The following is a 68,218-nucleotide window of genomic DNA, read 5'->3' as shown; positions in this document are numbered from 1 at the left end:
GCATTATTTCAGCCTCAAATCAGCATGCTACTTAGCAGAAAAAACATTGAAAGTATCATCACTTTTGTTATCACAATTAATTGTACTATCATTGGCATTAGTCAAAAGAGAAGAGGATGTTGGTGGTGACAATAAAATCTGTAGAGTTAGGGAGATGGTGGGTAAAGGGATTAGCTGCTAGGCCTGACAACCTGAGTTTTATCCCTTGGACCTACATGGTAGGGGGAGAGAACTGACTCCCACAAGTTGTCCTCTGGCCTCTACATATTTGCCATGATGCTTCTGCACACACATGCACATGCATGCATACAAGCAGACAGACACAGTAAGTAAACATAGAAAAAAAAGTTAGAATATAAAATAAAGATTATCCTTAGATAATATGACTGTATATCTGGAAAACAATATCAACTAGAAATAACAGATAAGAATTCAGAATTGTAGCAAATGCAAAATTTATATAGAATAATTATGGCCTTTGTGTATATCTCAGTTACTTTTCAATTGCTGTGAAGAGATAACCTGACCAAGACAACTTATAGAGTTTATTGAGGCTTACAGTTTCAGAGGGTTAGTCTATGACCATCATGGTGGGGAGCATGTCAGCAGGCAGGCAGGCATGGTGCTAGAGCAGTAGCTGAGAGCTTACATTGATCTATAAGCAGGAGGGAGACAGAGAATTTATTGGGAATGTCATGGGCTTTTGAAACCTCAAAGCCTACCCCCAATGACAAAAACCACACCTCCTAATCCTTCCCAAACATTTCCACCAACTGGGGACCAAGCATTCTAAGGGCTGTTCTCATTCAAACCGTCACACTGTATATTGTGAAATGAAAGACTTTAGGGGCTGAGGGTAGAGGTCACTGGTAGAGCACTTGCCCAACATGAGTGCTCCCCTGGGTTCTAATGCCAGCACTGGAGAAAGCACTCACAAAAGGGCTTCCACAAGCTCCACCCAACAACTCGAGCAGTCAGCTTGCATAGGCAGAACACAGAGCAGTCAAGAAGGCTTTGACTGGCCTCAGCCAAGCTCATCTTATTTGAGCATGATGCTGCACAAGTGTTTATTTGGAAAAGATCCTATAGGAAGCCTATGATTGACTGAAGCTTAGCTGTTTGGGATTGGCCAAATTTTGGCTTGTCACAAAAACATAAATTGTTCCTTCATTAATAGTCTAAGTTTATTTATTTAACATCACAGTTAGCGAAGAACTCAGAGCACAAAGGGTGGGAGCAAATCGTCTCTTGGTGGTTTGGGAATAGATGACGTATGGAAGGGAGGGTTTCATTGACACACAGAAGCTTTACAAGGGTAATGACTGAAATACGCCTGTCCCAAAGTTGGCATTTCATCAGCTGTGAGAAAAACATCGAGAAGCACCCATTTCCTAAGAAGCTGGCTTGCTGGGATTGGCCAGGATATTAACAAATGAGTTTACCCACTCCTATTCAATTTCAATGATTTTTATTTATTTTTGCCTTAATTTCTCTTTACTTCTAACTTCTAGTACTATAGTGAATCCAAACTTACCTTGATCCCGGTTTTAAGAAAAATCTATCTTTCACCATTTTTGTGATTTTTTTTTAATTGAAAAAAAATTAGACTTATTTTTTATGTGTGTGAGTGATTTGCTTGTGTGTGTGTGTGTGTGTGTGTGTGTGTGTGTGTGTGTGTGTGTGTGCACCATATGTGTGCCTGGTGCCCACAGAAGTCAGAAAAGGGCATTGGATTCCCTGGGCCTGTAGTTACAGGTAGTTGTGAACTATCATGTGGGTTCTGGTAACTGAACCCAGGTCCTCTGGAACCACTGAACCGTCTTTCCAGCCCCAATTTCTCATAAATGACCCTTTACCATATATGTTTTTTTTTACCATTTCATTTTTTATTGATAAAGTTCTTGGCTCTGTGTGGCTCTCAGCCTTATAATCTACAACACTCAGATGTAGGGGGGTTGACAGCTCAGGGCCAGCCTGAGCTACATAGCTAAACCCTGTCTCAAAATCCCAAACCCAAACCCAAAGTAAAATAAAACAAATAAACCATAAAATAGACTGTACTATCCATCGCAAGTGCAAACTTCAGTGGCTCTTGGGACATTCCCGACAAGTTGCTACCCTCTCCCACTATCATCTAACGCCTAACTTTTCATTACCCAGAGTACAACTCTGAACACATTAAAGACCTCATCCTGCAGGTGTCCCCAGCCACTGGGGACCACTTCTACCTTCTGTCTCTGTATCATCATATAAGTGGAAAGATGTTGTGGGGATCCCTGAACCTAAGTCCCTGTTCAGGGTACCATGTGTGAGAGGCCAGCTCCCACCTTTTAAAAGAGTTCCTATGAGGAAGAGAGAGGGATAAGAAGCTTTTAGATAGAAAGACAGCGGAGAAGAGACAGACAGAAACACAGGACAGCTTTGGGAGGACCTGGATCAAAATCCACTGACCCCTTCTGGCTCTTCTAAAGGACTTTTTATAACAATGCCAAGGGTGGGGCAAAAGACTTGCCCCTTGCTAGATGAAAGCACACTGCACATCCAAGTGCAGACCCTTCCAAACACCTGGTAACCACACCCGTGATCTAATCATCCCCTTATGCATCCTGCTGGTAAAGCAAGCTCAGATCTCATTAGAAAACCTCTGTGGTCTCTACATGATATGACACTTACATGGTTTTGGTCTTCAGCTATTTTGTTAAATATCCTCTTTTCTCGCCTCTTGCTTACTTTATCTCCCTGACTTTATCTCTTAAGCCATCATTCCCCACTTCTTCCCCTGTTTTTAAGCCTCTGTCCGTTCCTTGTTGTCTTATCTATTCTTCAATCTTATCATCTTCCTTTGGGGGTTCCTTGTTTTCAAAAATTATGTTTCACTCTCTAGAGATTGCAAGAATTATGCCATCTGCCCTCTGAATGATTTTTTTTTTGGTAGAAGGCTTTATATCTTTTCTTTCTTTACCCAAGTGTGCTATTTTCTGACTATTATTGGTATGTGGACACAAAAAGCTATACCAAAGCTAATATTTGCTAAAGAATATGACGAGGTCTAGGAGAGGCATCTAAGGTGTCTAAGACTCCAATTCCAATCTGACATCTTCAACACCACTCATAAAATCCATTGGGTTTTTTGTTTGTTTGTATGGTTTTTGTTTTGTTTTTTTTTTTTTTTTGTTTTTTTTTTTTTGAGACAGGGTTTCTCTGTGTAGCCTGGATGTCCTGGAACTTTCTTTGTAGTCTAGGCAAACTCACAGATCTGTCTGCCTCTGCCACCCAGCTATAAAATTTGTTCTTGACAGCCATAGAAATACCTGCAAATTGAAAAGGCAATCTCTTTATTCCTTAGCGTAGGGCAAGTTGAAAGTCACAGTGAGGTATCACTGTCACCAACTGGATGGTAATTTAAAGACACTGACATGACCGAATGCTGAAGAGGCTGCGGTAAGTGACTGATGGGGACGATAAATTGTATAAACATATTGAAAATTTATTTGGCTACAAAAGTTAAACATGTATTTGTTATCACCTGGGAATTCTGCAGGAACAACTGAGTAGAGGAATAAAGGTAGATATATCTGTAGTTTAACTTTGTAAAAATTTGTATATATTTAATAACTAATAAAATGCAATCTTTATTGCAAAAAAACTATACTTTCATTTCCTCAGTTTCTGGCACAGAAAAATTTCAAGGGCAGGGAAATAGAGCTGAATTGTCTTAACCTTTGAGGGCTGAGTGTGTGTCTGTGTGCTCAGGGCTGTCTTCCTCCTTTGTGCCTCTGCCTCCATGTCCTAGGAAGTTGGGTGTGATTTGCTCAGAACCCATCTCTCTGTAGGAATACATCTGCTGCTTAGAAACTGTCAGCAAATTTCAATTGTTAAACTGTCTAATTTCTATCACATAGGGAGAGAATATCACATCAACTTTTACGATGTTTGAATTCTTTCTACCCTATGGTGGTGTTAATCCGAGGACCTGAAATTTGGGGTTCTCCCTATAACATTGAGTTTATTTTTGTAACAAGTGACAATTTAAACTTTGGGTCCCTACGATTTGGAAATTTATCAGCCCATGAAACTATGAGAGCCGAAAAATGTACTTTAATCTTCAAGCTTGTTGTTCAGAACATCTTAAGACACTGTCTCCGAGCTCTGCTTTCTTCGGTACCAACTTTATTCTCAGGGACTCACTCCTTTGGTTGTCAAGAAACTGGCCAAAGTGTGCTCTAGGACCCAATGAGCTGCACTTCATGCCTCATTCATGAGAATCCTAACAAAAGTTCAAGGGAGAGCTTCTGGGTCAGGTTTGGACCACCAGCACATGGCTGACATAATCTATGTGCTGAGGATGGATTTCTGTCCTGAAGAGGCTCTGAGATGATGGTGGTAGCGGGGAGGTCAGGGAATGGATCACCCTCAAGAAAGAAAGTATGTTTTAGTAGAAAAAGGAGGACTTTCTTAAATTACCAGTTTGCTGTCTTTGCTGAAAGGAGTTTGTGGGGAGCTACCCCATACCCCTAATCTTGAAGTAAGAATTTTATTGGTCCTTAGTCACTTAAGTCAATGAATATTACATATTGAAGAAGGGAAAATATTTCAGTTGGGAATACATATAATTGTAGTTCTTTATTTGGTTCCATAACAATATCGTTTGTTGGAGCATTTGGATGTGTTTTTTTAAATCTACTCAACAAAATGCTCTCAATTGCTGCGCTGGCTATCTTATGTCAACTTGACACCAATCAGAGTCATTTGGGAAGAATGAACTTCAATTGAGAAAATGTCTCCACCAGGTTAGCCTGTGGGCAAGCCTATGGTTCATTTTCTTGACTAATGATTGATGTTGGGGACCCAGCTCGCTGTGGGAGGTGCCACCCCTCCTGGGAGCTATAAAAGGTAGGCTGTGCAAGCCTTGAGGAATGAGCCAGTAAGCAGCACTCCTCCATGGCCTCTGCCACCAGTTTCTGCCTCCAGGTCCTGCCTTGTTTTTTGTTCCCGCCCTGACTTTCCTCAGTGATGAGCTGTGATGTGGGACTGTAAGTGGAAATAAACCCTTTCCTCCCCAAGTTGCTTTTGGTCATGCTGTTTTATCACAGCAATAGAAACCCTGAGACAATTGGTTTCTCTAATATAAAAAAATTTAGAGACCACGAAGAGTCAAACTTTCAGTGATTGTGCACAACAGAATCATGAAATATTCTGTTTTCTGAGACAAGGTCTAACTACATAACCTTGGGCTGCCATGGAACTCTCTATGTAGACCCAGGCTGGCCTTGAACTTGTAGAGACCTACCTGCCTCCCGTATGCTGGGATTAAAGGCGTGTGTAAATACACCAGTATATTCCTAAGAAACCCTCACATCTCATTCTCAGAACGAAAAGCAGCTTGTTGCCACTCTGGTCAACTTGCTTTTATGACATGGATTCCTGGATTCCTGTCCTAGTTTACACTAAGTAGAATTCTATCACATATTTCTTAGCTCACCGCACAATCTGTAACTCAATTTATCTTATATAATTCATGCTCACATAATGCTTATTAACTCAAGAGTTTAAAATTGGTCACTCTCTGATCAGATAAGAAAAAAAGATAGCTAAGCATCCTCCTGTGGTGAACTTCGAGCTAATTTCAACATTGCAACACAGTGCTAGATACTGACCTTTGGCCGATGGCTTGCCATGCACAGGTGATTCTGGGCTGTGTGTGGGGAAGCTACTGATTTGTTTTGTAACATTCGAAGCCTGCTCCTCTTGCTCTTTCTCAGCCGCAGTCCACCAGTTTCAACCATGAAACCTCCAAACAGAATGTGTTGCTGTTTGTTTTGACTTGCTTTAGCAGGTGAGGGCGAAGCAGAGGTTTGAAGGGTGGGGTGGCCTTGTCTTGCTTCACCAAGAAGCTCCTCAGATAAGCAAGCCTCAAGGCACAGGCTATTGTGAAAGCTACAAAATTGAGAAAGTTAGCTGGGCACTCCAGACAAAGGGCACAGAGTGCCAAAAAAGAGCTCTGGGATGGGAATGTGCTCAGGTGTTCAGTGAACAGCAAGGAAGCCACTCTGGCTAAAACTCACTAAGTGGGTGAATCCTACAAGCAGAGGCACATCCAGAGGGCAGGACACACAGGGCTTACAAAGGATGGTGTGGGCTTTGAATTTTATTCTCAGTGTGACAGGAACCTGCTGAAGAGTTTTGAGCATGGGACTAGTAAAGGCCAGCATATGTTCTGAAAAAAAAAAACTGTGACAGCTAGGTGAAGAACAGGAAATAGCAGAACTTTGCAGTCAGGAGAGAGAAACCAACCCAGTTATTTCATGCAGGAGGGGTTTCGGGAGTAAACGCCATCAGAAGGAAAAATGGGTGGTATCAAAGATCAGAAACTGCCCAAAAGGTTCTCAGTGGGAGCTCATCATTCCTGTGCCTTTTAGAGATGCTGTGACTGTCGTCCTCGGTCACAGATCCAGAGAGCCACCTTGTCCAAGGAATTCCTAGAGGCAGGAATAAACTTATCTCCCCTTCCCCCCATGTGCATGTGCCACACTACTGAATACATGGGGAAACAGAAATTTGATTTTCCTGGTAGTCCTTCCTTCTGGCAGAACTTCCTCAGAGGCCGAGGAGGAAGGAGGACCTCTCATGGCACCCTGAAGTACAGAGTATAAAATGACAAGGGTAGGATTAAGAAGTAATAGATTTATAATCTCCAAGCAATCAAGCAGGGAGCCTATTAGGATGCTATTGCTATATACAGTAGATATATTTTATGGTTCGAACCATTAATTATTGGATTCAACATATATTCTGAAGTTAAGGTCAAAGAGATAGGGAACACTGAAGGAAGTATGTTTGGTGGAGAATAAATCAAAAGTTCTAATGAACTTAACGGTAGGGCGCCCATTATAAGTCTAAATAGAGAACGACATTTAGTCATTCCAGAAGATGGGAAGGACAACCCTGAATGACCACCATTGCTGAACAGCACCAGACGGGTCCGGATGCCCACCATGACTAATTAGTCTGGAGAGGAAATCTGGGGAAACCTGGGTGATGCAGGTTCCCTCTCTGAAGCAGTAATGTCAGACAAGGAAACAGAAAAACTGGAGGATTAAACACCAGGATGGGCGATGACAATGCTGGCGTGTGTACGCTGAAATCCACCTCCGTCGTGGGCGTCACCCGCCTTGCCCCACCCCTGCACCCGGCCTGCAACTTTGCCTCTGAGTCTGAGGCGCCAGGGGCAAGGGGAGGCCGCTTCCGGCTTGGCGAGCACCTCCCGGGCCTCAGTTCCTCCTCTAAGAGGACGCTCGGCCCTTTTCCAAAGCCAGAGCAATCATTCCGCTCCTCCGCAGACCACTAGACACACCTCTTCTCCAGCCGCCCGCTGTCAAGGGTCCAGTGGCTCTGACCGTGGTCGGGGGCGGGGCCTCGCAGTCACGTGCAGCAGCCCGACCAATGGGCGCGCCTCGCGTCATTAGCTGCGGAGACGGCGGGTTTGGCTTACGTGGAGGTCCGGTCTGGGCCGGTAGGCGAGTGGGCGGGTGAGCCGAAGGTGGCACTCAGCGGCGGCGTCTGTCGGAGCAGCGCGTCGCCGGGACTGTGCGGCCACACCTGCCTCACTCCGCGTTCTCCTCAGGCCCGGCCATGGAGCATCAGGTCCAGCGGCTTCGACAGGCGTTCCGGTCCGGCCGATCGCGGCCGCTCCGCTTCCGACTCCAGCAGCTCGAGGCCCTGCGGAGGATGGTGCAGGAGCGCGAGAAGGACATCTTGGCGGCCATCGCGGCGGACCTGAGCAAGGTGAGCGTGGGAGGTGGGAGGGAGGGACCCGGCGCGTCCCCTTTTTCCTGCGCTGTAGCAGGTTGTTTATCCCGTAGTAAAGAGGAAGTGGTGTTACTCCGGACTCCAGCCCTGCTTAGGAGCCCAGACGGTTTTATTTGCACTTACGGGTACTCGCAGCTTCTCTCCCGCGAATGCTGTTTATAGGACATTTCTACTGCATTTGTAGTCTCTTTTCTTACAATGTGCCCCCAACTCTCTGGATATTCTGGGTGTCAGTGGTTTGTCCGCTTGGTAGATTTCAGATATTTCACTCCCTGTCTTATTTCTTAACTTTTAAAAAGTGGGTTCTAAACGTAGACAGTGTTGTTATTTTTTCTAAGTAATCTTCAGCACTCATATTTTCCTTCATGACGTTGTGTATTATTCATATGTGTTGCTTAAACTCTAGTACACTGATAATCACTCTGGGGACCTGTTAAAATAAAAATCTTAAGTCCATCTGAGACAGTGTCTGAGATTTCTAATGATGTCCCAGGTGGTATCATATGACCTCTTCAGAAGCAAGCTTTGAATACCAAGGTTTTGAGTAGTGTTTGAGATAGAACTATATTCTCCTGTACTCTCTAGTAATATTGTTTTTTCTTTTTACTTTCTAGCTGTATTCCAGGCATAGTAAGACCTTTATTTTCAGATTTGCAATCCTTCCTTCCCCAATCAAAGACTATTTCAAAATGTGGTAACAGTGGTTTTAGTTGTAATGATAGTAGTAGCTACAAACCTTCCTTCAGGGTGCTTTTGGTGAAGATGGGCTGTGATAGTAAACAAAGATAGGATAATGACTGTTAAAACCCTATCATTCTGCTAGCATCAGATACTTTGTGTATGTTTGTACATACATAGGGTTACTGAAGAAATACAGTAAGTTCAGAATTTTAAGCCAGGCTGTAAAATAGAACATATATAGATAAAATGTGACTGTGGTTATAAACCAGTGTCCTAAAGATACAGCTCAAAAGCAAAATTGCCACGGTATCTAAACTGTGACCGACTGAGGCAGGCTGTTATCAAGCAGGGAACTGTTGGTGAAAATGTGTAACCCTAATTTTAAAAGACTTGGATCAGTAGAGAAGAATTCAGACACATTGACTATCTTAGAGAGGAAGAGCCAGCAAGAGTATCCAGGGTGTGTCTTATTGAGAATTTGGAGGTTAAAAAAATCTGATAGCAAACTGTGGGGAGGGCTGTCTAATAACACCATTTGTCACTGCAAATATACTTGAACCTTGTGACATCCTAAGCCAGTGGTTCTCAACCTTCCTAATGCTTCTACCTTGTGTTGTGGTGACCCCAACCATAAAATGGTTTCATTGCTACTTTGCAACAGTAATTTTGCTACTGTTATGAATCATAAATGTAAATACCTGATACGCCGGTTATCTGATATATGACACCTGTGGGGTCGTGGCCCACAGGTTGAGAACCATTTTCCTAAGCCCAGTAGACGGTCAGATGAATTGATTTTCTTTTCCAGAGTGAACTCAACGCATACAGTCATGAAGTCATTACCATCCTTGGGGAGATTGATTTTATGCTGGCAAATCTTTCTGAATTGGCTTCTGCTAAGCCAGCTAAGAAGAACCTGCTTACCATGCTGGATGAGGCCTATGTTCAGCCAGAGCCTCTGGGGGTCGTACTGATTATCGGAGCATGGAACTACCCTTTCGTCCTTATCATGCAGCCCCTGGTGGGGGCCATCGCTGCAGGTGTGTGCCAGCTGATGTCTTTGTTCCTGTGTAGAGGGTCGAACTGTGTCATGTCAGTTGGTAGTTAAGTGTCTAGTTAAATACATGTCAGTTTATTGAGAATTCACATGTGTACTTGTGTTTATGAATGCTGAAGTACCTAGGAGATGAATCTGTGAGAGTGAGAGGCATCTGAATCAGCAGTCCCAAGATCTTAGAGTCAGGCATCCATAGTCTTTTTTTTTTTTAAATCATTTATTTAAATTTATTTTATGTGCATTGGTATGAAGGTGTCAGATCCCCTGAAACTGGAGTTATAGACAGTTGTAAGCTGCCATGTGGGTCTGGGAATTGAACCTGGGTCCCCTGGAAAAGCAGCTAGTGCTCTTAACTGCTGAGCCATCTCTCCAGCCCAGGCATCCATATTCTAATGTAATTTTAGTTGCTGGCTCTGCCTTTAGAAAACAAACCACTTAATTTCATTTGACCAGTTTCTTTATTCAAATAAAGGTATTATGTGTAATGCTAGCTTGAATGTACAGCAAATCTCAACAGACTGATTTCTTACAATGTCAACAGCTTATGTTGACAGAGCCTGTTTGCTCAGTGATTCTAGGGCAGAGAGAGAAAACCGTGGTAGAACTATAAAGGAAGAGATAGAAATCTGAGGAGTGGGAGAAGCTGGGAGAGCCTGTTGTTAGTGACCTGGAGATACCGAGAGCTAACGGGCTAGCACTTGGGAAGGAAAACATGAAAGGAAAGAGGACATGTGATAATGAGGTAGGACAGACTTAAGAGCTGCAGGAATAAGTGAAACTTAGCCTGTACAATACATGAGTGTCATTTTGGTAGCTATTGAAGTTACTCAAATATTGACTGATGTTGTTCTGCTCTTTGCTTTATTTAGGAAATGCTGTGATTGTGAAGCCTTCGGAACTAAGTGAAAACACAGCCAAGATCTTGGCTACACTCCTCCCTCAATATTTAGACCAGGTAAGGATATTTCAGTCCATCTTCAGTGCAACACAGATTTGACTCTTCTGCTTGCTAGTGATGTCTTTGCTGGCTGCAGATGGGTGTGGTTTCCTTAAGTCTTCAACAGTTGGTTTAATAAAGGAAGCAAGGTTCCAAAATTCACTGTGGAATGACCCACCAACTCTGCTTGCACAGTGTGTTTAGGCCTGTAGCTTTATACATGTCTCTTATCTTTTTCTATCATTCGGCACTGCCGAGGATACAATTTCAGACATCATCCATTTAGTGAACTAGTTATGAGAGGCTAGCATGTTTTTGTCACTGTCTTTTGTTCCTAACAGATCATCATGTGTGTTATTACATGAGTACTCTGCGTTTCAAGGGCATGTCTGTGGCCTGGAAGAAAGGCCTTCCTGAGCTAGCACTCTGAGTTAGCATGTAGTCATGGAGAGCATCGAAGGCTGAGGGAGAGAGATACCCCAGCTTTTGGGTAGGGGATCAGATTCAGAAGTTCTCGTGACCTCTAGAGAGGAAGTTGATGACTTTGTGACTGCTGACTTCCATGTGCAGTCATGGGAGATTATCTATTTAGCTTTCATCAAAAGCAACTTTAAAACACCCAAGCTGTATTGTGTTTATGAATTTGAATTTAGAATTTAGAAACCAATTCTAGCTCTTAGAATAACTTTGTTCTCTTTATTGTCTTATCCTTGTCGTCATAGCTCACAGAGCAATTTGGTTCTAATAGCTTGGTTGTCCAGTCTAGCAGGACTAAATGGAAGATGGCAAGGTAGCATGGATTGAGTAGGACTTGGAACCAGAAGATAGAGAATTAAGGTCTCGATTTGCCCTCACCCAGATGTAAATTCTTTAATAGTTGACTATCCAAATGGAGAGGATAATAATATACCTGCTTCAATTAGCTGGTGGGTTAATTTACCTGTGAATTAAAGCACAGAAAAATTTAAAGTATATTAGGCAGTTGAACTATAAAGTGAATAAGAACTAGTTAGCCTTCTAATTAGTTGTGGTCAGCAGCAGATCCTTTGTCCTCCGTCTGTCTTGGTCACCTCCCTGATCTGTCCTTGAGGGAGATGATCCTGATCTTTTGCTTTTACTGATTTATGTTGAAGAATTTCTGATGTGAGGCAATAAGATTAATTTGACAATGGAAGATTCTGCTTCTCTTTCTTCGAGGACCTGTATGCGGTAGTTAATGGCGGCGTTGCTGAGACCACAGAGCTCCTGAAGCAGCGCTTTGATCACATTCTCTACACAGGAAACACTGCGGTTGGAAAAATTGTCATGGAAGCTGCTGCTAAACACCTGACCCCTGTGACCCTGGAACTCGGGGGGAAGAGCCCGTGTTACATTGACCGAGACTGTGACCTGGACATCGCTTGCCGGTGAGGCTGGCTTTGTTTCCTAAGGTTTTTCCCAGCAGGTGAAAGTTTTTGCTAATGGCTCATTTTTCCTTTACACTTGAACCTCATGACTTATGGCTTCAAGGTTCATCAGACTTTAGTGGTTGATGTGCCCAAGAGGACCTGGAGCCTCTCAAACTGTCTTCTGATGCCACTGCTGGAAGAGGGAGCCACACGATAGGTCCTGCTAGCATGGAGTTTTCCTTAGTTTGGAAATATTCTTATGGATAAACCCGGCAAGAAATTTTGCCCATGGTTGATTCCCCCCCCCCCCCCAGTGTTAGGATCAAATTATGGTAAGCCTGTGCTCCACATTAAGCTATTCCCTGAGCCCGTAGCAAGAAATTCTAATGTCCTGCTGATTGATGAAATAGATAATCCAAAGGCTTGTGTATATTAATAAAAATTCTCAGTTGAAAGGGTATTGTGTTCACTTCTTAGCTGAGATCTTTTGTTGACAAAACAGTATGACAGATATTTTTAATAGCATTTAGCAGCTGAGAACCAGAAAAGAAGAGTTCAGCGTCTCTTTACTAAGTTAGTCTGACTACTAGGGAGTGAATGCCTCTGTCTCTGGGTGCCGTGGTTTTTCTCTCCCCTTCAGAGCTGTGGTGCTGAGGAGGTGGGGAGCTGGGTCAGGGTTGCTGCTTGGCCTCTTTAGATAGAGCATAATTTCCAGAAAAAAACAGACCAGCAAGGAATGTTGAGGTTGTGGGCATTGTCTGTACATAGGAAGGGGAAGGGTCCACATGGAGGAGCATGGTAGAGGACACTGGCTCTGCCCTCCCTGTCCCCACACAACACAGCCTGTCAGCAGTACTACAGCCTGGAGAGCCGGAGTCTGAGCCGTGTGCTCGTCATCCAGAATGACCTTTGGCTGGGTCAGAAAGGAAGGAGTGTTGGGAGGCTGTTCCCTTTCTCTGCACACTGTCTTCATGGCTTGTTAGGTACTGTTTGCCAGGCTGACTCTGAGAATTTTCTTGCTATGTAGAATATTTTACCTCAATTGAAAATGCGTTCTAAAGGCTGGTGGGATGGTTCAGTGGTAAAAGTACTTGATGTACAAACCTGACAATCTGAGTTTGATACCAGGGACCCATGTTTTAAAATAGTCAGATTCTAGCTGGGAGGTTGTGGTGCATGCCTTTGATCCCAGTACTCGGGAAGCAGAGGCAGGTGGTTCTCTGTGAGTTTGAGGTCTTACTCTGTGAGAGTGAGTTCCAGGACAGCCAAGGTTACACAGTGAAGTCCTGTCTCCAAAAACCAAAAGCCAGATTCTGGGTAAATGGGAGGCCTCGAGTATACAGCCAGCACACAGCAGAAGCAAAAGAGAGACCCCATCTCAGCAAGGTAGAAGGAGATAACTCCTAAAATGTCTTCTTTTGGCCTCCACACACACACACACACACACACACACAGTGGCATGCATGCTCATATGTGCACACACACACCCCAAATCAAAAAGAAATCTGAAAATGCATTCTAAGTTGTAACAAGATGATCTACAGCTTAGAGGTTTTTTTTTTTTTTTTTAAACAATTACTAACTAAATATACAAGGCCACATCTGTTGGCATGACGATTACTCTTGGTTGTCAACTTGATGGCATTTAGACTCACCATGAAAACAAATCTCTAGACATGTCCAGGAGGGACTGTCTAGATTAGGTTAAGTGAAGTGGGAAGACCCGCCCTAACCCTGGAGTTCTGGGTGAAAAAAAAGAGTCACACTGAGCCTAAGTGTTGGTGCTCTCTGTCTCTGGCTGGGGGTGCCATGTGACCAGCTGTGTCAAGTCCCGGCTCCCATGACTTCCCCGCCTGATGCCGTCCCTTCAGCTGTGAGCCAGAGTCCCCTCTTCCTTAGTTGCTGTTGATAGAATCCTTGTCACAGCGGTTTGTAAAGTGCCTGAGACATTGGCAAACCAACAAGATAACCACAGAAAGGTGACAGAATTATAAAGGTATTCTGTTCCTGGTTTTGTTTTTTTTTTCTCCCCAGACGCATAACCTGGGGAAAGTACATGAATTGTGGTCAGACCTGTATTGCTCCAGACTACATCCTCTGCGAAGCCTCCCTCCAGGATCGGATAGTGCAGAAGGTTAAGGAAACGGTGAAGGTCTGTATTCCGCAATTCTGATCCCACTGATGAAAGTCTAATAAAGTACTTTCAAACAATATCTCTGTTTACTTTTACCCCCAACCCAGACAATTCCAGAACATATGTGACTGAATTAACTTATTGGCTAATTAAAACACTGTGCATCTGTGGGAACAAGGCAGGTCCACTTAAATTATATAGTTGATTTGTCGAGGCATATACTTAAAAGTCAAAAATGTTTTCTGTGGTTTTGAGAGAGTGCTTCCAAATCACTTGAAGAGAGCCCTTGGCATATTGGTTCTTGCTGAAGAAGGTTATCAGTTGTCATGTATGTAGAGGGCTAGATGGCCAGGAGTGTGAAGGAGTGAAGTAAAGACCTCCTTACAGTGCACCCTGTGGAGCAGTGGTTCTCAACCTTCCTAATGCTGTGACCCTTTAGTACGGTTCCTTGTGTTGTGGTGACGCCCAACCAAAAAATTATTTTCATGCTACTTCATAATTGATTTTGCTACTGCTGTGAATTGTAATGTAAATCTCTGATATGCACACTATCTGATTTACCCTTGTGAAGGGGTTGTGACCCACAGGGTGAGAACTACTCCTGGAGAAGGTTATCCATCTTTTAGGGTATATAAAGGAACTAATCAGGACTGTGTCTGGTAATAAGCTAAGGCTTAATGGAGATGTGGGATTTTCATTGTTAGTGAGTGTTTGACCAGGGGTACTGAGTTCAGTGGTATGAAGACTAGTAAGCCGCCTTTCTGAGATAACTTTTTGTTAATTGAGCACCAGAAAGGATGGAGAATACCGAATAGTAATTTATGAAGAGAGAACGAAAACTGTATACCAGGAAGTGGAGAGAGAGGGAGAGGGTGAATGAGAGTGAATTAGTGATGAAGACTGAGGAGTCAGGAAAGGAGACATGGAAGTTGTCTAGATCCAGGAAATGTGAGTGGAAGAGAGGGTCAAGGTCGCTGTGAGACTGAACTAGTTGGGAATAGAGCTGTGCTTTATTGAATATGATGATAAAATCCAGAGGATCAATGGCCCCTCTTCCTACCTTTAAGGAGTTTGTGCTATGATGTGCGAGTTCTCAGTCAAATAACATGCTGGAATAATTAGGGAGCCATTTAAAAGTAAGTCTAGGCCTTATCTTCAAAGATTGTGATTGATATGGTGTGGTCCCCACCCCCAGCTTGTTATTCTGTGATTCAGTTGGCCAGAAAACCTGGCTGTGTTTGGTGGACTTGGACTTGGACAGAACATTCATTTTAACAGGCTGCCTGGGTGATTTCTGCTGCCCAGACCTCTGAGTTCATCTTGGTAGGTTAGTGGGTAAGACCTTTTGTGATTCAACATTAGTTCTCACAGGACTGTCAAGCTTCCCAGCAAGTACATGTTATGTGCTCATTTACATGATAAATATTGGTTATCCTTTTTGAGGTTGTTTTCCTTTGGAAAGTTAACAAGGCCATATCTTTATACATAGAGTAGCTTTACTGTAATCAGTGCTGGTAAAAATACCAGTCCATAGGAGACAAAACCAACAAAATAGAGTGAAGGCTAGCACACCTCTTTGGTAAAGGCTAGATGAGAGTAAAAAGGTAGGATTCAAAGACCAAAGAGTTTCTGCAGCAACTGCCCAACTTCCTTCTGGGAGAGGCCAGCTGACATTTGAACTAATGACCTCTTCCCTGACATCTTTCAGAAAGGGCTATGAGGAGACTGTGAGATCTGTAGACACACCTGAAGAAAAGTATAGGCAGAAGGTGTGAGTGTGTGAGTGTGAGAGAGGGTATGTGTGTGTCTACCTTATTTGTTAATTCTTGACTTGTCTAAGAACTCAAAGTTATTATTAGTACTGTAGTATTACTAAGTTATTTGAAGAGTGGGTGTTGGAGTCTGTGACGTCGTAAACCAGGTCAACTTTTATACACCAGCAGATTTTGAACTTATTAAAGAAATTGAAGTATGGATTTTGTGGCAATTAAATAACTCCTGTTGTTTTTAATAGGACTTTTATGGGGAAAATATAAAAGAGTCTCCTGATTATGAAAGGATCATCAATCTTCGTCACTTTAAGAGGTTACAAAGTTTGCTTGAAGGACAGAAAATAGCTTTTGGCGGGGAGACTGATGAGGCCACACGCTACATAGGTAAATTCTATTCTTAAAATTCTATTTTGTGTGTGTGTGTGTGTATGTACATATGCATACAGGTACCATAGTATCCTAATTTTCTGTGGCTGTGATAAAACACCATGACTAAAAGCCATTCGAGAAGGAAAGAGTTTATTTCATCTTACAACTCTCAGCTCATACTCCATCACTGAGGGAAGTCAGAGCAGGAACTCAAGGCAGGAACTGATGCAGAGGCCATGGATGGGTGCTGCTTACTGACTTGTTCCCCATGGCTTGCTCAGCCTCCTTTCTTACACAACTCAGGACTATCTGCCTGGTCTGAGCCCTCCTAACACCAATCATTAATCAAGAAAATGCTCCACAGACTTGCCTGAGGGTCAGTGTGGTAGGGGCATTTTCTCAGTTGGCAGTTCCCTTTTCCCAAATGACTCTAGCTTATGTTAAGTGACATAAGACTAACTAACAGTGTTGACCACTTGTTAGTTTGATGCACACACACACACACACACACACACACACACACACACACACACACAATTTATTAAGCCATAATATTTCCCCCTGGTTCATTTCCAAGATCTCATATTAATATCAAAGTCCATGGTCTTTAAAAATTCAAACACATTAAGTTCAGTCTCATTAGATATCCAGAGTTTCTTTAAAATTCAAGTCTTTCTAAAATGGCAAAGTTTCTCCAACAATTCAAGGTCTCTTAGCTGTGGGTTTCTGTAAAATCAAAATAAATCGCATAATTCTACTCCAGGAGGGAAGAACCAGGGCACAGTTATAACCAAAGTCTTACAGTGTAAAGCTCAGTGACCCACACATGATCCTCTGGGCCCAAAGGCATTAGCCAGCTCCACCTCTGCAGCTCTGCCATCCACAGCACAACACAGCCCGTCTCAGGATTAGGCTGGCTCTACTCCCTAGCTCTCAGCATTTATTTCCAAGTTCACACAACAGCTCATTAAGCTTTGAGCATTCAATGGCTTATCCAGCCCAAACTCCTTCCACAGTCCTCCCACAACAGACCTCCAGGTCTGTCACTGCAAGATCCATGATCACAGTACCAGTTTCTATCTTAGTAATTTTCTACTGCTGAGCTAAAATGTTGTCACCAAAAGCAACTTGAAGAGGAAAGGGTTTATTTCACCTTACAGCTCTTGGGTCCTACTCCATCACCAAGAGAAGGCAAGGCAGGAACCTGGAGGTAAAAACTAAGCAGAGGTTATGGAAGACCACCGCTCACTGACTTCCTCCTCATGGCTTGCTCGGCCTGCTTTCTTATCCATCTTAGGACCACCTGCCCAATGTGGCACAACCTCCCTGTGTGCTGGGCCCACCCACATCAATCATTAATCAAAAGACTTGCCTACAGGCAATCTGAGAGGGATTTTCTCAATTGAAGTTCCTCAAATAACTCACACAATGTGGAAGTCGGGACAACTTGAGGGAGGCATTGTTGTTGATTGTTTTTGCTCTTTTGGGGGGCCCCGCCACCTAGCTCCCAAATAAATCACACAGGGAGGCTTATTCTTACTTATAAATTTTTGGCCTTACTTATTTCTTTCCAGTTTTTCTTATCTTTAAATTATCCTGTCTTCCTTTTGCCTTCGGGCTTTTCCCATTCTCTTACTTCTGTAAATCTTATCTTACTCCGTGTCTGGCTGTATAGCCGAATGACTGGCCCCTGGATCATCCTCCTTGTCTGGATCTTTCCTCTCTCCTCCCAGATTTCTCCTTCTATATATTCTCTCTGCCTACCAGCCCTGCCTGTCTTTTCTCCTGCCTCGCTATTGACTGTTCAGTTCTTTATTAGACCATCTGGTGTTTTAGACAGGCACAGTAACACAGCTTCACAGAGTTAAACAAATGCAACATAAACAAAAGTAACACACCTTAAAATAATATTCCACAACAAAGTATTTCCTTCTGTGAGGTCTCTAGGGGTTGGAATCAGGTCATTGGGCTTAGTGGTGAGCATCTTTACTTGTTGAACCATGTCACTGGCTCTTTCTTTGATTTTTAAATAAAATTTTCAAAAATAACCTGTAAGATGATGGAAGAAATACAAGTACATTTGGTAGGCAAAGAAGCTGCCTCCAAATTAATTAATTTATCTTTTTTTTTATCAACTGTTAAAAAAAAACTTAAAAGGATACAGATAATTAGAAATTCATAGAGATTCTCCTGGGTTGGATGGTTCAGTGATTGTTAATACCATCAAAAAAAACAAAACAAAAAACCCAGTTCTTTCATCTTGCTGCTCTTCCCATCTCCTTGGTGGCAGTGTGACCCATTTCTAGGTCAGTCAAAGAAAAAATGAAGGAAGAACTGTCGAGATTAGCTTGGTCTAATTAGGACTTCTCCCTGAGCTCGACAGTGGATTTGGAAGCAGATTTTGTTGGGTTGGGAGGCAGGGAGGTTCCTGTGAACCAAAGCTAGGTCTGGCACACTGTGAGAGGACAAACCAATAGGTGTGCCTGGTGGGTGGTTGACTCAGGGAAATAAAGAGAAGATGAGAGTTTTAAAGAGAAGTCTTCAACTTGACCATTCATGTTATTTTATTTTATTTTTTAGCCCCAACCATACTTACTGATGTTGACCCTAATTCCAAGGTGATGCAAGAAGAAATTTTTGGACCAATTCTTCCAATAGTGTCTGTGAAAAATGTAGATGAAGCCATTAATTTCATTAATGATCGTGAAAAGCCTCTGGCACTCTACGTATTTTCTCATAACAATAAGGTAAGCTTTATAGAGAATAATTCACTCTCAAGAGCCAGATTTCCCTATTGCTATAAAACATAGATGGTTTATTTATATATCTAGTTGACTGACTGTATCATAGCTTGCTGTCTTAGGTAATGGAGCCTTGGATTACCACTGCGCCCTTCCCCTTACTCCCTGGAGTTAGAGCTGAATCCACAGCGGGGGAATGTCACAGGACTTTTGAATAACAAACACCTCCTGAATAATTAGAAAACTTACATCACTAGCATGTAGTGCTTTTTGTGACATGGATCCATAGAGCCTGCCCCTGTGACTGAGACGGGGCTGGGAAAGTCACGGACTCTGCTGGCACATCCTATAAATGGTCTTGAGAACTTGGGTGTTGGGCATCACTGGGCAACTAGCTCTGCCTCCTCCTGCGCGCTCTGTCATTCATGTCACTAGGTGACCTGATGCTCTTAGCCAGATGATGGCTTCCACGTGGACTTGTAGGTTCAGGATCCTTCTGGAAAAATGAAAATGAGGAAGGGGAAGAAGGGACCAGTCAGTGTGAGAAGTTCACTGGCCAGGTGCTGTGTGCAGTTTCTGATGATAAGGTGCTGTCGTCACATGGTGGCTTCAGGAGTCTGCAGTGCTAGTGAAGGTCTCATGGCTACAGGTACTTGAAATGAGATAAGTGTGCATGGGTCACTAAGGTCTGCTGGTGGCCTGCAGCTGGGTGGAGAGCGCCCCCCTGTGGTCACTGTAGTCCCATTTGACATCCACCATGAATTTTCAAGGCTTATTAGTACCTAAGTGAAATGATGTTTAGTTCAGTATTAATGAGGCTTTTTTGATCATAGGCCAACTAGCTCTTTATTTCTTCAAAAATAGGATAATTCTATCATATTTTGCATTTCATACCTGTTAATCGTATGGTATAATTTAGATCAGGGGTTGAGAAATTCTTTTGTTGTTGTTTTTGTTTTTTTTGTTTTTCAAGACAGGGTTTCTCTGTGTAGCCCTGGCTGTGCTAAAACTCACTCTGTAGACCAGGTTGGCCTCAAACTCAGAGATCCACCTGCCTCTGCCTCCTGTGTGCTGGGATTAAAGGCGTGTGCCACCACCACCCAGCTGAGAAATATTAATTTTAATATACTATTTTTATTTACACTGAATTTCATGCATGTGTACAGTGTATTTTGATCACATTCACTCCTCAGTCTTCCCCCTAACTCTAATTTGCCTGTTTACAATGGGTATGTCTCAAAAATGATTATGGTCCAGCCTTAATAATCTTCTTCCCAGGGGCCTAGAAGAGAAGCTAAGAATGATGCATATTATTTTTGGGAAAAGAATCTAGGTACACTGAGCTCTTTGTCCATCTGCTTTATTTCTCTGGGATAAAATTCTGTCTACACAGCTTCAGTTCTGGTCTCATGTTCAGCCCCTTTCTTGCCTGATTTTTCTCTACATTATTCTGCTGTCCCCTCTAAATTCTACCTTAATTCTCTTGTCTTAGTTCTGCCCCATCTAGGTTCTTGTCCATCTAGTTCTTTCCCATCTTAGCTCTTCTCCCATCTCCTTCCTCATCTTGTTCTTCCCCATCTGGCTCTTCCTCATCTTCCATCTCATTCCTCTAGTTCTCTCTTCTAGCCCTTCAATCTAGTTCTTCCCATCTCAGTTCATTCTTCTCCAGTCCTTACCCATCTAGTTCTTCCATTCTCTTTTCTCTTCTCCTCATCCTCCCAATTCTCTGAGGTTTACAGTTATATACCCATGCAGTAGCAATGCTCTGGTTAAAGCAAGATCACCAGGCTTGAATTCCCTCAGTGTCAAAAGGAGGGGCAATAAAATCTACACAAAAGAACAGTAATTGCCAGCCATCATCTACAACCCAAAGGGGAAGTGACTCATGGGGAATAGAATCAACTGAGGGCTAAATTTGGTTAATATCTGTGCAAAAGGGAAATTTTATGTGCTCAACTATATTCTTAGAAGTGGTTAGTTAAAGTGCTAGGAATCTATCAGTGACGAGTGAAAATAAAACTGCCTTGTTTTCCTTGGCCCCTTATCTGTCCAAGTTATTTTGGCTACTGCTTTCTGGCAAGCTGGGGAGTGTACTCAGTGGCCGGGCAGCCTGAGTCAGCTTGGTGTACCTGTAAGTAGAAACCTTTAGTTCTGAGTTAATAGTTAAAGGTAGATCTAAAACTAGAGATAAGACTTTGAGGCCGGGCGGTGGTGGCACACGCCTTTAATCCCAGCACTCGGAGCAGAGCAGGCGATCTTTGTGAGTTCGAGCCAGCCTGGCTACCAAGTGAGTTCCAGGAAAGGCGCAAAGCTACACAGAGAAACCCTGTCTCGAAAAACCAAAAAAAAAAAAAAAAAAAAAAAAGACTTTGGAAAGGGAGAAAGTTAAGCTTAATTAGCACATCCGCCAGGCCTTCTCAAACAGTCTGGATGCTTCCATCTGTTCTTAGAAAGTACAGAGGTATCTCTGATAAGATACTTTTGTCCCTCCGGGGATGGTCCTGGCCTGATGCTGCTAATGACAATAATTACAGAAATACCTGAAATTAGGGATCCTGGCTGCGTTACTGCTCAGAAGGTTATCTGAATATTCCGTAGTAGAGGGGAAATTGTGCCCAAAGAATGATGGAAAAGCTACAGTGGCACACGAGAAATTCATAGTAGGAGATGGCTAATAATCAAAAGCCAATATCACCAAGACTCCTTGAGCCTCGGCTTGACCTTTGGAAGGCCCTTGACTTCTTCCAGATATTAGCTTGTCATAAACAGCTGAAATCCTACTTCATATGTTTGCAGCTTACAGCAGGTATGGGGTCATCAACTAGAGTGCGGTTGAGATATTGGGCAAACCTGTAAAGAAAACTGACTGTCCCTCCCCATAGCCATCGAACTGTCAATGTCTCTTCAGCTGTGGGGTAGGGGCTCATGAGTCCCTCTCCCTTCCATGCTGGAGTGTTGACCTGCTTGACCTTATGTGTTCACCCATAACTGTTGTGAGTCAGGAGTGTAGCGGTCTTTTCTGAAAGACCGCTTTGCTCCTCCCCATCTCCTGACTCTTACAATCCTTTCACTCCTTCCTCCTGAGGGGAGGAGTGTGATATAAATGTCCCATTAGAGCCTGAGCACTACCTAGACACTTACACTTCACTTTGACCTGTGGAGAGTGTCCATGATAACTGCTATCCACAGCACAAAGAAACCTCTCTAATGAGGTCGGGGAAGTGTACTAATCTATAGATTAGTATAGAAATGCAAAAAAAATTAGGGTAGTTTGACACTAAGTCCACTTAGCAAAATACTAGTAGTAGGTTTATCATTAGGGCCTCTGAGCCCCAGCCGTGAATTCTTGGTCAGATTTATAATGCCAGGCATGTTTCCTCCTATGAAATTGGAAATTAACTCCAAACCCAAAATGGTTTGTTACCCCCTTAACATTCATGCCACTCTTGCACCCACAGGCACGTCTTGCGGTCATTACTGCAGTTCACAGGTTCACATCTGGGTAGACTCCCCGTTGTTTTAAAAATGATAAGCGGTGCTGGTTACCATGCGGAAAGGTCATGGGGCACAAGCCATGACAAAACCCGGTTAGAGCTTTATTAGGTGGAGGGGGGACAAAAGAGCCAGGCCTGGGGAAGAAGCACATGCAGAGAACACAGAGAGAGAGGGAGACAGACAGACAGACAGACAGACAGAGGTAATGGGGGGGGGAGAGAGGCTTTTTAAGGATTTCTGTGAACATGCACAGATGGGCTTACAGAGCTATGCTGCACGCATGTAATCACCAGCACGCACTGATGACATGAGTCGCAAGACCCCTTACTTTGCTGCTGAACTGCGCATGTGTGGTCATGCAGCTGGAGTGGCGGCAGAATCCTAACACTCCCTCCACCCCTCCCTCCAATAGCCTGTGTAGCACCTCCTGGTACTGTAAAAGCTATTGAGCAGGGCAGAAGTCTTCTGGTCAGTACCAGCATGAGAGAAGTAATAATTTCTAAACTGTCTCTTGTTGGTACTGTTTTGTAGTGTAGATCTTGATGGTGGTGATCAAGGAAACAGGCCCAAAGGTTCAGGGCCACCCCTCTTTATCTACAGACTGATATGCTGGGGACCAGAAGTGTTTAATATTTCAGATTTTTAAAAGGTAGTATCTCATTGTATACCCTAGGTTGGCCTTAAACTCATGCTCCTCCTGTTCCAGCCTCTCAACTGCATACTTAAGTATGTGCTACCTATCACCCAGCTTGACTGCATAATTTTTTTAGATTTTGGAATATTTGCCTATAAATGAGCTATCTTGGAGATGGGACCCAAGTTTAATCATCTTCTGTGTTTTATGAGGCAATGTACACATAGCCTGAAGATAACTTCATACAATATTTTTTAGTGATTTTTGGCATGAATTTTGTGTCTCCCCAAACTTAAAAACTTGCACCAGGACACAAAGCCTGGATGCATGTCCTTAGAGCCCACAGTGAGTACACTCCAAGACGTGGAAGTGACAGGACATTAGCTCTGACCTGGGTGCCTTTGGTCTATTCCTCAGCTCATCAAACGGGTGATTGATGAGACGTCCAGTGGCGGAGTCACAGGCAATGATGTCATCATGCACTTCACTGTCAATTCTCTGCCCTTTGGAGGTGTGGGTAAGTGAGACTTTCTTAGTTACTGTTCTATTGCCGTGATGAGACACCATGACCAAGACAACTTAAAAGAGAAGCATTTAATTAGGGACTCGCTTACAGTTTCAGAGGTTCGTCCATCATCGTTGTGGCAGGGAGCATGGAGGCAGGCAAGCAGGCAGGGAGCTGGAGAAGGAGCTGAGAGTGTTTATCTGATCCACAAGTTGCAGACAAAGAGACTCAGACTCGACCTGGAGTGGGCTTTTGAAATCTCAAAGCCTACCCCAGTGGCACACCTCCAAAAAGACTACACACATTCCCACAAGGCCATGCCCTTTAATCCTACCCAAACAGTTCCACCAACTGGGGACCGAAATACTCAGATGTAGAAGCCTGTGGAGGCCATTCTCATAGCTCCCAAATCACCGCAGTGACCTTCTCCTGAATAGAAATGTGCCAGAAGCATGGTTCCTGGATTTCTTGTATGGGCTGTTGACAGTTGGGCGCTGTTTTCTTCTGCAGGTCACTGTGAACTTGTCCTCCCCTGAGAACCCCTCCAGCTACCCAGCTAGCATTAGTTTCCCGATTCCCTGCCCAGAGCCATCTCCGGTGAATCATTCTCATTGTCCTCAGTAGCACTGACCACAGCTGTAGTGGCGGTCTTCACTTACTCTCCTTACTTATGCTACCAGATTCAGGAGGCTTAAGGACCAACAATCAGGCTTTAAATTAGTTAGTACGATCTCTCTTTTTAAATGAGGTACAGGAAAGAAAGGTTTGAATGCCGGAAACAGAGTATTTCCTGATATCCCTTCATTTTCTACTCAAGGTGGTGTTGAGGGGTAGTCAATGCTGCCTGGACCAGCTCCCTGAGCCTCTGTGGGGAGGGGCAGCCGTTCTTTGTGTGTTGCTTGATTTGAGGAGAGTGAGAGTCCCCTGTTCTCTAGAGGGTGGACAAAAGGCATTTTGTTCTTGGGGAAGCATCATGAACACAGTCTGGTCCTTCCTACTGGGTCCTTACTGCCATGGTCACAGCTCTAGCCGACCCCTCTTCTCTCCCCCTCAGTGTCCTCAGGCTTTCTCTCTGGTTTCATTATCTTTCCAATGAATCAGTCTTGCCTTCTGAAATGACCCCCTTCATCGAAACAGTTAAGTCAGCTGTGGCCTGGCCCCAGCCTACTGTCCCCTGACTTCCAGTCATTCTGCCTCTGTCATTGTGTCATGCATGCCATTGCCACCACACAGGACATTGTGCACCTGCCATTCTGCTGTATGCATTGTGAATTATGCAAGTGTGATGTTGTTTGGATCTTAGATGGCCTTTTTTTTTGGGGGGGGGGGTTCGAGACAGGGTTTCTCTGTGTAGTTTTTGCACCTTTCCTGGAACTCACTTTGTAGACCAGGTGGGCCTCCCTGCCTCTGCCTCCCAAGTGCTGGGATTAAAGGCGTGCGCCACCACTGCCCAGCTTAGATGGTCTTTTAATAAAAAAAACCCAGAGCCAGATACCAGGGTGAAAGCTGAAAGGTCAGAGAAGCAGAGCAGCCAGCCACTAGTTCTTAACTCTACGAAATCCTCAGCCTAAAGAGTAGTGAGTTCCTGTTTCCTCTGCCCTGCCATATTACTCTTGGGATTAAAGGCATGTTTGCTTCCAAGCAAAGGCATGAGATCTCAAGGGCTGGGATTAAAGGTGTATGCCACCATGCCTGACCTCTATGTCAAATCTAGTGGCTGCCTCTGTCCTCTGATTCTCAGGCAAGTTTATTAGGGTACACAATATATCATCATATTTCCGCCTTTTTTTTTTTTTGTCTAAAATAATAAAAGAAGATTATAACTAACAAAAACTATATACAATAAGTACAATAAGTATATACACTATATACAGTCAAGAATTACATTAATAATGTCCAGTCTATTAACATTTGACAGATTCAGAGAAAATACTCCATTATTTATCCTATTTTGATGAGTCCAAAATGTTATACCTAATTCATGTTCTATCCTCACTTGTATTACCAACTGAAAACTATCTTTTGATGTCTTTCAAACTTATTCACTTTACACCTCTTTAGTGAGTTTCTTTTCTGAATTTGTTAACAAGGAAAACTATAACTATCTAGTTTTCAATTCGCTTAAGAGACCTGAGAAGGAAATAATACTAACCGAGTAAGCAATGTTGGGGCATCATCTTCAGCCTACATACAGGCTTAGCATATCTGACAGACTTATTGGTGAAGCAGGATTTTCTAAACGGCTGTCATACCTTGTCTTGGCAAAGTTCAGCAGTCCTTTCTTTTGTGTCCTGCTTGTCCATTTTGGACAGCTTACTGTCAGCAATTGAGGCAAGGGCACTTTCTTGCGTAGTGGCTAACTTTTGCCACAAAGAAAGTAAATTCCATATGGAGTTTCTTTGATGCCCATCATCTTCTGAATTATATTGGTGCTGGCAGGAGCAGATATGTCTCATTTTCATAAAAAAAAGAATCTGTGTTATTAAAACATCTTAAATGTCATATTCTGTAGCTCTCTATAGTGTTTGACGATGACCTGTTTACCTAAAATGTATTTGTTTGACCTAATATGAAAGCATACCTAATATGACTACAAGTTCGATTATAATAGGTGACTAAATACTAGCTTGCATTTCTTTATGTCCTAATTGGTTGGTAATAACTTTCAGGGACTAGCAATTTGCATTACATTGTTAAATGAGCTGTAGAGGTACAATACCTTGAACAAGATTAGAAACATATATATATATAGTATTTTCTAACAAAATCAATCTCAAATTTGTATCAACATATATAATTTGTATACAATATACAAAAATCCAATCCAATGTAAAATATTTATAACTAGTAGTTGCTTTCTAAAAGTAGATTCAATAATCTACCTCTTTTTTTTTTTTTTTTTTTTTTTTGAGACAGGGTTTCTCTGTGTAGTTTTGGTGCCTGTCCTGGATCTCACTCTGTAGCCCAGGCTAGCCTCAAACTCACAGAGATCGCCTGGCTCTGCCTCCCGAGTGCTGGGATAAAAGGTGTGCGCCACCGCTGTCCAGCATAAGCTACCTTTTTATATTATCGTATCTATATCCTCCCCTTTTTTTCTTTCAGAGTAGATTCAATAATCTACCCTTTATCCATCATTTCTATATCTTTTTTTTTTTCAGGATAGATTCAATAATCTACCTTTTATTTAATCTATATCCTCTTTTCAGAGTACATTGCATACCTACTTTTTATCTTATATTTATATCCTCTTTTTTTTTCTTTTTCTTTTTTTTCAAACAAGAATCCTAAATCTAATCTCCTTTGTTTAGCCTTTTTCCTGACTATTAACAATAACAAGTTGTAACCAACCATCCTAAACAATGGCAATTATCCATAACCCACTGAAAGACCAAAATCCACCCATCCCACCTCTTGGGAATGTGGGCATCATGTTCTTAAAATTGCTTCCTGCTGTCTGGAGGCGAAGGCATCTTTAGGGGATTCTGAGAAGAAAAATTTTGGGTTAATTGGCAAGTCCTAGGAGAAGTAGCTATATCATTTGTTGTCCAGTCTCTGCATAATGTTTGGCTTGTCTCAAATTCTTGCTTGAGTAGTCTGTGGATTATCTGGGCTAGCCATCTCGAAATTATCCTGAGCAGTTTGCAGTCTGTCCTCTGACCCTCGGGCAAGTTTATTAGGGTACACAATGTATCACCACAGTGTGGCTTCCCGGAAGGCAGAGGTTTTTACTTGCTTATTCTTACCTGGCTGTATAACCTTGTTACCCTGTTCTTGGTTGTTCTTCAAGGACTTAGAGGAAGCAAGTGAGAGGAGCCATGGATAAATAAGGCCATGTGGATGGATAGGAAAAGCACACACATAACATTTAGCATCATAGTAATCTGGTTCACATTTTAGGTTCCTCCTTTAACAGCCCTGTGACCTTAGGCAGATCATCTGGCTCTGTAAACTCCTTTTTCCTGTCTGGACACTGACTTGAAGGTACAGACCACTACAGGACTGGGATTGGAGTGTCCCAAAGAACTCACTGAAACTCTTAGCACACTTTGGCATAAAGGCCAACACAACCCTAGAAAGGCTGCAGATCCTGACCCTGTTCATGGAAAGCACCCTGTCTGAGATGGTGGATGACTGTGCTGGGGGGCCAAGTTGGAAAAGGACTTTTGAGAAGAAAAACAAATAAGTTGGGTGTCTACACCCCAAGCAGAACTTACTTTCTCAGTCAGTTGAATGGGAAGCACCTACAATAAAATTTGTTTTATCTGTTCCATTTATTTCAGGTGCCAGTGGAATGGGGGCTTATCATGGAAAATACAGTTTTGATACCTTTTCTCATCAGCGCCCCTGTTTATTAAAAGGGCTAAAGGGAGAAAGTGTTAACAAGCTCAGATACCCTCCCAACAGCCAGTCCAAGCTCGGTTGGGCAAAGTTCTTCCTGCTGAAACAGCTCGGCAGAAGAGAGCTGGTGATGATAGTCTCAGTCTTGGCTGTGGCTGCAGCTATATTTGTCAAGGTGAGTCCCTGTCCCTCCTGGGGTACCAGTCCTTCTGGCCCTTCCTTCTGTGGGGGGGGGGGCTGCTGTAGCTACATGAGTCCATCTGTCGAGACACTCCATCAGCTTCTAAAGTCCCAGCCTGATGGCCAGCTACCTGTTTTTGTAAGCAAGTTGTTTACTTACTGTCTTAGCTGCTTTTCACTGCAGTGTCAAAGTTCAGTAGTTCTGACCAAGGCTGAATGACCTACAAAGTCAAAATTATTATAGGAGTTTGCCAACTTTTTTAAGAACCTAAAAATACTGTAGAGCTTGCTAGAAGGCTCCTGAGCCATTTAGCCCTCCGCTCCTTTGGATATTGGTCTTCACTGTTCAGATTCAGTTTGTTCTGGAATGTGCATGAGGTCTTTTTGTCATGGTGTTAAGGAATGGTGGTAGTAGAAAGAAATAGGCAAGGGGTAGAATTTTGATTATATTATATATTTATATTATAAGGCATATTTTTCCTCCAAAGTGGATTCAGAGAAAGGTTGCCTTGGGCCACAGGTCATCAGAGAGGTGGGCTTGCAGAAAGGCCCTGTGACAGCCTCCTCTGGGTGGTGTGTGCATCTCTGGGATGAAGGAGGGAGTCTGTGGGAATGAGTGTCAAGGGAAATGGGAAGGGTTTCCTCAGACAGCTAACCCAGGAGGTGTGTGACACTGTCTGAAGAACGGGTGTGGGGGAGAGGCGAGAAGCAAGCGCTTAGTGGAAACGCCATGTTTATATATCATGTGCCCTGGTTAAAAGTGAAAAGTTGTTCATCTCACTAGCACCACGCTGGTGGACCTGTGATAACAGCTGCATCTGAAATCATTTGGGTTTTCTCAGAAATACCAAGGTCTGCCGAGGGGGAATGCCCTGTTGGCTTCTCTGATAGTTGACAGACTGCGCTGGTCCAGTAAACACTGATAATCAGATCTCAGCTGTCTGTTGAGAGTGAGGTAGGAGCTTCCTGTTTTCTTTCTGTGTGTGAGGTGGGCCAGGTTGGGTTCTGTTTGGTTTTAGCTGTTTCTACAGCTGAAGGTGTAGGGTTGCTGACAAAGGACGTTTTACTTACATACATTGCACCTTGACCCGGAGCTAATCAATGTTAAAATTCAGTTTAGGCATCATTTAAAAGGGACGGGAGGGGTGTTGATAATCTGGGAGAAATGTATAGGAGTAGCATCTAGGCTGGGTCTGGTGAAATCTGCCTCCTTTCTAAAAGTGGGTGGCCGCATGCTGAACCTCGCTGTGCCCTCTGTCAGTTCAGGAGGATGTACCAGGCAATTCCAGTCCACAGTCACCATTTAGACTTTTTATTTCATAACTTGAGAATATTTTTTAAAAGTCTCAGAGTTGTTTCATTTTAATTAAAAATAAAACCTTACAGCTTAGGAATTGGCGGCGGCAGGGTTTTCTCTCTTTTTCTTCTTTCTGAGGCTGGAGATTTGGTTGGAGGTACGCTTGGGTCTCTGGTCAGTAGCCTTTTTGATCTGACATTGGTCCCTTAGCCTAGTGTGCATATTTTTGGTTGGGGTAGACTTTCTCAACCTCTAGGGTGACATGGCCGACCAGGCTTGCCTTGTCCCCAAGAAGTCCCACCCAGCTGGCACCACATGCTCCACACAAGGGTTTGGCAGACAGGTCTTCCTTCGCCAGGTCTTTGGTGGGAATGAGGGCACATGGGCTTGATGCTCGGATTGGTTACTGAATGGAGATTTTGGCAAAGCCTCTCCTGAGCCTTTGCTTAAATCTCCCCTACAAAGTGTGGAGGAGTTTGCGGTTTCCCAGGCCGCTTTCAACTTCTCCCATCTCATTGCTGTTGGCCAGTACATTCATTCATTTCTTTTTTAAACAGTGTGTGGTATTGCTATTGGCCAGTACATTCATTCATTTCATTTTAACCAGTGTGTGGTATTGCTGTTGGCCAGTACATTCATTCATTTCTTTTTTAACCAGTGTGGGGTATTGTTATTAGCCAGTATATTCATTCCGTTTCTTTTTTAGCCACTGTGGAGTCCGGTAGAGATCTGGTTTGGGCCTTTGCTGCCTCTTTATTCTCTTCCCTGACCTTTTATCCTCTTTGTATCAAATCACATTTTACTTTAAAAAGTGATTCAGAATGTGGATTGTGTTGCTTATTTGGGTCTTTGAAAACATTTTTGAAGACTTTTTTTTTTTTCTTTTGGATGTTTTTGTACATGCTCAGTAAGTTCTGAGCCTGTACATCTGAGCTGTATCCCAAAGCAAAATGAGCATAGTTTGAAAGAAACATAGTGATTGAGACATGCCATGGGAGGGCGGGTCAGGGTCAGGGTCAGTGGCACATGTCACTTGCTCTCTTGGCACTTTGTGTCAGGTCTTTTGAAATGGACCGTTACTTGCCTCCACCTACTCATTGAGGAGCCTATTACAATTACAGACATTTGTCACATTGGCTTCTTTGCACCTCATGGTTTCCTTGCATTGTCAGATGTTTTATTAATTTACTGGAATTAGAGTGAATTTAGAATAAAGGCCACAAAGGAAAGTTCCAACAAAGCTTGTGAGCTACAGAAAGTGTTATGACTGGTCTGGGTCATTTAGATTTATGTATTTTTGTTTTATATGCATACTTGCTTTCCCTGCATATGTACCTCATGTGTTCCTGGTACCCACAGAGACCAGAAGAGGGCGTCAGATCCCCTGGAACTGGAGTTACATGTAGTTGTGGGTGCTGGGAACCGAACCCTACTCTTCAGTAAGAGCAACAAGTGCTCTTAACCATCTCTCTGTCCCCGCTCAGGGTTTTAAAAGGTGGAGAAATATGAAGGTGGGTTAAAATTAAGAGACACCATGGGTCTTCACATGGAGGCCGCTGCAGCACCACGCAGCTTAGCAGGCTGCATTGGCTGCATCACTGTCCTTGAATTTTAGAAATAAATTGTCAGTTTTTAGATTTCATGCCTCCTACTACAGTGCCAGGATGACACACATCTCTGCTCTTACCTCGTGGTTTTGGACAGTGAAGTCTGCCCCCACCTGTCTCACTGTTATTAATGAGGAAATTCTTCGTTTTCTGTTGGAACTGTACTGTGGCTTCTTAGGGACACAGTTCTTTTTTCTATTATGAGTTTGGAGTTTCTTAAGAAAGAAAGTATTTGGGAGAGTCTCAGTCCCAGGCTTATGTTCTAAGGCTGGTGTGGGTGGTTTTCTCACAGCAGAGTAACATGAATCCTTTTCTCTTCTCTCCAGGAGTATCTGTAATGACTTCTTCATAGCCTCTACTCAATTGTTCATCTACTCAATGGTTAACAAACCAATACCTTTAAAATCGTACCCAAACCAGGAAATTACAAGCATACTGCAATCAAACCTAAGCTGTTGCCACTTACCACTAACGAAACTCACTGTTTGAGCCTGACCCAGCGTTTGTCAGCAGTGAAGGGACTGAAGGACGGAGTGAGAACATGCCCCACTGAGTCCCAGCTCCATGGGGATGCCTCAGGGAGACTCGGGAGCTGTTCCGTCCCTTCTCTGCTCCAACTCACATCACTTCCCACTCGTGCATCTGCTGCTGCCCGGTGTCAGTAAAGCTGTCAAAGGTCAGCGCGGCCCAGGCTCACCAGCTGGTGACAGGTGAGGTCAGGTCTTCCCAGCTCCCGTTAGGGGTTTAGGTACTAAAACTGGGGAAGTGGATATGTCCACCTCATCCATTGTGACGAGACTCTGACCTTCAGGAATTGGCTGTCCATTTAAACATCCATTCTTGTTTGTTGCACATTACCTGGAGTGTGTGTGTTTGTGACAGTCTGTTGTGACTTTGTTGCACATCACCTGAAGTGTGTGTGTGTGTGACAGTCTATTGTGACTGCTGTCCACAGTGCCTTTTTGACGACTTAGACGACACTGAGCCTCTTGCCAAGAAGCAATGCTTTCTTTGTGAATACCACTGAGAGCATCGTGTAGTCACATCTGTTCCAGAGGCTGAGGCTAGAAGATCCCCGAGTCCAGGAGTTTGAGGCCAGCCTAGGCTACATAGTGAGGACCCCCCATTCTCCATAAAGACCCCTTGAGATCCTAGAGTTGAATGTCACATAGATCTTTGAGGATAAATCTTTTCTTGTTTTCATAGCACAATGCAGGGAAATTTCACTTTTTAAATTTTAGAGAGATCCCTTTCTGAATAAATTTAGCCTACAGATCTTAAATCGTGGACCAGCTCCTGTCATGAAAAGGGAAATGTTAGGATCTGAGGCTTCAGAACTCATGGGACAGAGACTGTTGGAGAATGCTGTGAGCTGGTGGGACATGCTGAAAGGGGTGGGATGGTAAGAAGATCTCCTGAGCACGTGGGGCATTATTCTCATTCAGATCCTAGTGTCACCGAGCAGGGACGTGGCAGAGGAGATCTGTGTGGAACTCAGCTCCCTGCTGCAGGGCCTGGCTGTGCCCGGAGCTGCACACAGCTGAGCCCCCACTGCCTTCCTGGGATTCAGATTAAACTTGACCTACTCGATGAGAATGTAACTTGCCTTATTGAATGTATAGCCATCTTTGCTGATAACCTGTTCCATTGTTGAGGCTGTCTGAAGGGTATTGTCTCTACTAAAGTATGAGGTGTCAAGAACAAGTCATTGGCCTATTTAGTAAATAGTTGCTTAAGTAGCAATTGTCATAGACTAATCATCAAATGTTTTGCACAAAATTGCAGTGTAGAACTTGCACTTATTCTATTAAATTATAAATCATAACTTCTAGTTAGGCTACAATACTTATGCACTATACTGATCTTCAAAATAAAATCTTCAAAATTTCACAAATTATTCTGAGTGTTAATTTCAACCTCAGATATGGAGAAAAATCCCTTGATTACAAAGTTTCTCTATAATTCCATTTTTCATTTTATCCTTCAAAGATGATATTGCTAACTCTGGTCATCATGCTGCTTCATATCAAATTCTTATCCAAGGAAACTTCTAGACTTCACGTTCTGTTCTGGGAGTTTGCGTGATGGCTGCGGTGCCATGTCTCACCTTGGAGGCCGGAGCTGTTCACTAATCACAGGCCTGAAGCAACCAAGAGTTTGAATCACTGCCATGATCATCCTGTGGCTGTGTGACCACACAAGCTGGGCTTTGCTGCTCTGGTTCACCTCGGGTTCACACCATCTCACTGCTGAAAAGCAGAGAGAGCTACACAGAGCAAATGCTTCTCAGTCTGAGACAAGTGAAATGCCAGGTTGCCTGGACTTCCCACCCAGCAGGGTGCCCAGTGTTGCCTAGCTAGGGCTTGCTGGTACTTCTCACAGCTCCATGAAGACTGGCAGACTGTGCCAGGGAAAACACGAATGCTTCTACCAGTGCTTTTGAAATCTGTTTTATTTTAAATGTTTTATTTCTTGAGTAAGACTTGCCATTCCTAGATTCTCACTCTTCTGATAGGCCGATGTTCCAAAGAGCAGCGTGGGTCAGAGAAGGAAAAGCCAGTTTGATCACAGCATAATTGTCACTCTGTGCAATTCAGATCTCTGAGAGGGTCACCAGCAGGTGCCACCTAAAGTACGCAGGGTCCACCTGCCCCTGAGCTCATGTAAGTGGAGCACAGGTGTCTGTTGGGGATGGACACCTGGCGCTCCTTTAGTGTCCAGAGGACCCTGATGACAGTCGCCCAGCTTGTGGGCTGTGCTGTTCCTGGGGCAGCCCCCAAGCATCCCCATTCCATCTGCTGGCAGGATGTAAAAGGATACAGGCTGCCTCTGGAGCACGTGACCCTCAGCCCTAACTTCATTGTGAGGTTCATTCTGGAGGAACTGTCTCAGGCACTGCAGGAGTAAACAGTAAACTCCACAGTGCAGGGAACAGGGAAAAGCTTCAGACCAAACAGCAGGGAGACTAGGTATAGTTCGCTGCACTGGCTAGGCCATGTATCTGGTCTCTGTCCTTAGCACCTTGGGGAAGAAAATGCCTGGCAGAAGAGCATCTTCAGACACAGTGGGACTGATGCCCATATGAGCTCACAGAGCTGACAGCATGCACAGGACCTGTACAGCTTCAAAGCAGACAATCCCGACACTGAAGGAGTGGGAGACACAAAGTCCCACCCCTGACCAAAAAGCTATTTGCAGTTGATACCTGCTGGGGAAGGGAAAATTCATTTTTTTCAATGGAGTGTCATTGGATATCTCAACCACACTCCAGGGTAAGCCCTATGCTTAAGAGTAGCTGGCTGACACAAAATGAACTCTGGTTTTTTTGTGCACTTTTGGTACTTTTTGTCTTACTGATTTTTTTGGTGGAGGGATCTGTTTTGATTTTTTAGGTTTTGTTTTTTATTGGTTTCTTGTTTTGATTTTTGTTTTGGAGAAAAAGAAAAATGTGAAGTTGCGTGGGTAGTAAAATGGGGAGGGAACTGAGAGGACATGCAGAAGGGAAGAATTCGATCAAAATATATTGTATAACAGTTTTTAACTACAAAATTTAATGGGTGGCAGTGGCGCACGCCTTTAATCCCAGTGCTCAAGAGGCAGAGGCAGGCAGATCCCTGAGTCTTGGCCAACCTGGTCTACAGAGCGAGTTCCAGGATAGTCAAGGCTACACAGAGAAACCTTGTCTCAACAAAAACAAAATAAATAAGTAAAAACAAAATAAATTTAAAAAAAAAACAAACGATACTATGACAGAAAGGGGAGGCCTGATGGATAGGAATGTGCCTTCTTTATTAATTATTAGTGGAACTAGAGAGGACGTAGGAGAGAGTAACTGCAAGTTTTTAATTCTTAAAATAATTGTGTGTGTGTGGGTATTTTGCCTGTGAGTGTGTCTGTGTACCACACTTATGCAGGACTCTTGGGTGCCATAGGAGGATGGAGGGTCCCCTGGAACTAGAGTTACAGGCAGTTGCAGCCTGCCATGTGGGTGCTGGGACTCAAATCTGGGCCCTCTGGAAGAGCAGCCATCTCAACCTTAGCCGCTGAGCCAGCTCTCCAGCCCTGCAGGTTCAATGCACAGATAGTCCATACTACTACTAATAATAGGTCAGGTGCAGAGTGCACCTGTTGGAACCTTGCCAAACCCAACATCCACTGTGTTTTCAGAACCACACAGTGTTCATGTGATACCATCTGTGACAGTTGAGGCCCCCAGAGCTTTAAGGAGTGCTCTAGTTTGCTATTTTACTGTTTGTCATGAGTAGCCTTAGATGCAGTGAGATTGTAGAAATGGGCGCAGGATGACCTTTGACCTGCTCCACTTGCACGCCTACCACTAGACTATCTCTGTACATCAGGCTGGGCCATTGCTTTATCACATAGACATTCGGTATAAGCCATGGTATCCATGTCTACTGAGGGTTGGGAAGGGCTAGATGGGGAAGTGCCCCACATACACATGCCCACCAGACAAATACACAAGCCAGATCTTCCTGAAAGCTGGAAGCCAAACATGGCCTGGTGTCCTGGGCCTTTAAAACACAGGATAAAGCTGGGTATTGTGGCACACCCCTTTAATGCCAGCAATCATGATATCTGAGTTTGAGACCAGCCTGGTCTACAGAGAAAATTCCAGGACTACCAGGGCTACACAGAGAAACCTTGTCTTGGAGAAAACAGACACACACACACACACACACACACACACACACACACCCCGAGCTGCGCGCGCCCCCCCCCCCAGGAGCTTGGGAAGAGAGACCGAAAAACCACACCTCTGTTTTCTGGAGGGCAGTTTAAATACCCTGTGGGAGTGGTCTTGAGCACCTCTGGGGGAGGGGCCGTGTTTGGCAAGCTTTCTGCGATGAGGCAGGGTTTGGGGGAAGAGAGATGGGGGAGGGGGATAGAGGCGGAACTTCCACCAGAACATGAACCTTTTAAAAAGAAAATTATAGGTCGGGTGGCGGTGGCGTACACCTTTAATCCCAGCACCCGAGAGGCAGAGCCAGCCTGTGAGTTTGAGGCCAGCATGGTCTACAGAGCGAGATCCAGGAGAGGCACCAAACCTCTCCTAGAGAAACCCTGCCTAGAAAAAAAGAGAAAGAAAGAAAGAAAGAAAGAAAGAAAGAAGAAAGAAAGAAAGAAAGAAAGAAAGAAAGAGAGAAAGAAAGAAAGAAAGAAAAAGAAAGAAAGAAAAAGAAAGAAAATTCTAATACAATATACATCTGTCACCCCCACCTCAACGTGTGTGTATGTATATCCTTGAATAGAATTAATTCTGAAAAAATATTATAAAAGGTCTTTTTTCTGGGTGATGAGATTAAAGGTGATTTATAATCTTTCTGTCCTATGCTGTTATTCTCCAATAAACATTTTTACAAGTGGAGGGAGGGGGTGTTGCCCATGATCCTTTTTGGTGCTGGGTGTTGCCTTGAGTGTGCTAAACCCACATTCTACTTATGAGCTACCCTCGGCTCTGTGGGTCTTCTCAAAGCTCCAGTTCGTACAGGTGAACCAGAGCTCCGTTCCTGGCCTGAGCAGCCAGCCACCCTCACACCACAGGAATTCACTGCAGGCCAGTGCTCCTGCACACAGATAAGGGGAAAAAAGCAGAGCCGGAATTCAGGGCAGTCATGATGTTCTCAGCAGACAGGAAATGAGGAAGCTCTGGAGTTGACTGTGCCTCAGACTGGAGCTGGACTGGAGTCCAGGTCCCCCTGGCGCTGCTTTTGAAGAGGAGCTTCACCAGACTCTGCAGATCTCTGGTCAGGACAGTTAAAACTCAGGGTTATGGCTTCCAGACGCAGAGGCCAGAAGCCATGGCCCAGGGACAGACCTCCCCAGCCTCATGGCTACAGAGCAGAAATGTAGAGTGGTGTGTAATTTGTAAAACCAAACCAAACACCCACAACAAGACCCTATATCTTATATATATTTAAAAAATAGCCAAATGGCATGTACATAATTTATGAACAAGGCAACCTGGCGAGAGGATGTTTCCGTAAGTCAGTGGACATGGCTCAGTTGCCGGTTTCCCACTGGAGCTGGTGCGTACCTCATTTCTTCAGAAATCATCAACTATGTGTCCGAAAACAGACCCACGTCCCTTTATGCTCACTTTTCTCATTAAAATTGGCCGTCTGCCTGCCCCCTACTAGTCATAGCGGGAGCAGCGTGTTGCGGTGGTGGTGGTGGTGCTTCTCCCCCCTCCCCCACTCCTTTAGGTCACCCAGCCCCGTGCCTGCTCCCCTGACTTCTGCCTGAAAAGCTTCGGTCTCTTGCACCTGGTTGTGAGCACAACTATAATAACAACTCCCATTTCTCCGAGAGGTAAGTAGCTTGCCCACTGGCCCAGAGCAAATGGGAGCAGAGTGTGGGTCATGCAAGACCCTGTGTTGGGGCGGGAGGGGCTGCTGCCCCGTGGTCCCAGCTGCTCCCTGCTGGGACCCCACTCTTCCTCTGCAGCATTCCTGTGAACAGAAGTGACCCCTCTTGAGAAAGCAGCCCCACCTTGTCTTCTTACTTTGTCCAGCAAGGTCCTCTCTTGCCCCACGGCCATCTCCGCTCTTTGATACACAGGTAGCCTGTGACCCCCAAGGACAGGCAGGACAAGGGGACACCATGGAAGGCTCATAACAAGACATTGCTTAAGCAGTTTCAGTCTGGAAGAAGGAAGGATAAGTAAGAGGGGACATGGGAGGGAGTAAGCAGGACCGTAATGGAGGGCTGGGCCCTGGATCCACTCCAGCAGTGGAGGTGTGAACAGCAGGACTGACAGGTCGAGAGGAGGCGATGAAGAGATAGATGAAACATGACTGCAGATGCACACTACGCCCATGGCGCTCCGCCCATCCTACAGTTGCCTTGCACAAGCACCCATCTCCTGGTTTTGCATAAAACGCCAAAATGTTCAGGGGTGTTTGCAGACAGGAGATCTGGGTGGTGCACGTTCTTTCCCTTGAACAGAGATGGTCTACAACCTGCGTGTGAAATAATAAAACTAAGCTTAGCCTTGGCCCAATGTTTTCCTCTGCTCTAGGTGGGAGGATGACAGGGTTGCAGCCATCTTAGAGAAGGGTCAGACTGGGGGCCACAGGCCCGGGAGACCCACCAGAGGATGTGCTGCCCCTAGACCCAGACAATTGAGATCACATAAAAAGTGAGTTCCAGACATTTCCTGCCATAACCTAAAGGACATGATAGATTGTATGCCATAGCTGTCAGAGGGAGCAAGTTTCCTGCAGATAAGAAATGGGATGTCTAATTGTCAGAGAAAATGGTTTGCTGATGATATGGATGTGATGACATAAACTGCTAGAGGAGGTGGCCATTGCCTTGCAGCTGCAACTCTCCAGTCAGTTCAAGCCAAGCGTCTCTAACCTGAAGGAAGCACCAATCCTGAGCTTGTTACTACATAGAGTTGGAATTCCCCAGACCCCCTACCCTAACCATTATAGAAACCCTGCTTCATTGCTGCTCAGGGTCTCTCCTGCTCTGCTGCTGCATCAGATGGACGGAGAGACTCGGGTTAACTTGAAAACAATAAAAAGACTCTTTGCTTTTGCATCGGATTTGGTCTCTTGGTGGTCTTTGGGGGACTCCGGGTACAACACTAGGGAAGGGTACTCTACAGTCAGAAGTGATGTGACCAGTGAGGATATCTCATTGAGCCGGTGTTTTGGGGTACAGGCAGCAGAGGTAGTCAGAATCTGGCATCAGTTTAATGAGAATAGTTGTTTCACTGCTTACACCAGGGTGGAAGCTACTCAGTGTGAAGGCTGCCATTTGGGGTCAAAACACAACAAGGTGCTGTTCTGGTGGAAGGTCCACCTCATCCCCTGGCACCCATATACCCAAGAGTCTGGAATGTTCTGGTGGAAGGTCCACCTCAACGCCCTCCCCCATCTCTTTCCCCAAACCCGCCCCCTCAAAGCCTGCCAAACACAGCTCCTCCCCAGAGAGGCTCATGACCACTCCCATAGGGTATTTAAACTGCACCTGAGAAAACAGATACGTGGTTTTCCTGTCTCCTCTCTGTGGAGCTGGAGAATTACCTGGGGACGCTTTACCCATTAAACCGGGCCTTTTTCTAATTTGGTCTGATTTTGTCTGATTTGGATTGCTGCATTGGCAGAGAGACCTATTGGGGTGCAAACACTTTTCAGGTGCTGCCCCATGTGGGGCCTAGCAGCCCAGGACATGGGCCAGCTCATCTTCCTAAGAGCAAGTTCTTAGCTAAACATCCTTTAAAAAATCCATTCCCACCAACAGCCCCCATGAGTTGTGATAGGACAGATGCCACTTCCAGGCCTATGCCCCAGGCAGAAACCTTGCTTTCCATCGGAAGTCAGTTAGCCCCCTCCTCCCCAGGCTCTACCCACCCAGGTCTGGATTTTAAAATTCTGAAAGCTTGTGGGGAGAGTTCTGCTCCAGACTTCCGATGGAATGCAAGGTTTCTGCCTGGGGCATAGGCATGGAAATGGGAGATGCATCAAGGATGGGGTCATGGTGCTCTCAGCATCCAGCTTTTCCTCACGTGGAGACTGGCTCATGCTGTGGCTTCTCTCCTGCTACTCTGCTTTTGGTGGGAATGGCAATTAACCTGCAACCAACTAACCTGACCAGGTTTCTTTCCTGTTAGGGGCCTGATGTGCAACGGGAAAATAGCAGCCTTCGTGGGAGCACATGCAGCCCATTGTTTATTTGGGTTTCCCAAGGGACCTTGGAAACCGTTTTCTGGTGGATATTGATGTCGGATCTCAATGGTGTAGCCAACCTAGGCTCCAGACATTTATGTAGGTGCCTTTGGGAAGCCCAGGGCAGAGTGGCTAGGCTTCACATTAGCCAGCTTATCTTGTCCATTTGCACCAAGCTGTAGAATAAGGAACATGTGATAAAGACGATGCATAGAGCCAAGTTCAAGTTCCCTGGCTGCCAAGGTTCACATCTCTAAGAAGTGGGGCTTCATCAAGTTTAATGTGGATGAGTATGAAAACATGGTATCTGAAAATGGGCTCGTCTCTGATAGTTGTGGGGTCAAATATATCCCCAACCAGTCCCTGCACTCCTGAAGGCTTCCATATGCTAAGTTTACACCCCACCAAATCATGTTCAATTTGGGGGAGGGGGAACAAACAACCTTAAATTTCGAACAAGCCTCTGCCTTGCCTGGGAGTCTGGAAGTTGTTTGCTGCCCTGAAGGACTTCCATCCAACCCTTGCAGTCTTCTGTGCTCTGTGGTGTCAGGTACCACAGCAGAGCCTGAATGCAGCTCACCTCTCATCAGCGAGGGCCGTGACATTGACGAGCTCTCCCAGGTGACAACGTTCCTGGGAGATCTGTATGTCTACAGGGCACCTGCAGCTCTTGGATGGAAATAGTAGAAAGGAACTTGAGATGTTGGCAGAAGATGGAAGGGAGTGGAGGATGGAAGGGAGGGGAGGGGACATCATTGTGGGTGGTGTAAACAGCTGAGCAGCCAGCCTTGGGAGAGATCTAAGCAAGCAGCAGGAGCCCATGAGCTGACACAACTCTAAAGACCTCAGCTTCCCTTCCAGACTCCTGGAAGCCCAAGATGAGCTGAACTGTGACGGGAGCACAAGGCCAGTATGGGAGGAGGAAGCCTGGACCCACCTGGAGTTGCTCAGCGTGGTCCCTCTGGAAGATAGGATGCTGTGTGGGTTGAGCGCCTCACGGTGGCAGTGGCATGTGCCAAGAGGCATGGGCTAGATGCCAGGAAGTCATTATTACCAGGCTCAACAAGGAAGGCAGGGCCCACTGGGGGGAGGGCCAGGTACCTACCCCTCAAGTAACCAACGGGTTCTGACATGTATGATCTTCGTGGAGTCTCCAGCTGATGAAGATGTCCCTAGTAGAGTCTCCTGGTGTCACCCTTGTCACTTTTGTCAGCCCCAGGATTTTGTGGCTTTGGGTCTTCCCTGTGAGGGTCCTGGGCAGGCCTAAGTTCTCTCTACTGAGTTCAGGGGTCTTTGTCTACTTGGTCCTTGCTCAGAGCCAGAGACATGAAGAGTAGGTTTTAAGAAAAGGGAACAGAGAAGAGCATGGCGAGGGAGAGAGGCAAAGGAAGGCATCATGGTAGCCTGAAGAAGCTGCACCTCTCAACTGCTCCTCCCTCAGAGAGGCCAAGGTGGCTCCCTTGTCTGTCTGGGCTAACCCTGTGAACAGCTGAGGTCAAATGAAAGGGGCAGAGGACAGGACTGACTTCTTAGTCTGTGAGCCCATTGCATGCTTGGATACTCCATCTTCAGTCCCAACCCTAAGAAGCCCATGGTTAATAAAAAGCTGACAGGCCAGTAGCCAGGCAGGAAGTTTGGCAGGAAATCCAAACAGAATAATAGGAAGAAGGAGGGCAGAGTTAGGAGAGTCACTGGCAGATGCAGAGAGAACAAAATGGACATGCCATACTAAGAAAAGATACCAAGCCATGTGGCAAAGCATAGATAGGAAATATGGGTTAATTTAAATGTAAGAATTAGGGAGTAACAAGTCTGAGCTATTGGCTGAGCATTTATAAGTAATATTAAACTTCTATGTCAGTTAATTGGGACTGGTGGCCAGGATTGGGAAAGAAACATCCGCCTACATAAGGTGCCCAAATGTTTGGCAAGAATTTCCACATAAAACCTCAGAAAGTTTTAAAAAAAAAAAAAAGATTCTAAATGCACAGAAACAGAGACAAATTCAGCTTCCTAGTCTCATGCCAGTTGCAAAGCAGATATTTTTCTCCCAAAAGCTGCATGGCAGGTTCCTGCAGTCTCTCACACAGGCTGAAGTACAGAGATTCTTCTCCCAGCTGCTGCCTGCAGGCTTAAGACACCAGTGCAAGCTCCACCCGCACACCGCATGGCAGTTTTGGAATTTGCTAATTCAGACAGAAAAGGTGACAGATACACAGTAAAGACAGACTCAGATGAAAAAAACCTCTAGGCAGATTATGGCATGTTTAAAAATATATGTAAGCGTGGGAGAGAAAGAAAAGGGGTAGAAAAAGTCTTTAAAAGAGGAATAGAGTAATAAAAAATATAATTCATGTAAAGACAGAAAATACACAGAGCGTCTGGATCCTGTATGTTATTGTATTGTTGTTGAATGTTTTGCCTGCTAAGAGACCCTGGATTATAAAAACTGCTAGATTCAACCAATCTATACACTTAAAAAATATCTTGACTTCAAAAATCTAAGTCAAAAGATATGTTACTGTGGGAGAGAGGTTATTCTTTTATTTTCATAGGAAATGAGAGGCTATGGATTCATTCTGCATTAAAGAAAATCAGGTTTGATCAAGGAAGACTCCCTCAAAATCCTGACTACAGACATAAAGAAATAAAACTAAAATAACTACAAGACATCTGATGTTTTTACCTGCTCGAACACTTAAAAAAAAAAACATCTTCGGCTGATTTATGTACAATGCAGAGTCTATATTTGTATTAAGGTGGATATGTATGTTACCTTTAAAAGTTAATATATTTTCAGAGCAAGGGAACCAGACACCAATGAAAATGGATGATCCAGGTGAGCTAGCATCCAGAACATCTATCAAGCTGCTGACTGAGATGATCCAGCCTCACAGAATACTATAGCCAAGACTTAACAATTATCCCAAATTTTCTCAGGGTCACCCAAAGATTACCAGTGTCCCCAGTCAACAGGAAGTAGTCTAGAAAACTATGCCCACATTCCAAAAAAATAGATTATGAATATTTATTTTCATTTAATGGAGGGTGGTTACAAATTGTTATTGGTAATGGTCAGGAAAAAAGCTAAACAAAGGAGATTAGACTCAAGGATCTCTTTCTGAAAAGAAAATGGGATATAGACATGATAGGATAAAGGGTATATTATTGAACCTACTTTAATCCAAAGAGCACCTATTAGCTTTAAATATTTTACATTTGCAAATTTAAAGTTAATTTGTTATAATGTTTGCATATTTCTATTCTTGTTTAAGGTATTATGTTTATGCAGCTCATTTAAAAATGTATATCTGGGTAGCAGTGGCACATGCCTTTAATCCCAGCACTCAGGAGGCAGAGCCAGGTGGATCTCTGTGAGTTCAAGACCAGCCTGGTCTACAAAGCAAGATCCAGGACAGTTACCACAACTACTCAGAGAAACTCTGCCTCAAAAAAAAAAAGTAATGTATAATTAAAAAATACAGATTAATAGTCATCTATAATAGTCAAACTTATAGTCATGTTAGGTATGTTTTCAAGGTCATACACAGATATATTTAGATAGGTAGATGGTCTTCAAACACTTAAAAGACCTACAGAATATGGCATTTAATATGTTTAATAACCTAGGGCTTTTCATGACAGTGAGCTATATCTGCTCCTGGCAGCACCAATTACTTCAGGGATGTTGGGAATCAAAGAAACTCCATATGGAGTTTGTTTTCTTTATGGCAAAAGCTAGCCATGTGGACAAAGAAACTGCCCTTGCCTTAATTACTGACTGTTATTGTTCAAACTAGACCAGCAGAGTGCAAGAAAGGAGACTGCCGAACTTTGCCAGGACAAGATAGGACAGTCCTTCAGAATCCCCTGCTTCACAGAAAAATCTGTCAGATATGCTAGGCCTATAGACCAGAGTTGGATGCCCCAACATTACAGAGGAACTTTGGGTGACTGTCCAGGCAGCCTGATGTTCCTCTCACTAGGTAACATTTCATCCTTCTGGGGTCTTTGATGGAGTTGAAGATTAAATAGTTATAATTTTTCTTAATTATGATAAAAAGGTAAAGTAGATATAAAACTTTAGACTCACCAAGATAAGATAGATAATTGAGTATTTTCTCTAATTTTGCTAAATACAAATGGACTGGATACTCTAACCGTAATCCTTACTTAATAACTGTTTTTCCTAGGTCAGGGCCTCACTGCTGCAGTCCGAACATGCACCACCAGCCCAGGGGTTAGAACTTTGTAGTCTGTTTGCTTAGCTTTGGTGTAAATGTCTTTTCCCCTCTCAGAATGGCAATGACTTAATATTTAAGATCCCTCCATGAGAAATGTGTTTTTTTTTAAATTTTTCCATAATAGTGGGAATAACTCATTATCAATGGTCCCTTCATGGGAGAAAGAAAAATTCTTAAACAAGCCCAACTTATAGTAAAAAACAATTATAGTGAAGGTGTAAAGTCAATGCTCTCTAAATTTCAGGTATTAGTCATTCATTGTATAGAGGATGTTCTCTTCTCTTGATTGTCCAGTTAATGTTTAAATGAATATTTAATTTTCATAGTAAATGAACTAAAAGAACAAAATTAATAATTTTAAACTATTATTGGGTATGCGCTTGTCATTACTGAGAATTTGGCTTTGCTCTTTAAGTTGCTTTCTGAAAATTCTTGGTTAAATTCTATAAAAATGTAACACCTAAAACAGAACAGGTTGTTAGCTTATTAGATAATGTAGTTACTGAGGTGGAAGCTCATAAAAAATAATCTCTTACTGATAAAAAGCCTACAAAAATTATTTTTCCACTAAATAAAATACGGGTAAATTGTTTGATCCACACTGTTAATAACTGGCAAGCTGCATTAACGTGTTACTGGTGATCTATAAAAACAATCCTCTTTTTTTTAAATTTTATAAAAATACTCCATAGTATTACCTGAACTTACCTCTCCAAGTTCTATAGAGATTGTTTTTAATGCTTTTATAGATGGCTTATGTGAAAAGGACCATGCAGATGAAAGCTGGTGAGAGAACTGCTCAGTTGTTATTACTCCCACGTGGTGAAAGCCAAGCAGGACAGGAGGGTTTAAAAGTACTGGGAAGAAAGCATTTTGACAAACTGTCACTAATGATAAGAGGCCAAAGCTAAAATTACAAATAGATGACATTGAGATTTCAGACCTACTAGACACTAAAGCTGATCAATCTATAATTTCTCAAGAATCTTAAAATCCCAACTGGCCTTTACAAGAAGCTGTGAATTGTATAACGATTTAAAAAAAAAAAAAAAAAAAAAAACAGCCCTTTACAAAGCTAGAGTCAGTCAGTTCACCAGAGGCTGACTCACCTGCAGCTGGAAAGGCTAAAAATCATCCTAGAATGCCTCTGTTTCTTCTTTCCACGGACCCGCATGATCCCAACATGTGATACAACAGGGGAGGCTGAGAACGCAGGAGTTGCTAGACTCTTGAGGCGGGATGCCTTGGCATCTGGTGCAGAAGGCCTGGAAGACTGCTAAAAAAAAAACAAAAACAAAAACAAAACAAAACAAAAAAAAAAACCTGATCTTTGAGATACTTTAGAAAGGTAGAAGAAGATGAGTTCTGGTGCCCAAGAACGATGGCAGCCGCAGGGTAGATGAGCTCACCAGCAGGGGTAAAGGCACACAGACAAAAAGCTTCCCCCTTGGGTGTCCTTATGTCTGGGGCACCTCTGGAAAGTGAGGCCCACATTTAGGGTAGGCCCTCCCAGTTCGGTGAACCTGATCAAGAAAATCCCTCACAGGCACGCCCAGAGGCTAACCTAATCTGATGATTCCTGAAAGTGTGCCCATAAGCCTGTCTCATGGCTGGTTCTGGCTCCTGTCTTAATGACAGCCAGTATTAACCATCGTGTATCTATGGCTACACTAAAAGCCATTCATTGTATACCTGGAAAAGGTATGGGGGGACGGGCTTACCTCCCAGGTTGTGCACAGCCACAAAGGACAGTGTTGGGACAGTTCCAGGCCCAGTAGGTAAGGTGGGTAAACTGAGGCAGCCTTACTAACTGTGGAGTCAGGACAGTCATCCCTTTGCCCTGGCTGAGTCAGATTCAGAGTCACAGGGACCAGCAGGTGTGTTGGAAAACCACAGAAGACAGTGGGTGAGGAAGGAGCTTCTAGACTGGCCAACCAGGAGGATCTGAGGACCAGTAATCAGGGGGTGTTTGGATGACAGGCAGATTTGCTTAGGGGCAGCAGGAGGCACTTCACCTGCAGGGGCCCTAAAAGCCAGACCCAAGCCTTGGAATGTTCTAGGGCCCAGGAGCCCAGAGTGGTCTACTGAGATCAATATTGTGGCATTGGCCTTAGGCCAGTTGCCTTTAGAAGAAAGAAAAGAAAGGAAGAAGGGAGGGGGATAGCTATTTTACTTACCCTAAGCAGATATCATCACTCCCCGCTCAGTGTTCCAGAACCTTCAAGGCAGAGGCTCTGAACCCAACTTTCTCCTTTTTCCCTCCATCTTGTCTTCCAGGTTAAGAAATTTCTGTAGAGACTAGGTTAGATGTAACGAAAAATTGTTCTTCTCACAGTTAGGAAGGTTGGGAGTCCAAGTGTGAGGCTCTGGTGGCTAGCGAGGGACCTCCAGTTTGTCACACCATGATGGATAGTGAGAGGGGGAGAGAAAGAGATAAAGAGGAGGAGAGAAAGAGATAAAGAGGGGGAGAGAAAGAGAGAAAGAGGGGAGAGAAAGAGATAAAGAGGGGGAGAATTCCCCTCTCATAAGGAGCCCACTTTTGTGATAACAAGCCCAGTCTCCTGAAGATCACACTGACCCTTTCATGAGAATGGGTTCCCATGACCTAATTGTTATGATATATACATAGGAGTCGCCTCAGCAGATGTCAGGAATGTTCCTTGAGGGAGCTGAGAAGGTGGGCTGCAGCAGTGGTGTTCCAGGAGCTTGGGGGAAAATGGCATGCCAAATCAGGAGTATAGAAGCCATGGCATCTACTGTTTCTCTGAAGGTCAGGCAGGAACAGTGAATCTGCAAAATATGTTCGAATAATATGTAGGGTCAGAAGTGGGCTCTGGAGATTGTTAGTTTTCATCAGACCAGATTTCTTGATACAGTGGCAGAACTTTCCCCAGGAACCTGTAGGTGTCTGTAAGACAGCTGGAAGAGATTTACATCACAGCAAAAGGGTTAGAAAACCATAGAAATTCAAGGACTCTTAAGAACTCTTTATAGTCAATATTCTATTGGTTTATTAAAGCTGCATTTATCAGTATTAAAACTTTGAACCTCTGGGGTTATATCTGAAACCAGTCTATCCTGTACCATGAAGTCTGTGAATGAGGCATAGCTGTCTGTAATTTTAATAGGAAACTTGTTAATGAGCTGTCAATAATCTTTGAGATTGGGACTATTAAACTGATACACCCTAGTCATCAAACATCGTCAGAACTGAGAAGGATAAATTTAAGAAATTAGACAGCTTTTCAGCTACCTACGTAGCAATCCCAAGTCTCTCCATGGTCGTTGGGGGACAGAAGCCCCAAAGGTGGCACATGTTCAGCTGACAGGCCCAGAAGATCTGACAGATTTTTTTTCTGTGGAGTAGAGATTTGGGGAGACTGACCCACTTTGACCATAGCAGTATGGGGCAATCGGTCCTCCTTTGTTCCACTTAATCACAGTCTGGACAGGATCTCAGCTTCTCACTGCATGGCTAGTCTGGCCATAAGCTTCCGGGTGGAAGTTCTGTGGCCATCCATTATCTTGGAGAAGATACAGGATGCTGCCAGGAGCTGATGTGTCTCTCTATCATAAAAAGGTTTTTATATTAAATGACAAATTTTCAGATCTCTAACGGTGTTTGAGGACTGGGGGAACAAAATCTGTTAGATGTGAATCAATATGAGCATTTGCTGTTTTCAGCACATGTTCTACTAGGCTTATATTGATAGTTAGCAAGGACAGGGAGGCTCACATTCTTAAGCTTGAGTAGACCTTGAGTAAGGAGAGACATTTTTTAAGCTGTTGGCAGTGATATCTGAGTCTAATACCATTTTTAAGGCCCTGTAGCTATAGTTCTGATCTTTGAGTACAGCCAGATTATAATCCTGAATAATTTATATAGAAATAATAATTTTTCAAGGTTATATAATACCTCCCTGGTTCTGCATAAAGGAAGTCAAGTGTCCCATACTATTGCAGAACCATTTTAGTTAATAAATATCAATTGACAATATTGGGTCCAGTTTCCTGGCATATCAATGGTCATTTGGCAGCCAATTCAGTTCCCTATGCCAGGGGTTCTATCTTAACTTAGCCCTGAAGCCTGTCCTGGGAACCAGAAGCACAGGATGATGTATTCTCCTCCATAGCTGCTTCAAGCTGAAATGGCGCACAGGTGTTCAGGATCCTAGCTAGTCAAAGGTAAAGAGGGAACCCAGGAAATGGGGTAGTCATCAGAAGTATGTGGTCATCTGACCTGGCTGGAGAGACAGGGAACAATACATTTGGCTGGGCTGGTCCACATCACACAGACCAGAGTCTCTGCTTTCATCTGTAGCAGGGAAAGAGCTTCAGGTTGTGGTCCACAACTGCTGCTTCAATGTTTCTGCCAGCCTGCTGAAATATAGACTGGAGATGAGAGTCAATATTTATGAACTTATTTGGAATCTTTTGGCCCATGGTCTTAGTAACTGGGAAAGGGAGACCAGGAGAGAGAGAGAAATACCATCCTCAGGAATAGACATGTGAGGAAACTCATTTATCTGGAGTTCATTTGACCTCTGTGAAGTGGATCCAATGGCTTCTTTTGATATTCTGAGGCTTTTATGAATTTTTATTTTATAAAAGGAAATAAAATTTTTAGACAAATTAGTATTATCAATCAGTACTGAAATCCTTATCTTAGAAGAGCAGACAATGGGTGTCTCTGCAAAACAGCAGAAGTGGACTCATACCCTTGAGTTCTAGCAGAATTACAGATTTATGTTAAAAAGTATGTATAACTGGTATTTATATCCTGAATCATTTATCAAGAGACCTAAAAACTGCTCCCAAGGAAAAGTTCAAGATCTCTCAAATGTCTTCTTGTGATATCAAAAATAAAGTACACAGCATTATAAAAGATTTAAAATCTCTTAAGCATTATTGTTGCTACATTATCCCAGCATAGGAGTGTGCTGCCCTGCCCACAACTGAGTCAGGAAGTGACTTTTTGCTGCCCTTAGTAAAGATGACAGTGAGGTCATGTGACCTGCCCCCCTTTGACCTTAGCAAAGACGACATCTGCCTGACCAAGTGACAGCCCCTGACCACGTGACAGCCCTTATCAAATATGGCGACTGACCACATGGTCATGTGGGTTTTTTTTTTTTTCAAAATAAACTGAAAATGTAAGGAATATATAAACTGAGGCATTTAAAAGTCAGTCAGAAAGAAATATAAATGATCATATCAACCATTCACACATAGGAAATAGACTTTTTGAAAGAAAAGGGAGAAAAGTTTTTCTGGGAAACTTTTACTGCTAATGAATTGGAGCTTGGAGGTGGTGCTGTGGAGGGGACCGGGAAATGAGGTAGCAGTGCAATGGCACCAATGTTATGATATATCACGTGGGGGACCCCAACTGGCTGGGCCAGGGTATCCCACACACAGGGAAAACATGCGGGCATGCTGCTGGACAGATGCAGTGGCGGGCGACGAGCAAGACACACACACCATGCAGGCATGGTGGCGGCGGTGGCGGCAGCAGATTCATTCACAACCCAGGTGTTGCATCTGCGCAGAAAGAGTTTATTATAATATAGAGATAAAGAGACAGAAAGACAGAAAGGAGAGAGAAGAGAGGAAAAGCAGAGGTGTGCGCACCTCATGGTAGGAAAGGAAGAGAGCGGAAGAGAGCGAGAGGAAGGGGAGGAGTTTTCCCTTAAAATGAGGCTTCTACACCAGGATGCAGGACGGCCCCAAGGGGCGGGATTTCAAGGGGCAGGTCAGAATATTAACACTAATCACCCAGTAAAACTCCCCTCTTTGCACTACTCTGACTGCAATTAAATTTCAATAGCACTGTAGCTGAGTCGGAGGGTAGATGGGGTTTCTCTAGCCTAGCCAGCTCTGCTTAGTTGGCCACAGAGTGCTGCTACACAATATAGCCTCACAATAGACCTCAGATAACTCATCAGAAAAGTATATGGTGAGCAACTAGTGATGCCTGCTACGGCATGGGATGTGGTGGACAGGAGTGTGTGTGCTATGTAGGAGCCTCTCTACCTGCATTCGAGAGCTTAGTTAGGAGCAAGAAGAAAATGTTTATTTTGTCTTTCTAGCAGCTGTTGGCCTGAAAAAGAACTCAATGCCTAGATCCCCTGTAAGGCCCAACTCTTCCTCCAGAGCTGCTAGCTGAGGCCAGAACTTCTCTGGTACACACCCTTGGCCTTCCCACGGTAGGTGACTGGAATGTCTTCCAGTTTCCAACCAGCTAAGTCTCCAGCAGGCACATGAGCCTTTGGAAACAAAGCTGTGTTTCTCAAGCCAAACGGTTACCAGCACTGTGACATTCACTTCCTAGAAGGTAGCATGAGGACTTGTGAGGTCACATCTGGGGCCTGTTCCCAGAATGACACTCTGTGATTATAGTGCCTGGGACCAGACCTGAGCATCGTTCCCAGGAGGACAAGAGCACTAACTCTGGGGAATGTTGATGCTTATTCCAGCCACTATCACTGTGGGGGAGAAAAGCTGTGAGTTTTCTCCTCATCCTCTACTTAGAAGCTCCAGCCAAAGCAGAGGCGGCCATCTCCCCACCTACCCCGTCCTCTCTTACACAGGGTGAAGTGCCTCCTACTCCTGGAGCAGAGGTAGTAAACCATGCCCACAGTGGGTATGCGTGGATGCTGCCCATCCACTACACAGCTCACCCATGCCAGATCCTAGATCTTGGAGGGAAAGTGGCCGAGTGAGAGACTGCCAGCTGCCACCCACCCTTCCAGGCTGGCTATGGGCCTGGGCAGAGGCTTTGCATGTGGCTGCTTGGCTTGCCCAGACAATTCCTGTTGCCTTGAGGTTTTAAGCAGCTTAGGCCAAGCCCAGCTGATGTTTTCAGAACTTCCTATAAACAAAGGAAAATATGTGGCTTATGTAACAGCCTGGCTGGGTGGCTCCCATGGCATAGGACAGCAGCTTGTCCAGGAGGTGCAAGCAGATATGGGGGTCTCAGCTGTCCCCAGTCTGCCACTGAGCCACCCTCTCAGGGCCATTCTTTCTAAGCCTTCTGCAAGCTTTCTACCAACTGAGTGACCTTGGAGTCTATTCCAGAATAAGAGAAACTTCAGGCGTATCCAAAATAATAGCTAGACAGGAGTCAACAAATGAACTCATCTAATCCACATGCCAGCACTAGGAGGCAAGCATGAGCACTATCACCAATTGTGGAAGATGTAGACTCGGAGCTGAGCAACACCTTTCCCTGCAGCATCCCCTCCCCTAGCCATCCCCACTTCTGCTTACAGCTTTCTCAGCATCAGTGGCCAGAAAGCCTAACATTTCCCATACTCCCTTGGAGCCAGCGCACTATGGAAGAATTAAGGTCTGCCTTTTAGAGACACTATGTGAAACCTGGCTGCTTCGATTGACAGGGAATGGAGTTGAGGTAGTAACCTGGGTCCAGTCACCTATTTGTTAAGAGTCCAAGGCAACTGAACCAGTTCCCTAGCCCATTGTCTGATCCTTGGGATGAGACCAAGACCTTGAGCTCTTGAATACCACAGGTCCTGAGGGGACCCCTCTTGGAAGCCTGGGCAAGGGCTTGCCTCACCAGCTCTCCTGGTGCTTCTGCAGAGTCTCAAGCCTCTCCCTTCTGACAGTTCAGACTGGTTTACTCCAGGTGCTGCCCTGGCTGGTGCAGTTCCAGAACAGACATGAAGCAAGGCTAAGCTCTGCCTCCAAACCCTCCCTACCATCTCTCCAATTAGATCTTCTGAGAGAAGACACACCCAGTCACCCCTAGGGAAAGCTGGGTCGCCTTTACTGTCTTATTTATGAGACAGGGTTTCTAGCCCAGGCTGTGTTTTAACTCTCTCTGTGGCTGAGGATGATCCCGAACATCTGATCTCCCTGCCTCGTCTCTCCAGTGCTGGGATTACAGGCATGTACCACCGTGAGGGTTTTACACGGTGCTGTGGAATCAAACTCAGGGTTTCATGCTAAGCAGATACTCTACCAACTGAGCTGAACTCTCCAATCGATTTTTCTTCCACATCTGTTTCCTCAGACGCTGTGAGCTTTATTCTCTTCATGGCATCGCTGTCTTGGATTTTTCTTACCTGTTAATTTGTGTTTGTCCTTCTCTGTCTGCATGGTAGGCACCCTTGTTGCTCACAAATAACTGTTGCTTCCCCATGCTTCCAGCATCCTGTCAGCTCCAGGAACCCTGGCTCTGGACAGTTGAGCGTGAGTAAGGCTGGTCTGGTGCGTTTCCCTGTTCCCTCCTCCCCTCCTGGGGTGAAAGCGGAGCCTCCCACCAACTTAACCATCAGGATTTTGAGGTGAACTTTCTCTGGTAACAAAAGCTAGTCTCTTCAGACCACAGACAGTGCGACTCCCTTAAAAAACACAGCCCTGCTTCTTTCTTTCACCGTGATCTCTGGAACATTCCACCCAATAAATATGAGTGAGCAAACAGGGAATGAACTCTTCCTTTCTGTCCCGTAATAAGACAGAAGTTGTCTATGGAGTCAAGCTGTGCAGTGTAGACATGGCTTGAGAGTGATCATGATTGTGGGGTCATCACAGCCAGCAGGAAAATGATCCACATGAGGTTAAGAATGAAACTCAGGGGCTGGAGAGATGGCTCAGAGGTTAAGAGCACTGGCTGCTCTTCCAGAGGTCCTGAGTTCAATTCCCAGCAACCACATGGTGGCTCACAACCATCTGTAATGAGATCTGGTGCCCTCTTCTGTGTACATAATAAATAAATAAATCTTAAAAAAAAAAACAAAAGAATGAAACTCAGGTCAGCATGACTTTAGCTAGTGCTGGACCCAAAACTTTAAGAGTCTGACCAAGCAGTTTACTTTCCTTACACATTTAAATAGAGCAAAACTTTGGTGAAAAGTTTCCACCTGACAATTATCACAACAAAGCGTTAGGCATGGCTAAATGGAAACTCCCTGGCAAAGTACATCTCTCTAGAGAAGCACCTGTGTCATCTACTGTAAGAATGAGTTCTTACTCACAGAGAGACAGTGTTCAGGGCGAGGACCTAAGGAGGAAGGCTTTATAAGAAGCATAAGGATAGTTTCTATTAATTGAGACTGCAAAGTCATGGAACCTCATTCATAGGAATAAGTTCTATTCACAGAGAGACAAAGCCCAGGATTAAGGCCTGAACAATGCTCAGGATTTGGGGGGATCCAGGTGAAGGCTGGGCCCATAGAAGAGCAAGATCACCAGGTTGTTGGATAACATCCACTCCAGCCTTCTGGGTGAACAGGCATCATTCACTTCCTTCCCTTGAAGAAAAAAAAAAACATGCGTATTTATTTAACAGTTCTGGGTTTTCTAATACTTCTGTGAGCTGTGCCTTCTACACACAATTACAAGGACAAAACAAAACAGAAGACACTTAACCTGAGCATCTAGACACAAAAGGCAGTGAACAATGGGCTGAGGGAGATTTGCTAAGGCTGTGGCTCCTGGCCAATGCCTTGCGTGCTGTGGTGGACTGCTTTGGACAACCCAGAGATGTAGCTTGCTCTCCCTGGCAATGCATGAGTTTGGAGAAGTCTTGGCTGTTTACGTGCTGGATAAGAACGCTAGTTGGAAGGACTGACTCATAATTGTGCAACTGTTTCAGATTAGTACCTAACCCATGTAATGGAAAACATAGATTGGATTAAGATGTTGGGTCTCGACTGGGGTGTGTGGGTCTCATTCTCCAGTTGGTTTGCATTAAGATCTACTCTAAAAGTACTGCTAGTCAAGAACTGGTCACCTTTGGGGCTTTATAATAAAACAAATTATATTACAAAATTTCTTAAACCTCTGGGTGTGTAGCAAAAGAAATCCAAGTCAGCATATTACAAAAACACAAGCATATATAGCATATCACAGAGACATCAGCATATACAGCATGATAGCCAAGATAAGGAACCAGCCTAGCTGCACAGCAACAGATGAATGGGTTTACATCCACACAGTGGAATCTATTCGGTCGTGAAGAAGAAAGAATTTATGTCATTTGATGGATAAGCCGGAAACCATCATGTTGACAGAAATAGGGCAGACTCTCATCTGAAACATCTAGATTCATCTTAATTGTCTTAATTTTACCTTTATTGAGAATGGGGGGTACACATGCATGTGTATGTACGCATGCGTGAGCGCACAAGTGCAGGTCAGAGAACATCTTGCGGAGGTCGGCTTTCTCCTTCCATTTTGTGGGATCTGGAGAGAGACTTCAGGTCATCAGCTTCTGAGGCATGTGCCTTTGCCTGCTGAGCCACCTCACTGGCCCCAGAATCTAGGTTAAAAACAAACAAACAAGCATAAGAAGAGAAAGCAGACAGAGGCGCTGTATGTGGGGGGACGGGTTTAAAGGAGGTAGAGTGATGGCAGAGGAAGACAGATACAGCATGTTTTCTCTCATATGTGGAGCCTAGTCTGCCCTATATCCTGTTTTCCCACATAAGAGCCCAGGGGCTATTCAGCAGGGGGCAGGTACCCAGTGGGAGGGGCACAGGGAGAGGGACAGAGACACAGATGAACAAAACAGAAGTCCGGAGTCTCCATAGTGAGACATATTTTGTATGCTACACTTTTAAAAATTATATTAAGGTAATAACAGTAAATAGGAAAAGGAGGAGAGGAAGCCATTATGGCCACCCTCTGTTTGCTCTCATGCATCCCTCCAGAACATGTGGATGACATCTCTGGGGTCCCCACTCCTCCCTTTCTCAGTCAAGTGTTTCTGCTTCTGTTAACAGCAGGTCATGGACAGGGCCTGAGGATCTAATAACAGACAGACAAATGCCCTGTAGCTGACACAGTGATAAGTGGTGGGTTTTTTGTTTTTTTTTTTCTGAGCCTCCCTTTGATTCCTCGTGGATAGATGGGTTCATGCTGAATGACAAAAAGAAATCTCATCTCTTATAGACACCTGATGTAACCCAACACGTTTCCTGGTGAAAACTAACTAGTCCTCAGGTGAGAGGACTCCACGACGTCATGGTCATAGCTCATCCTGACTGGCATGGGATGAATGGCATGTCTGCCCACCAAAACAAGCAATGAAGTCTTAACTGCCAGCAACTCAGAATGTTCCTGGTCTTGGAATCTTCTAAGAGACGAGTAAGGTGAAATGAGGTCCTATGATGCAGGGCGTGTCTCGCCAGGCTGGTTGTTACTGTAGCTTGCAGGGTTCAGGTCCGGGTAGGACTGATGATTACTTTTCTTCTCCTGTGGTTTATGGAGTGCTTTCCAGAACCAAGAAAGCTAGATATAGGGATGAAGCCCCTGGGGCCAGGATCAGCTTGGTTTCTTCATGTTCTGTAACTCAAGTATGTGGTGTTTTCAACAATAGGCTCTTACCACAAAGTTCTGGAGGGAAACCATAGCGGTGACAATGAATAGCCTGTAATGTTTGTAGACTATGGAACCTCACCAGCCGACCACTCAAAGCGAGGTAACCTGTTCCTGGCATTGGGCTTTTTATTAGATAGCCTGTGGTGTCTAGTACAGGCATTGACAGCCCATTGTGGAATAACTTCTCTTTGATTCATTCTTGTTCTACTAATGCTCTTTTGAGAGAGAGAGGAGAGAGAGAGAGAGAGAGAGAGAGAGAGAGAGAGAGAGAGAATGGCTTTGGAAATGTGTTTAATGACGATCACACTCTAATTAGTTCAGTATCAAACCACACTTGCACATGATAGACCGAGTCATTTCAGTGTTACAGTACTTGGCTAATACAACTTGTTTTGTACATGTTTTGTACATGCTTGACAAAACAAGAAGTAGACTATCCATTGCCACACAAACTCAAACCAGTTCTAGGAAAGTTTTTAGACCTTGAGTCAAGGACAAAGGACTGTTTCATATTTTAAAACCCATTCACTGTATAATTGAAGCGCTTCCACCTAGCTAGCATTAGGAACTGATTAATGCACAATGCAATGAAGTGCTAAGCTGCAGTTACCATAAAAATAACTTGCTATAATTCTATGAATGCCTTCCAGTTGTTGAATATCAGTTAAATACCATAATTGGTAGTTCCTATTTAAAAGAAAATTTCCAAGAGTTGTAGCATGAATCTTAAAAGGTCTTATTAATGAAACAAACCCAAAGCCAGGTATTGGGGTGAACACTGAATGATCAGAGAAGCAGAGCAAGCCACAGCGTCCTCAGCTGATCCTGTTTCCTCAGACTGAAGCCTGAGTCCTCATCCAAATGGATCTCAGCTGAACGGCTGCTCAAAAGCCTAAAAGCTTAACCAGGCTCTAGTTCCTGGTCCTCACACCTTATATACCTTTCTGCTTCCTACCATCACTTCCTGGGATTAAAGGCATGTATCACCATGCCTGGCTGTTTCCAGTGTGGCCTTGAACTCACAGAGATCCAGACAGATCTCTGCCTTTGGAGTGCTAGGATTAAAGGTGTGTGTGTGCCACCATTTTCTGACCTCTATATCTAGTAGCTGTTCTGTTCTCTGACCTCAGATAAGTTTATTAGGACACACAATATTTTGGGGAATACAATATCACCACAAAGAATAAATAAGTAAATCTCACTACAGATCAGCTTTAACTGGTGTACTTTTAAAAAATTTAATAATCGACAGCACTAACATTGTACCTCCTATTTAATTGATGCTATCTCTACAATTTTTCTGTTATTAATAGGCTTCCATTTCTAAAAAAATATATTAAATTATTTTAATATGCTTTGAATTTCATCAAAAGTTGCAGAAGGTTGCATCTGTTTTATTATGTGCTTTTGTAAGGTCCTTCCCTAAGGTTCCCTCGATTCAGGCTCTAAGCAAAGAAACTTTTCAGAACTCCTGCTGTGTGTTGGTGTTCTGTTCCACCTCAACATGGGCTTTCCATTGGCTCTCCTTGGTTGCTATGTACTGAAATGAATACAGTGTCTGGGGCTAGAAATGTAACTCAGTGATACAGCACTTGCTTAGCATGCACAAGGCCCTAGATTTGTTCCCCATCACTGCATAACCCAGTTGTGGTTCCTGCCTGTAATCCCTGTGCTGGGGAGGATCAGAAGTTCAACTTCATCCTCAACTACAAAAGGACTTCTAGACTAGCCTTGGATCCATGAGACTCCTTTATAAAAACATACAAAAAGTAGGTATACACTAATAGAGCTTAAAAAGAAAACAATTTTCAGATCAGTAGACATATATGATATATCAGAAGACATGTTAACTTTTAGTAGTTGTGAGAATCCCAGCCTTCAGTCCAATGACCAATTGAATGGAGCATTTTTTGCTTTTGTTTTTTTGTGGGATTTTTTTTTTTTGGAGGGGGAGGGCTTTATGGGCGCGGACTTCTCTGGGATATGTGACATCTTAAAAACTGTGGGCTGGGGTGGCCCACTCTTGGATGGTTGGAGCACCAGTAAGCTGTGGAGAAACATGGCTTGACAGTTTGGTTCCCATGGCCTGTGGACAGAACAGCCGAACAACGACAGTTGGATCATGAGCAGCATCTACTTTGCTCTGTGTCGTGAGTGCACCTTATCGCTCCTATTCCTTAATAAACATTACCTGGCCCATTGCATCAGTGTCCGGCTTTAAGTAGTAAAGGCACCAATCTGATGCAAAGCTCTCTAGGGCTACTGCTTAGGTTACAGTACTGTAATTCCTCATCATTTGCCATAGCTATTCCATTTTTGTAGGAATCTGTGACATCAGGAGCCTACCATCTTGTATTCTTTAGTGTTCCAAAGAAGCAGAACCAATAAGCTACTTTTATGGAGAAAAGAGACTCGCTCTAAGGATTGTCTCATGCAGCTGTGGAGGCTTGACCAGTACGGAGTCTGACTGGGATACCTCACAGCCTAGAGATGCTGAAAAGTGTTGAAGTTTGAGGCCAAAAAATACCCTACTGTAGAACCAGGAAGAGTAAGTGTGGCCAATGAGATGAAGGGCAATCTGACGGATTCTTTCTCCCTTGGGGGAAATTGAGGAGCTCTCTCTCCAAGCCTGTTATCTATTGTATGAAATCTGTCTACATTACAGAAGGTAATATGCTTATAAAGAGTCCACAGATTTCAATAGAAATCTCATCTAAAACCACTATCAAAAATATCTAAAACTGACTGGAAGCATTATGGGTCAGAAAAGCTGACAAATAAAATTAATCCTATATACTCTCTGTTCTTTGACTTTTTAAAAGATACAATAGAGCTTTGTATATTCTCCCTCAAGATACAATACTTAAAAATAACTTTCCTATCTTGCCAGTGGGTAGGGTATTTTATAGAACTTTGCTGTGTATGACAACTTTGGTTACATAGGTCAGGAGAACCAATGTGATGGGTCTTCAAACTACTAACATATTTATTTTGATTTATTTATCTAGAAGCAGGGGAGCTCACCCATGAGTGGGTCTCTGACCACAGTGTATTTACTCTTGAAATACGCTTGGGTTAGTATGCCTTCTATTATCTGATGCACTTAGGTGAGTTCGAGGCCAGCCTGATCTACTGAGCAAGATCCAGGACAGGCACCAAAACCACACAGAGAAACCCTGTCTTAAAAAAAAAAAACCACACAGAGAAACCCTGTCTTAAAAAACAAAATAAAAATAAAAAATATTTAATTTTACGTATATGTGTGTGACTGCATATATGTATGTGTGCCACATGGGTACAGAAGTCCTCAGAGGTCAGAATAAGGCTTCATCTCCTGGAACTGAAGTTACAGATGGTTGTGAGCTGCCATGTGGGTGCTGGGAACTGAACCTGCATCCTCTGCAAGAGCCATGAGTGCTCTTTTTTTTTTTTTTTAATTTTTATTGATTCCTGTGGATTTTTCATATCATGCATCCTGATCCCATTCATTTTCCTGTACCTTTGTATCCACCCTCTGCCCTTGCAAACTCCTCCCCTACAAATAAAAACTAAATAAAATAAAATAAAATTTAAAAGAAAAAAATCTCATTGAGGAAGTTGTAGTGTGACACAGTGAGTCACACAGCATACCCTTTAGTCCACACACCTTTATTTGAAAGTGTTCATTGCAATGAATCATTGGTCTGGTTTGAGGCCTCTGGCTTCTGCTACATTATCAACACTAGGGACTCACTGGGACTCAGCTTGAATATCCTGTTATTTCCCTGTGTCCTGGAGATCCTGCATCTTTGGATCTGCAGGACCAGCCCCTTCACATGCTCCAGCAGTTCTTAGATGGGGTGGATGTTAGGGTGGGCCAACTCATAGCCCTGGTTCTGGGCCTGGGTGGTACCTGGGTTGGTCAGCCTGCCAGCTTTCCCTTGTTGTCCCCAAGACAAGCTCTCCAGCACTGCCTCATCTAGCTCACCCAGTGCCACGGGCAGCAAGGGGTGGGGTCAGTTCTCCTGCTCTCACACCCTTGAGGCTGGCTCACCCGCACCCACACCATCAGGGTCAGCTCTACTGTGCTGCCCCAGTGAGGTACAGGGCCGGCTCTTCTGAGTGCTGCAGCTGGTGAGGGGCAGGACCAGCTCTCCCATTCTCATGTCCCTAAGGTTAGTAATCCCTCCTGCCACAGGTGGTGAGGGGCAAGGGGGGAGAAGGCATCTTTCCCTCGCCCACGCCAACACATGGCATTAATCCTCTTGAAGCCTTTAAACAACTGTATTCTGTCTTCCCTCTCTTGAAAACCTCCTCCCCATGACCTCTTGGCTCTCTTGAAAACTTCCCTGATCTCTTTGGGTATTTCAAATGAAACATGCTTGTCCGAAGATTCAAAGCTACATCCACAAATGAGAAAAAACATGTGATGCTTGTCTTCATGGGTCTGGGTTATCTCACTCAGAACAAGTGTTTCTAGATCCAGTCACTTACCTATGAATGTCATAATTATGTTTTTTATTACCTTATAAACTTTATTTTATTTATTTTAAAAACTTGCAAATAGCCGGGCGGTGGTGGTGCACGCCTTTAATCCCAGCATTCGGGAGGCAGAGGCAGGCGGATCTTTGTGAGTTCGAGGCCAGCCTGGTCTACAGAGCAAGATCCAGGAAAGGTTCAAAGCTACACAGAGAAACTCTGTCTTGAAAAAACAAAAACAAACAAAAAAAATCTTGCAAATAAATGAAAAAAATCCCATACCAAAATAAACCAGACATGAAGTCTCTACAGTCAACGAACTTCTGTACAGTTAGAATAGGCATTCAGAATGTATACTCTTCACATTAAATTTCACACTTTCAGTATTGAGTATACTTTATGTACCTACCCACAACCAAGACAAACAAAAAATCCATGACAGAGTTAAAACTAGAAAAACAATTAGCTTTATATCTTCTTTCATAACTTGTGTCTATCACCTGCATTCAGTCCTTCCTCATTCATTAATATTTAGCCTTGCTGCTTCTCTCTTGTTTTGTTTTTTGTTTGGTTTGGTTTTGTGAGACAGGGTTTCTCTATGTAGCTTTGCACCTTTCCTGGAACTCACTCTGTAGCCCGGGCTGGCCTTGAACTCACAGAGATCCGCCTGCCTCTGCTTCCTGAGTACTGGGATTAAAGGCATGTGCACCACCACCACCACCACCACCCAGCTTCTTCTTCTCTTTTCTTCATGTCATACTGTACCCACATGCACATCTGTGTACATGTGTACATATACTATTGGCTAAAATCCATCTTTCTGAAATTGTGTGATCTTGCTTAATATATATTCTAACTCATCCATTTTTTGAAAATATTTTTACTTCATTTTTCTTTAGAGCTGAGTAGTATTCCATTTTATATATACACAGAATTTTGTTACCAATTCATCTCTTGATGGGCAACTAGACTGATTCCAATTCTTTGCCATTGTAAATTAAACAGCAGTGAACATGAGTTGCAGATCTCTCTGTGGTAAAGTATGAAATTCTCTGGGTATATGCCCAGGAGTTCAAATAGTTGGGTCATATGGAAGTCCTATTTTTAATTTTTTCAAAACTCTCCGAATTGACTTCTACAATGCCTATATTAATTTTCACCCCTACCAACAGTGAAAAGGGGATGTCTCTCCACATCCTCTCCAACATTTGTTGTCAGGCTTGTTGGCAATAGACAGTCTGACTGGGGTGAGGTGGTGTGGCAAAGTCATTTAAAATTGCGTTTCCCTGATAGCTAGGAATATTGGACACTTTTAAAAATGGTTATTAGCTATTTTGTTTCTTTTTTGGAATTGATCTATTCCGTTCATTTACTTGTCTGTCGATTGGCTGGTTCATTCCCTTGGTTTAATTTCTGCAGTTCTGGTATTTAAGTTCTGTGCATTAGCCCCTTGTCTAAAGGGCAGCTGGTTAAGGTTCCCTCCCATTCTCTGGGCTGTCTGTTAACTCTGCTGATCGTTTCCTCTGCTGTACAGGAACTTTTTCTCTTCACATAGTCTGTCTGTTGATACTGGGGTCCGTTCCTGTGCCGTTGGTCTTCTGTTTAAAAAGCTCTAGCCTGCTCCAGTATCTTGAGGGCTGTATCCTCTGTGTTTTCTCTTAAGATTTCAGTGTTTGGGGTTTTTTTTTTATTAATGTATTTGATCTATTTTGAAATAATTTTTGTACAAGGTGAAGGACATAACTCCAGCTTAATGTTCCTCCAGGCAGATAGCCAGCTTTTCCAGCATGGTGTGCCAGATAGGCTATCTTTCCCCCATAGTATGTTTTTGTCTCTCAAGTCAACTATTAAGTGGGCATAGCTTTGACACCTTATTTCTGGGTCCTCTGTTCTAGTCTACTGGTCCACCTGTCTACTCTTACGCCAGTACCAGGCTGACTTCATCACTGTTTGTTTTCTTTATAGCTGAATAATATTCCATTGTGTAAATATACCACTTTCTGACTGGATTTATGCCCTGCTCCATGAAATAGAGTCCATACCTGGCATTATTGTCAAGGCCAAGGACATGTGGCTACATAGGCCAGAGGCTCTAGGGAGAACCTATTATTATTTTGCTAAATGGACATAGTATTAAACCAAACCTAATGACTTATTGTCATACCCATTTTCCTAGTTAGGGTTACTATTGCAATGATGAAACACCATGACCAAAAGCAAGGTGAGGAGAAAAGGGTTTGTTTGGATACACTTCCACATCACACTCCGTCATCGAAGAAGTCTAGACAGGAACACAAGCAGGGCAGGACCTGAAGGCAGGAGCTGATTAAAGGCAGAGGCCATTGAAGGGTGCTGTTTACTGAATTGCTCTTCATGACTTGCTCAGTCTGCTTTTTTATAGAACCCAGGGCCACCAGCCCAGGGATGTCACCACCTACAATGAGCTGAGCCCTCCCCCATCAATCACTAATGAAGAAAATGCCCTACAGGCTTGACTACAGTCTGGTCTTATGGAGGCATTTTCTTAATTGAGACTCCCCCTTCTTAGATGACTTTAGCTTGTGTCAAGGTGACATAAAACCATCCAGCACATCCATAAATTAGTGAATCTCTCAACCCTCATCAGAGAAGTTTCTATTTGCAGTAAGTGGTGATTAATATAGAGACAACTGGTCAAGGTGCAAAGAATAAGAGACTGTGGAATGCTCTACTCTAAGTGGGACATCTATATTATACCTGTGGAATGCTCAACCCTAAGTAGAACATCTATATTATACTTGTGAAGTGCTCAGTCCTAAGTAGAACATCTATATTATACCTATGGAGTGCTCAACCCTAAGTGGGACATCTATATTATACCTGTGGGATGCTCAGCCCTAAGTGGGACATCTATATTATACTCCCTCCTTCAAAGGCTCCGGAATCATTGTGGAAGAGGGAGCAAAATACATGTAAGAGCTACCAGGTGTGGTGGTGCATGCCTTTAATCCCAGCGCTTGAGAGGCAGAGGCAGGTGGATCTCTGTGAGTTTGAGGCCAGCCTGGTCTACAAAGCCAGTTCCAGGACATCTAGTACTGTTATATAGAGAAATCCTGTCTTGAAAAACAAAACGAAAAAGAGTGTAAGAGCCCCAGACTGTGGATGACCACAGGAAACAGTGTCCTCCAGACAGAGCAGGGCATCAGCACATAGGAACTCACAGAGACTATGACAACATGCACAAGACCCCATACAAGCTCAAGAAAAAACAAATCCCAGCATGGAGAATTCCATAGCTGAGGAATTATTGGCAATGGATAGGTGCTTGGAGAGTGAGTCAGTTTTCTTTAACAGTGTTGCCTCTAGTCCAGTGGAAGGCCACACATCCAGGAATATATGAGCAGCACAAATTGGACTTGATTGTTGTGGACTGATCTTTTTGTACACTGTGAATACGTGTTGCTATTGTTGGTTTAATAAAGGGCTAGCTGGCCAATAGCTAGGCAAGAAGAGGTTAGGCAGGAGAGCCAGATTGAGAGAATGCTGGGATGATGGAGGGCTGAGTTACCAGCCAGATGCAGAGGAAGCAAGATGTGTAGAAAATGGGTAACAAGCTATGAGCCATGTGGCAACACATAGATTAATAAATATGGGTTAATTTAAGTTGTAAGAGCTAATTAGTAACAATCCTAAGCTATTGGTGAAGCACTTATACTTAATAATAAGTCTCTATGTGGTTATTTGGGAGCCCACTGGCAGGACAGAGAGAGTCTGCCTACACTTGTTGACTCACAGAAGAGATCTTTTGGAGCAAGCGTCTACCATCATCTACAGACAACTATCCTACATTTGAAAGACAGCTCTTGGTCTGCTATTGGGCCCTAGTGGAAACTGAACATTTGATAATGGGCTACTAAGTTACCATGCGACCTGAGCCACACCCATCATGAGCTGAGTATTATCTGACCCACCAAACCATAATGCAGTACATGCATAACAGCAATCCATTATCAAACAGAAGTGGTATATACATGATTGGGCTCAAGCACACAAGTTACATGAAGAAGTTGCCCAAATGCCTGTGGTTTCTACACCCATTACAATGCTATCTGCTGCTAAGGATGCATCTATAGCCTCATAGAATGTGCCTTATCACCAGTTGACTGAGGAAGGGAAGACTAGGGCCTGGCACTGATGGTTCTGCATGATATGCAGGCACCATGCAGAAGTGGACAGCTGCAGCATTACAACTTCTTTCTAAGACAACCTTGAAGGATGCCAGAGAAGAAAAATCTTCACAGTGGGCAGAACGCTGGGCAGTACACATGCTCACACATTTTACTTGAAAGGAGAAATGGCCAGATGTGCAATTGTTCACTGATTTATGGGTTGAAGCCAATGAAATGGCTGGATGGTCACGGACTTGGAAACAGCATGATTGGAAAATCAGGGAGAAAGACATTTGGGGAAGAAGTTCGTGGATAGATCTCTCAAAAGGGGCAAAGGCTGTGGACATATTTGTGTCCCATGTAAATGCTCATCAAAAGGTTGTGAGGAGCAGAGAATGCCTTGAGTCCGTGTGTAAAGAGTGGATGAAGTCCTGAGTGAGTGTGTACTGTTGACATGCCCATGTCAAAGTCCCAATGCCTCAGACCCAGGGATGGAAACCAGCCCCTCTCTAGGATTCTGCGGCAGATTGAGACTGCTGAGGTAGCCAGTCTGTGGACTGAACAACAACTACTGGATTCTTGATCTTTCTGTCAGGAGGCAGCCATTGTTGGACTAGTGGACCACAGCCTGTAAGCCACTCTAATACACCCTATGTCCACACTTCCTAACATGGCCATGCCAATTAAATCTCCTTGCTTTGCCATTTTTCACTACTTGTCTTTAATTAATGTGTTGGGACAGCAAATGGGCCTGGTCTAGTGTGCTGCTGTAGGTGACCCCTCTACAGTGTGGGTTACAACAAAGGCTGCCTATGCTGTCCTCCAGGGACTCAAAACTGCTTTTCTTGAAACCATACACTTGGGTCTGCTGAGTGATCTTTAACAACAGGGGCCCAAAAACTACACCTTAGACCATGCTAGCCTTACCATGCACTGAGCATGCATCACAAGAAGAGGCATGGAGCTTGATCACATGTGCATAGACTTTCAGTCATCTCTCATGCCTTAATCACTCCCCAGAGAGGTGAATTTGAGTGTTGGGCTCCACCTCTGAGCTCAGCCACCTCGTAGTGAACTTCCTCTTGTGAAACTCTTAGTGATTGGAGGACTGGGGAGTGGGTGGGACAAGCCTGGTTCTGTAACAGTGGGGGTTGTTGGTACTGACCACTGTGCTGTCTCACAGAGGGACCCCTTCCATAGATCAATTCTCAGATCAAATCTGACTTGAGAAGAGTATCACCACCTGGTTCCAGAGCCACTTGGTCATCAAAGCTCAGCCTCTTTTATTTCTTTTCATCCAGACTCCAGGAATGGAGCTGACATCCCAAACACGATATGGGGAAGATAAAATGTCATCCCCAAACCATGGCCTCCCACCTCCCGTGAGCTAATGTTGGGGGAGAGAGCTTTCTTGATAGGCTTGTCAGGGTGACCAAACCTTGAAGGACTTGATATCAAGGTATAAAGAAGTATTGCACGCATGACTTTCCTTCAGAAGGCTTTATTGATCTCTGTGTCCAGCAAAGAGCAGAATGTGGAGGGGTGAGGTGAGCCATCTGGGAGGTGAGCGCATGCACGGGGCAGCAGGTGGGCGAGAAGCCAGGACGAGGCTCCAAGAGCAATTCTCCAAGGGCAGGACAGCCAGCAAAAATGAGTCAGGGGCAGCAGTTCCCTTAGTGCCGGGGCATCTGTGAGGACAGGGAGAGGACGTGAGGCCCGAGGCTCTTGCTCTTGCCCTGTGCAGTCCACATTCTCCAATGCCCCAGGGCCTCGCCTCTCACCTTGGCTGGGCTTGGGGGGTATCTGCCCTTGTGGGTTTCTTCATTCAGTAGAGACCTCAGCAGGCAAGAGCGGCGGTGGGAGAAGGTCTCAAAGCTTTTCTTGCCATGGTAGGACCCCATGCCGCTGTACCCTAAATGAGAGGCCTGGTCAGGGCCAGGATTCCAACCCATCTTGTACTCACAACCCTCGTGAACTCCTTTTTCTGGGCCTCTCAGGACAGGGGTTGGGGGAGGCCATAGCCAAGCCATAGAGTGTCCCCTAGGCACCTAGGCCAGGCAGAAGAGTGCTCAGAAAGAGTCTTATCCCAGCCATGCCACTAAATGGCTGCATGACCCCAGGCTTGGGACCCTGTGAAAGGCCAGAGTAACCAGTGATCAGGACTAAGATCCCAGCACCAGACTTACCCACACCCCCAAAGGGCAAAGTGGGCACCGTGATGTGGACGATGACATCATTGGCTGACACTCCACCGCTTGATGTCTCTGCAATCATTTTCTTGATCACCTGTGTAGAAACCCAGGCAGCCACCTTGCACTCCTGCATTCTCCCCACCCTTTCTGATCGAGACTTGTGAGGGCAGAGCCCCAGTCACCAGCTCTGACATCCTCAGGCCCTGCAGCACCTCCAAACCTCTGCAAATACCACATGACCCTCAGCACTGTATGGGGAAACAGCAGGGATTCACAACCCTGTGGCAATGGCCACCTCCTCCACAGCTCCAGGAAGAGTGAACTGTCCTGATCTTAGAGATAAGGCCAAGGAGGCTTCAGACAGATTGAGAGACCTGCTCTAGGTCACAGTCTAATGAACAAGGAAACTGCAAACTTGAACCCAGGCCTGTGGATCCTTGGGTCCCCTTGGATGTGAGTGCTATGTCTGAGAGGCCAGGGAGCTGGGAAGGGGACGCCTAGGCCCACCTTGTTGTTGTTGGAGAACACGTAGAGCGCCAGGGGCTTCTCACGCTGGTTGATAAATTTAATGGCCTCCTCCAAGCTTCGAACACACACGATGGGCATCACTGGCCCGAAGATCTCCTCCTGCATCACCTGGGACTGGGGGTCCACGTCCACGAGAACGGTGGGAGCTGAGGCAGGAAGTGAGCTAGAGTCTGTTTGTGCTGATCCACTCCCCAGTCCCGACACACACACACACACACACACACACACACACACACACACACACACACACACACTGCCAGTGCCAACATCTAGTTCCTGCTTCCATTCTTTTGCAAAAGAAGCTGCCAGGCTTACGTGGGGGTGAAGACAAGACCTGAAGTGATCTTCTCATGCCCACCTCCCCTCAACCCCCGTCATGACAGACCATGGAGACATCTACAGATTAGCCTGCATGGAGGAGCAAGATCTAAACATTGAAGGGACAGCCATTACATCTGCTGGCCCATGTGTCCATACCAGAACTCTCTTGCCTCCTTGATAACTGGAGACCAAGGGGGCTCCAACTGATGTTGCCCTAGCCAGGACACGGGGAGCTCCTCCCAGCCTGGCCTGCCTTGAGCTCTTGGGGCCTCTGCTGTCTTCATTACTGCTCCCTTGCACAGATTGGAGATGGAAGTAAAGCCCTTGCCTTTGCCTTGTGGGAGAGGTTTCTGGGGCTCCAGAGAAGGCGGGTATTGAGCACGACTCTTCCGAGGGCCCCAAAGCTTTCTGCACGCCCACGTGGGAAAGCCTGCTGGCTGGGTATCCGTGCCCACTTTCTATGCACTTGCGGTAGACCCTGGCGGTCCAGACAAACAGGCAGCACTCTTAACGGCAGAGCACATACCTATGTATCGTGAAGCTGCATCCCAGGTACCTCCGTGGGCTACTTTCTGGCCCTCAATCAGGCCTATGACCCGCTGGAAGTGACGGTCATTGATGATTCTCCCATAGTCATGGGACTCCTTAACATTTTCCCCATAGAAATCCTGAGAAGATATGAGGTCTCAAGGAGGACTTGGCCCTGCCGTGGCCGTGACTTCCCAGCCTCTAGGAAGTGACTGCCTTTGGGTGGTGGGAATCTGAGTAGAGCTTTTCCCCCGAATTATGCTTTGTACCCTTCCCAGTTGTCTGCAGTGTGAGCACATTATTTCTTTCGTGAGTAGAAGAAAAGTCCTAGAAGTTGATTGAGGCAAAACATACCCCCTAGGCCTTACATCTCCCTATTCCCATCTCAGGTCATACTCACTTTCACTGACTTTTTTAGCTTCTCCACGATTTGGTTCTGAATGGAGGGGTCGCAGAGGATGTAGTCTGGGGCCACACAGGTCTGACCACTGTTCATGAATTTCCCCCAGGCAATACGTCTGTGAAAATACAGTCTGTTAATCATGGGAGTTCCCTTGAGAATATCCACATGCTCAGGGGCAAGGTACTGAAGGCGGAGTGATGGAGGACAGCCCATGGGCTGGACACTGCCACGGTGGGTTCTCCTAAGCAACAGTTTACTTGCAGACACATTGATCAGCCCACCCACCACACACACACACCACAGTGGTTCCTGCAGCCAGAGGGTGTCAGTGAGGAAATTCTGAGGATATCTGGGGTGGGTGCTCTGTGACTTTGATCACATTCTCAGAGCCTTGCATAGCCAGGCGACACCTC

At 44.4% G+C, this 68,218-nt stretch overlaps 2 protein-coding genes and 1 non-coding gene across 6 annotated transcripts in view; 2 read left to right on the top strand and 1 right to left on the bottom strand.

Moving 5' to 3' along the window:
* The first annotated feature begins 7,475 nt into the window (after positions 1-7,475).
* Aldh3a2 (aldehyde dehydrogenase 3 family member A2) lies at positions 7,476-32,838 on the top strand. Of its 3 annotated transcripts, XM_028857489.2 has the most exons (11): positions 7,476-7,785; positions 9,299-9,530; positions 10,417-10,502; positions 11,682-11,890; positions 13,907-14,024; positions 16,021-16,162; positions 18,728-18,894; positions 23,435-23,534; positions 27,803-28,035; positions 28,883-28,995; positions 31,271-32,838. In XM_028857489.2, exons 1-10 carry the CDS (start codon positions 7,633-7,635, stop codon positions 28,961-28,963), a joined length of 1,521 nt encoding a protein of 506 aa, XP_028713322.1. In that variant the 5' UTR covers positions 7,476-7,632; the 3' UTR covers positions 28,964-28,995; positions 31,271-32,838. The 3 variants fall into 3 exon arrangements, with proteins under 3 accessions (XP_028713322.1, XP_028713323.1, XP_037057459.1); XM_028857490.2 differs by lacking the exon at positions 28,883-28,995 and having other exon boundaries at positions 7,477-7,785; XM_037201564.1 differs by lacking the exons at positions 7,476-7,785; positions 9,299-9,530 and having other exon boundaries at positions 10,418-10,502; positions 11,764-11,890.
* Positions 32,839-39,546: 6,708 nt separating this feature from the next.
* LOC114683291 lies at positions 39,547-39,678 on the top strand. The gene has a single exon (XR_003733143.1). It is a non-coding gene; the product is annotated as a small nucleolar RNA SNORA70 (small nucleolar RNA).
* A 25,640-nt stretch (positions 39,679-65,318) lies between these two features.
* The window catches only part of Aldh3a1 (aldehyde dehydrogenase 3 family member A1), a 9,656-nt gene continuing 6,756 nt past the window's right edge, over positions 65,319-68,218 (bottom strand). For both annotated transcript variants that reach the window (XM_028857493.2, XM_037201027.1), the window contains 6 exons: positions 67,803-67,920; positions 67,401-67,542; positions 66,533-66,699; positions 66,020-66,119; positions 65,615-65,745; positions 65,319-65,521 (listed from right to left, as the gene is read on the bottom strand). In XM_028857493.2, the coding sequence (XP_028713326.1) occupies positions 65,507-65,521; positions 65,615-65,745; positions 66,020-66,119; positions 66,533-66,699; positions 67,401-67,542; positions 67,803-67,920 (673 nt within the window). In that variant the 3' untranslated portion in view covers positions 65,319-65,506. The remainder of the gene's footprint in view (positions 65,522-65,614; positions 65,746-66,019; positions 66,120-66,532; positions 66,700-67,400; positions 67,543-67,802; positions 67,921-68,218) is intronic.

The sequence above is a fragment of the Peromyscus leucopus genome, chromosome 8b (assembly GCF_004664715.2).
Source record: "Peromyscus leucopus breed LL Stock chromosome 8b, UCI_PerLeu_2.1, whole genome shotgun sequence".
Lineage (NCBI taxonomy): Eukaryota > Metazoa > Chordata > Mammalia > Rodentia > Cricetidae > Peromyscus > Peromyscus leucopus.
The sequence above is the reverse complement of the archived record's forward strand: the minus strand, read 5'-3'. Positions and strand labels throughout refer to the sequence as shown.

What these genes read in the sequence shown, in the direction of transcription:
- Aldh3a2 (XM_028857489.2), top strand. Translation starts at nt 7,633, where the DNA reads ATGGAGCATCAGGTCCAGCGGCTTCGACAGGCGTTCCGGTCCGGCCGA. An exon ending in TCCCTCAATATTTAGACCAG is followed by an intron (nt 10,503 to 11,681) that starts GTAAGGATATTT and finishes TCTTTCTTCGAG; the next exon opens with GACCTGTATGCGGTAGTTAA. An exon ending in CTGCAGCTATATTTGTCAAG is followed by an intron (nt 28,036 to 28,882) that starts GTGAGTCCCTGT and finishes GGGTTTTCTCAG; the next exon opens with AAATACCAAGGTCTGCCGAG.